The sequence below is a fragment of the Tachypleus tridentatus genome, chromosome 8, assembly GCF_004210375.1.
Source record: "Tachypleus tridentatus isolate NWPU-2018 chromosome 8, ASM421037v1, whole genome shotgun sequence".
In the NCBI taxonomy this organism is placed as follows: Eukaryota; Metazoa; Arthropoda; class Merostomata; order Xiphosura; family Limulidae; genus Tachypleus; species Tachypleus tridentatus.
The window spans coordinates 92,949,153-93,021,241 of NC_134832.1; the positions used below are offsets into that span (position 1 = coordinate 92,949,153).

Below are 72,089 nucleotides of genomic sequence, written 5' to 3' on the forward strand. Positions count from 1 at the left end.
AATGGAGTAAATTAAAAATATTTATACAAGGACAACAGATGGTATTATCCCTTTCACAATGAGATCCCTTTTAAATGCTTTTCTGCATAAGTCACTGTGTTAGTTTAAAATTTAATTAAACACCTTTAATATCAATGTATGTCAATGAATTTAATATTATTGTGTGTGTTATGATTCACAGTTTTATTTTATCCCAGTTTTAAGCACTTTATTACAAAATAAATCTTTAAGCAATTACTTAAAACTTCAGATGTATTGTCACAAGACCAATGAGCTATGAAAAATCTGTACTTTGAAGTTTGATACACAGCTACAGATGAAAGATGTAACCTTGATGTGGACAAAAGAGGCGTGTGATGAAGACAGTGGGAGACGAACATAATAGACATGATCCACATGTTAGTGTGAAGAATTTCCTTCAACAGATGATGAAGATGAGAAGTGAGAAAATAGATTGGATAGGAGCAAACATGGAATAAAATCTGGGATAAAAAAGGTAGAGAAGAGTAGGCCAAATGGACCAGAAAGTGGACCCAATTCTTAAGAGAAAGGAGAAAGATCATGAGAGGAGGACTGCCAGAAGAGAAATAAATGGTTATGCACACTTTGGTGTGTAGCTGTATGTGTAATATCACACCTGAGGTCCCTGACAAGACACACAGTCTATCAGGGTTTGGACAAAAGTAAAGATGGAAGATAGAAGTTAGAAAATAGGAGAAAAGGAGGGCCAACCCACCCAAACTGCCATGGACTTTGGAAGAAAGGTAGGGTGATAACAGGTATGTGAAATGTCAATGGCAAAATATTTCAGACTGGTGACATCTGCAGGCCAAGAGAAGAAGGAAATACATTTTACAGGACAAATGAAACAAGGAACACGAGAAAGGTGATTCAAATGGAGGTAAAGTCAGAGCATAGATGGCCACATTAACAATTCAATCTGGAGGGAAAGGATGCCTAGGAGGCCTCTGAATCCAGAAAGAATGTATGAGCAGAGAGAGAAAAAAGGAAGTAAAACCCATGGTAAATGGAAAAATGGAACGTGTGGGAGAGGGCTGCTGAAAAACCAGAAAGTAAAGAGACTAAAGACCCATAGCCAAAGAACCAGGTGAGGTATTCTGCCACCCAAGTCACAGAAGGCTAGTTGACAGGAAATACCATGCCAGTTGACCAACAGCAGAAGACATGTAAGTTGGACAAATGGGAGGATCTAACAGTGAGGCAATTATGTGTGAAACTGGATCTTCCCACCAAGAACAGGACAAAAACCAGATTTGAAGATGCATTATGAAGAGATTGGGATGTAGAGCAGGGTTCTGAAGTTAATGCAGAAGGGAGGAAAACAGAAGAAGAGGTACAGAAAGTAAGAAAAGTAGACACTGGAGCCTTGAATAAACAACAAAAGAGACCAGTGAGGTATATGCAATGACATCTGAAATCCCTAATATTCTTTGATATTCTAAAAAGTTTCATCTGAATTCCCACACAACCCAACTCCTAAGGGCAGTCACAATGGGAAGGGGGGGAGATATCGATGAAAAGAAGTATCCAGAATTGAAGGAATGGGTAAGAGCAGGGAAGAATAGGTGGTATATGAAGTTTCAATAGAGAAAAAGGGGTTGCAAAAGTTATAAGGGTATACAGCAGTCGGGCTGACATCACTCGCAACTTGATATTATCAGGGACTGGAGCAAATACACAAAGCCTTGGAAAAGGAGAGAGATGGAAGGTCTTGAGATACTTGAAAGATAAAATCACCCAAGTCAAAACTTAATCCCTACCTAGAAGGTCACAACAACAAAAAACCATGAATTTAAAGCCAGTTGAGGACAAAGTATGGCCTAAAGCAGAGGATAAAATGTGAAGGGTAACAGCAAAATCCCTCAGAATATCTTTGAAGATCTTCTGAGAGCCAATGTAAGGAAGAAAGATATCAGAGAAGAGTATTTGTAAGACTAACAGTACATTCAAGACCTGCACCCAAAAGAGGTAAAAACAACAAACAGCTGCTGTTATAAAACCTTAGTTTGCCCAATGGTAAGAAAGAGCAAATTGACCATAAGTCCTTGGTGAACATGACGAGTTAATATCCTCGTGGAAATGCTAAGTTAACTGAATAACAATAACCTGAATATCAAAGGAGGGAGGAAAAAAGAATATAGGTGTGAAAATTTTACATGTAAAATGGAGGACAAGGTGAAAAAAAGAAAGGTGACAGGAATAAACTATGAGCCTGAGACTGAAATTCCAAGAAATTGAATTTGAACAAGAAGAATCCCAGGTTATGATCAAGAATGAAAGACAAACTCTAGAGATTGAAAAAGATGAACAACGTCCTTGTCAGCCAGGAGAAGCTCAGCAATTATAGTACAAATCTTGGTGAAGTTTGGGAGAAAAATGAGCAATGTAGCATATGACCTCCTGATGCTTGACAGTAGAGAAATACATTGTCAGGTCATCTGCACCCATGGTCCACAAAAAGCACTAGTCCTTGTGTTGTAATCACAAAAGTGGTGAGGTGAACTTCAGAATGCATTGTGCAGAAAAGTTTCACCAAACATGAATGCAGAAATAAAGTGACATGAATTAGCTGATAAATACAAAAAGAAAAAATTCTTTTAAAACATTAAATGAAGTTTAAAATGAGCCATTTCAAGAGGAGGACAAAGTCAAACACACTGCAATAAAAAAAAAGAAAGAAAAAGCATGCCTAACCTTGAACATTGCCAAACAAGATATGTATGTTTGGTGGGGGAGTGTAGAAGGAGTCACATGCATCAAGTGAACATGCTATGTCGCTATTGGCTGATGGATGATGCAAAAGAATGATTTGCATGAGACATCTTGAAATATACTAATTCCAATGAATGATAGTTAGAGGCCTGTGGCATGTGTAAAGAAAAAGTTTTTATATAGAGGGCAGCACTAAACAAAAATAGATAATCTGGTTAGAGGAAGTAAGCACATTATTGAAATAAATGAACAATGGACTTTCTTTTCAGCCATTACATATATTCATAATTATACTAATGCATCTTTCATACAAAAGGACCAATGAATACACATCATTAAGAAAATATACAGCCAGAACAAAATTGGGTAGCAACCATTACATTCAATGTAGTCTGTTTCTCTGAACTGAAAACTGAAGCTATGAGAAATCTGAACAAATTCTTGCCTTTTCTGTTAGATAAGTACTTTGATTAAATAAAATCTAAACCATAGGCATACTAACCAGAAACATGCTTTAAAAACCTGACCTGTCAGATCCTAAGCATTTTAAGTGTCTCTTTATTTCATTATTACCATAACAAAAAAGAAACAAATGATCTAAAAAAATCAGCTGATCAACTGAAGAGGACTGAGAAATAAGTATTTTCATAGACTAACCTTTCATATTCACCACAGTTTGATCTCCCACTATCATTGGACTGCATCCCTTTAATTTCTGAACACTGCAACTTTTCATTACTTGTACAGTGCAATCTTTCACCTTTCAAAGACTGAATGTTTTGTTTACTTGTTGACTGCAGTTTTATACTTTTGGCTTGTTGTAATTCCTTTCTGTTCAAGGACTGAAAACTTGTATTATTCATAGGCTGTAGAGTAATATCTTCTGAATGATGTAATATTTTAGTACTCGAGATTTCCACCTCTGTATTTACTGATGCTTGTAACTGTTTAACTTTTATAGGCTGTATACGTTTTAATTCAGTAGCCCCTACTCCATCACCTGCTGCAAGCTGTACTCCTTTACATGCTCTATCCTTTCTCCTTCATCCTTTGAATGTTGTATCATTCCACCTTCTTCAGTCTGTATTTCTTCCATTAAAGTCATCTTTTCTCCATAATTTTCTGCAGGTTGTATTCTTTCTCTTTGACTTTTTGCTGACTGTATCATTCCACCTTCTTCAGTCTGTATTTCTGCCATTTCAGTAACCCTCTCCCTATAACTTTCTGCAGGCTGTATTCTTTCCATTTCAATAGCCCCTTCTCTATCACCTTCTGCAGGCTGTATTCTTTCTCTTTGACCTTTTGCTGATTCTATCATTCCACCTTCTTCAGTCTGTATTTCTGCCACTTCAGTAACCCTTTCTCTATAACTTTCTGCAGGTTGTATTCTTTCCATTTCAATAGCCCCTTCTCTATAACTTTCTGCAGGCTGCATTATTTCCATTTCAATAGCCCCTTCCCTATAACTTTCTGGAGGCTCCATTATTTCCATTTCAATAGCCCCTTCCCAATAACTTTCTGCAGGCTCCATTATTTCCATTTCAATAGCCCCTTCCCTAACACTTTCTGCAGGCTGTATTCTTTCTCTTTGACCTTTTGCTGATTGTATCATTCCACCTTCTTCAGTCTGTATTTCTTCCATTACAGTAACCTTTTCTCCATAATTTTCTGCAGGTTGTATTCTTTCCATTTCAATAGCCCCTTCTCTATAACTTTCTGCAGGCTGCATTATTTCCATTTCAATAGCCCCTTCCCCATCACTTTCTGCAGGCTGTATTCTTTCTCTTTGACCTTTTGCTGATTCTATCATTCCACCTTCTTCAGTCTGTATTTCTGCCACTTCAGTAACCCTTTCTCTATAACTTTCTGCAGGTTGTATTCTTTCCATTTCAATAGCCCCTTCTCTATAACTTTCTGCAGGCTGCATTATTTCCATTTCAATAGTCCCTTCTCTATCACCTTCTGCAGGCTGTATTCTTTCTCTTTGACCTTTTGCTGACTGTATCATTCCACCTTCTTCAGTATGTATTTCTGCCATTTCAGTAACCTTTTCCCTATAACTTTCTGCAGGTTGTATTCCTCCTCTTTCACCATTTGCATGTTGTAGCTTACCTTTTGCAGGTTGAATTTCTTTTATTTTAACAGGATCTAGTCTGTTACCTTCTGCATGGTGTATTATTTCAACTGATGTAGCTTGTGAGCTTGTTATATATGCAAGCTGTAGACTTTTATCTTGTACAGGAAATAATTTAGATTTAACAAGCTGTGAATCTTCATTCGAATTACATATTGAACTTTCATCTAGTAAGTTTTGATCTTTCACAGTCTCTAATGTTCCTTGTAAATGTTGAGATGGTTCAACTGCAATTTTTTTTCGTTTTTCTTCACAATAAAACATGTTTTCAGACTCTGCAGGTTTTGACCTCTTTCTTGTTTGTTCTGACTTTTGGGCTTGCAAAATTTTTAATGAATCAGATTCTGCATCTAAATTTTCACAGTTTCCTGCAAAAAAAACAACAACAAAAAACTACAGTGTTTCTGAATAATCTATTTAGTTTTGTCTGTAAAGAAAATTCATATATTTAAAAACATATAATCATGCTACTTTCATTTTTGGAATAAATCAGACTACATTATTTCATTAACCACAGATTAAAAAAAATCCATATAAAGGAGGATTCAGAAATTTTATCATCAGGATAGAAATCACAGACTTTCTCTTCTCTATGAAAAAACTTATAATAATGGGAAATTTTTTAAAAATTATATCACTTAAACATACTTTACATACTTACATAGAAAATATTGTGTGTTAACTCTCATCAGCATACCTCTGAAAAGTTACATTGTGGAGCACTTAAAGTCCAACTAGATACTAGCAAAAAATTATCATTATAGTAAGCTCTGGGTTGAAATTCCAAAAAAAAATCATTTGCTTTACAAGTTTCATTAGGGTTATCATGCAATGTGAACAACAAATATATAAGTAATCTAGAGGAAATATGTTGATAAATCAATAAATTACAGTAGGCAAATCAGAAGTATTGAACCATTCCTTACACAAATAGTGTATCAAACAAGTACCAGTTTTATTACTATCCTATATTCAAATCATTATCCACCAAAAGATGATGAGACTACCACAATACTGCAAATTTCAACTTAAAACTGAAAGTGTATGTTATTGTAGGTCTGACCAGACAGAAGTGCATCCATAAGGTTGTGGACTGAAAATCCAATAAGCAGGTAATTTCCAATTATCAAAAAAGATTTCTATAAAATAGAGCATTAAAAATATTTATTACAGAGAACACTTGTTGAGAAAGGAGATGCACTACATGCTTACCACAATGATGTTATAAAAAATTTAGTTTGTATGTTACAAGACAAATAGCATGTATAATGATGGTCAATGACAGTATGGAGTCCACATACACCTCATGTAAATATTATAGTTAAACACCGTGTTTGCATGTTTAAAAACAATAGTGTCATATTGATCCAGAATTCCTGCTTGCTAATGACATGAGCTGATAAATATTTATAGTGGATTATGTAAAAAGATATCAACCAAGAAAGTTGTTGGCATCCATGTGGACTCCAGGTGTACCAATGAGGATTAATTTATGTCTTAAGCTAAAATTTAGGTCGAATTTCACTAACAATAAGGGTGCACAACTGCAGAAACAATTCATAACAATTATTAAAAGTAAAAATTTAAGAACAATATATTAAGTTAGCTCTATGCATTAAGAGGGGAATGTTTTTTTAGATCTGATCGATATATGTAGTTTGTTGTTATCAGACTTTAATATTAATCCAAAATAATCCTCATAATGAAAATATGTTAAAATTCTAACCAATCCTAGTAATGAAAGTAGTATTAAAAAAGAGAAATGAAAGCAACAACAAAAAGAGTACAAATTACTTACAAAACACAAACACGATCTAACCAATCCTAGTAATGAAAGTAGTATTAAAAAAGAGAAATGAAAGCAACAACAAAAAGAGTACAAATTACTTACAAAACACAAACACGAGTGGTTTACTTCATGTTCCATCTAAGATTTTATGTTTCTTAAAAAAATTGGCTTCAATAAACAAAGAATATAATATACCACTCCTAAAAATATTGTGTGAGCAATCAAACTCCATTAGAGGACTCAGACAGTGTAACTTTGCAGCAGTGTGACATCTAAGACAAATAATTATGATGCATGTTACTATTTAACTTTTGCTGGGTAGCAAGACAATACAGATAAAAAGCAATAAATTAATTTTTATGAAGACATTAAATAACTAACAGAATTATATGGTGAATAGTAAAAATAACTACCCACTAATTAAAATATCAGCAGGTTAAATATAGAAAAAACAAACTATGCACATACTAACACAACTATTATAACAAATTTCGTCAATTTACATCACAGTGGCCTGAAGAGGGAGTGGGTTAAAGATGAGGTACAATCAAAAATGTACATGTACTTAAAAGGTTCCTGAAGTTCACAATAATAAGACTTAAAAAGTACAAATAATTTCTTTTAAAATGACACAGTTATTAATAGAATTAAAATAACTTAAGTAATGACAATGTTATAATATAAAGGGATTGTTATACAGTTTAAAGCTCCTACACTTAGAGCCTAAAACTAATGGTGGTTGCCATACTACAGTAGTGCATTATTACCTTAAACAATTTGTTAGGAAATTAAAATTTGTATGTACAAGTTTTATAAAGGTCATGATGTTCTGATCAGCTATTATACTCATAACTGGTAACAAAACACTGCCAAATGTTTTGTAAAATTGAATAAATTTGATGCTTAAATTGCTGGAGAATCCTCTTTTGTGAAAACTTAAGTTTTAGTTCTTTCCATGAAATCTTAAAACACTGGATGAAATTTATTGTATCTAATAAGTTGCAAGTAGGAATCAATGTACAATAACTTATTTGAAATATTTATATTTGCAAAGGAAAAAAAACTTGTTACTTCAAGATTACAGGTGTACAATTTATTGAAAAACTTTAGATGTTTTGTTAAAAACAATACTATCTAAATCTTGGTATTATGCTGTGTTTGTAGCAAAAGAGCTTTTTTACCAAGTTAGTTCTGATGAACAAATGTGTTTTGCAGTGCATGAAAAAATAGTAATTGATAATTATGTAAAATAATAGTATTAATATAATCTACAAGCAAGATTAAAGTGCAGTTTTATTATAGCATTTCCTATTAAGATTTGTGATGTATGAAAATTAAAGTTTGAATAAATATAAAACTACAACTTGTTGATTGAAGTTAATGGCCATAAGTATTCCCTGTAATTTCAAACTACATGTTGTTCAAGTAGCACAAATGTATTGTTAACTAAAAAATACAACATTTTTATTAGCTTTTGCTCATTAACTCTTTAAACCCACAAGTTTTTTGGTGTTCTGCTAGAATGATTTTCATGATTTCATAATAATTGTCACCATACCTTATAAAACTTCAAATTTCTTAATATTGTGGATAATAACACGATTTGGATTAGTTTTTGTCCAAAGAGACAAATGTTGTCAGATTCTGTTACCATTTAATGGGTAAATTGAGATTTTTGGCAAGATGCTGAAAGTGTCTGCTCAAGTTTAAAGAGTTAAGAATTGCAAATCATTACAGTCAAGTGGGTTACTGACAAATATAGGGAATGAACCCCTAAGTATAAGTGTTTATAGGGAAATCCTTATCCTTTATACAGGGAAAATATAAGAAATATTTGGTTTTAGTAAAATAAAGTTGACAAACATTATCTTATTGTTACTGTTACAAAGAATACGTTTAATTCCAACAACTCTTCAAAGGAATACTAAAAAAAAGGACCCTATTTTTAAATCTAACATAGACAAGAAATAAAAATGCAATACAATCTTCCTCAGAATAATGAAATATAGTTATAAATGGCCCAATAGAGAATCACACTGCATAAAAGCTATAATCAATTGGGTTAAATTGACACTTTTTATTTATTAATCACTATTTTATGAAAATTACCATCAAGTTCTTTCAATGGTCATCTGCTAGAATATAACATATTCAGCTAGACTTCACTGGGACTACATGTTCCTTTTAAAAAACAAGACTTTTACAACCCCAACAAGTATATTCTGAAGACTTTTATTTGATTACTGATATTGCTACAAAGATAAATTAGCACAAGGTCTTTGAATTTATTATTGGAAACATAATCTTGCAAGGCAAGACAATGCCTGAAAGCAGTACTTGTTCTTTATTTGTTTCAAAGCAAGAATTAGATAACCCTGTGCTCAATTAGAGGGGTAATTTAAGAATACTAGGGTATTTACAGAAGGACACATTAGAGAGGCTATAAAAATATAGAGGTCGCTAGTTATGACATCAATGTAACCCATGATTACATAATCAACAGAAAAATAAATATAAGGAGATTAATTACATTTACAATAAAAAGATAAAATATTGTGTAACTGCTAATTAATTACCTAACAAATTATAAATATTCTGCTGCCATTGGCCCTCTTGCAAGAATAGCTAACAGTTGGGTATTCAATTTTGCAAGTGTATGATAATAACTACTGAATAGAAATGTCTTAAAAGGTTCAATAAATGGAACTGTAACATAAACCTTATTTGTATGTCAATTAGCAGTTATTTCAGGATTTACTAATGGCACAGCAAGTATTAAGCTAGTCTACATTGCTCATTAAACTTAGTTGTACTTGCATTTAAGCTCAACTGAATAAAGGTTTGTTGACAAGTTTTAGGAATAGAAGTCTTGTGTTTATCCTAATAGTTGTAGCTTCAAATTGTGAATGAAAAAAGGAAAATTCTATGCTTTTATGTTAGTTCATCATATTTTAGAGTATTCTGTGATAAGTGACTGATTCTTTATTTTTGGATGCTCTGAAAAAGTTGCTATTTCTACATGCTTACCTTGCATTGGTTTTCCCAGTATTTGGATTTTGGGTAATAGTCCTCTTTCCTTTTGACTGATATTAAAATATGTTAATCCTTGACATTTGGTAATGTTTTCTTTGAATTCATTGACTTGTTTATTTTGGTCAGCATCAAATTTTGCTAGCTTTTGAACATCAGGAGGAAGATTCGATTGTTTATGATCATCAATATTAACATCTTTAATTGTTTCATTACAATATTTCTGGTTACTAAACGATTGTTGACAATCAAGAACTTCAGCAATAACAACACAGTTGGCATTTGTGTTTTCTGAGGTGCATGAGACACCATCATTCACTTGACAAGCATCAGTTATCCCAACATCAGTAGAAGAATGACAGCCTTGAATCCCTTTCTTTTTCTGATCTGTTAATCTGTGGTTCACCTCTGTCTTGGATATCATATCTTGATTTTGTACAGAATCTCTTTGGTTGGTTGAATTTATTTCTGTTTTCTCAATCTTGCTTTCAGAGTTATTTTCATCAAAATAACTTTCTACAGAATTTTGCTGGTGTTGAAATAACAGTGAATGGCACAAAGAAGACCCTTTTATCATAGTACTATCTTTCGAGTCTTTTACCCTAAAAATACTGCTGTTCAGTAATGGACTTATTTCACTTGAGAAAGCAACTCTAGGTTCAGCCTTACCAGTCTGCTGAACATTGCTGTCTAAGTTCAATGTAGAACTTATCTCTTGAGAAATACCAGGTCTTAATTCATTAGTAACTTGTTGAACACTGCTATCCAACTTCAATACAGGACCTATCTCTTGTGTAACACCAGATATTGATTCAGTATTAGTAATTTGTTGAATAGTGCTGTCAGAGTTTGATAGAGGACCTATCTTTTGTGAGACACCACTTACAGATTCAATCTTTGAAGACTTTTGTTTTAGAAGCTTTTTATTATTAAGTATTCTCTGTAGAGAAGAGAGGCCCACCTTAACAGTCTGTTTGCTTTGATCCATAGGTCTTTGTAAATGTGTATTTGTAAGCAATGCTTTCTCTTTCTTTTTTATACTATCTGCAATCAGTAGGATGTTATTCGTATCTTCACGACATGTTTTAATTCCATTCAAATCATTTGTTAGAAGATCTGTTGAAACATGATCTAAAAATGCATCTTTCATTTTTTTCTTATCATTATCATAGACTTTTCTTGTTACAGGCACACCTTGATTAGGTTTTGAGGGAAGACCTGTAGAAATCTTACATGCAGATATGGTTTCTTTAAATCCACTATTGTCATCTTTACATAATTTTTTAGTGACATTAATATCCAGGTCAGATTTTGTGAAGCCATTAGTAGAAATCTGCCCTGAACAAGCAGCACCTTTAGTTCCATTGTTATCACTGTTGTAGAATTGTTTTGCCAAATTTATGTGTTGCTCAAATTTTGGGGGCATACCTAATGAAATCTGACCTAAACAAGTGGTCTCTTCAGTTCCATCACCATAAATTTCATGGAATGTTTTTGTCAAATTTACATCTTGATCATATTTTGTGGGTATGCCTGTTGAAATTTGGCTAAAACATGTTTTTTCAAATCCATTCCTGTCATCTTCATATAATATCTTTTTCATAATCATATTTTTATCACCTTTTGTGGACAAATCTGAAGAGATCTGACCTAAACAAGCAGTTTCTTCAAATTCATTACCATCAATATCATTCAATTTTTTTGTCACATATACATATTGATTGCATTTTGTGGGCATACTTGAAGAAATCTGTCCTAAACAAGTTGTTTCTTCAACCCCATTGTCATCATTTGCACAGAATATTTTTGTCACATTCTTGTCTTGACCACATTCTGTGGGCATACCTAATGAAATCTGACCTAAACAAGTGGTTTCTTCAAAACCATTTCTGCCATCTTCACATAATCTTTTTGTCAAATTTATGTTTTTATCACATTTTTTGGGCATATCTAAAGAAATCTGCCCTAAACAAATTGTTTCTTTAAATCCATTTTTGCCATCTTCACATAATTGTTTTGTCAAATTTATGTCTTGATCACATCTTTTGGGCATACCTAAAGATATCTGCCCTAAACAAGCCATTTCTTTAATCCCATTATTAACATCTGTGCAGAATTTTCTTGTCATATTCATATCTTGATCACACACTGTGGGCATACCTAATGAAATCTGACCTAAACAAGTGGTTTCTTCAAATCCATTTCTGCTATCTTCCCATAATCGTTTTGTCAAATTTATGTCTTGATCACATTTTTTGGGCATACCTAAGAAAATCTGACCTAAACAAGTTGTTTCTTCAATCCCATTATCAACATCTGCACAAAATCTTTTTGTCACATTTACATCTTGATCACAATTTTTGGGCACACTTGAAGAAATCTGTCCTAAACATGTGGTTTCTTCAATCCTATTATTATCATCTGCACTGAAGTTTTTTGTCATATTCATGTCTTGATCATATTCTATGGGCAAACCTGTAAAAATCTTGCCTAAACATTTTGTTTCATCAATTTCATTACCATCAACTTCACAGAATATTTTTGCCAAATTTATGTGTTCACATTCTATGGACTTATCTGAAGAAATCTGCCCTAAACAAGTGGTTTCTTCAATTTCATTATCATCTGCAGAGAATCTTTTTGTCACATTTATCTCTTGATCACATTCCATTGGCATATCCATAGAAATATGGCCTAAAGATGTTGTTTCTTCAAATCCATTTCTGCCACCTTCATATAATCTCGTTTTCATAGCCAAATCTTCATCACATTTTGTGGCCACATCTGCACAGATCTGTCCTAAACAAGTGGTTTCTTCAATTTCATTATCATCATTTGCAGAGAATCTTTTTGTCACATTTATGTCTTGATCACATTCCCTTGGCATACCTATAGAAATTTGGCCTAAAGATGTTGTTTCTTCAAATCCATTTCTGCCATCTTCATATAATCTTGTTTTCATAGCCATATCTTCATCACATTTTGTGGACATACCTGCACAGATCTGTCCTAAACAAGTGGTTTCTTCAATTTCATTCTCATCATTCGCAGAGAATCTTTTAGTCACATTTATGTTTTGATCACATTCTCTCGGCATACCTATAGAAATTTGGCCTAAAGATGTTGTTTCTTCAAATCCATTTCTGCCATCTTCATATAATCTTGTTTTTATAGCCGTATCTTCATCACATTTTGTGGACATACCTGCACATATCTGTCCTAAACAAGTGGTTTCTTCAATTTCATTCTCATCATTTGCAGAGAATCTTTTTGTCACATTTATGTCTTGATCACATTCCCTTGGCATACCTATAGAAATTTGGCCTAAAGATGTTGTTTCTTCAAATCCATTTCTGCCATCTTCATATAATCTTGTTTTCATAGCCATACTTTCATCACATTTTGTGGATATACCTGCACAGATCTCTCCTAAACAAGTGGTTTCTTCAATTTCATTCTCATCATTCGCAGAGAATCTTTTTGTTACATTTATGTTTTGTTCATATTCTATTAGTATACCTGTAAAACTTTGATCTAAAGACGTTTCTTCAAATCCATTTCTGCCATCTTTATATCTCTTTTTAATAGTCATATCTTCATCACATTTTGTGGACATACCTGCACAGATCTGTCCTAAACAAGTGGTTTCTTCAATTTCATTCTCATCATTTGCAGAGAATCTTTTTGTTACATTTATGTCTTGATCACATTCCCTTGGCATACCTATAGAAATTTGGCCTAAAGATGTTGTTTCTTCAAATCCATTTCTGCCATCTTCATATAACCTCTTTTTCATAGCCATACTTTCATCACATTTTGTGGACATACCTGCACAGATCTCTCCTAAACAAGTAGTTTCTTCAATTTCATTGTCATTATCTGCAGAGAATCTTTTTGTCACATTTACGTTTTGTTCATATTCTATTAGTATACCTGTAAAACTTTGATCTAAAGACGTTTCTTCAAATCCATTTCTGCCATCTTTATATCTCTTTTTAATAGTCATATCTTCATCACATTTTGTGGACATACCTGCACAGATCTGTCCTAAACAAGTGGTTTCTTCAATTTCATTATCATCATTTGCAGAGAATCTTTTAGTCACATTTATGTCTTGATCACATTCCCTTGGCATACCTATAGAAATTTGGCCTAAAGATGTTGTTTCTTCAAATCCATTTCTACCATCTTCATATAATCTTGTTTTCATAGCCATATCTTCATCACATTTTGTGGACATACCTACACAGATCTGTCCTAAACAAGTGGTTTCTTCAATTTCATTCTCATCATTCGCAGAGAATCTTTTTGTCACATTTATGTTTTGATCACATTCTCTTGGCATACCTATAGAAATTTGGCCTAAAGATGTTGTTTCTTCAAATCCATTTCTGCCATATTCATATAATCTTGTTTTTATAGCCGTATCTTCATCACATTTTGTGGATATACCTGCACAGATCTCTCCTAAACAAGTGGTTTCTTCAATTTCATTCTCATCATTCGCAGAGAATCTTTTTGTCACATTTATGTTTTGATCACATTCTCTCGGCATACCTATAGAAATTTGGCCTAAAGATGTTTCTTCAAATCCATTTCTGCCATCTTTATATCTCTTTTTAATAGTCATATCTTCATCACATTTTGTGGACATACCTGCACAGATCTGTCCTAAACAAGTGGTTTCTTCAATTTCATTATCATCATTTGCAGAGAATCTTTTTGTCACATTTATGTCTTGATCACATTCCCTTGGCATACCTATAGAAATTTGGCCTAAAGATGTTGTTTCTTCAAATCCATTTCTACCATCTTCATATAATCTTGTTTTCATAGCCATATCTTCATCACATTTTGTGGACATACCTACACAGATCTGTCCTAAACAAGTGGTTTCTTCAATTTCATTCTCATCATTCGCAGAGAATCTTTTTGTCACATTTATGTTTTGATCACATTCTCTTGGCATACCTATAGAAATTTGGCCTAAAGATGTTGTTTCTTCAAATCCATTTCTGCCATCTTCATATAATCTTGTTTTTATAGCCGTATCTTCATCACATTTTGTGGATATACCTGCACAGATCTGTCCTAAACAAGTGGTTTCTTCAATTTCATTGTCATTATCTGCAGAGAATCTTTTTGTCACATTTACGTTTTGTTCATATTCTATTAGTATACCTGTAAAACTTTGATCTAAAGACGTTTCTTCAAATCCATTTCTGCCATCTTTATATCTCTTTTTAATAGTCATATCTTCATCACATTTTGTGGACATACCTGCACAGATCTGTCCTAAACAAGTGGTTTCTTCAATTTCATTTTCATCATTTGCAGAGAATCTTTTTGTTACATTTATGTCTTGATCACATTCCCTTGGCATACCTATAGAAATTTGGCCTAAAGATGTTGTTTCTTCAAATCCATTTCTGCCATCTTCATATAACCTCTTTTTCATAGCCATACTTTCATCACATTTTTTGGACATACCTGCATAGATCTCTCCTAAACAAGTAGTTTCTTCAATTTCATTGTCATCATCTTCGTAGAATCTTTTTGTAACATTTTCATCTTGATTTAATTTTATAAAATGAATGTCTTGTGGTGAATTCTTTAACACAGTTGAGTGGGAGTCATTACAAGTTATATTTTCCACTGAGATGGGACATAGTCCACCATCTTTTGTACTATTAAAATTAGTTTGAGTCACTGGACATGGTAACATTTCAGAGGAAGATTTTTGTCCGATTGAAGTTGTCACCATAGGAACTGAAATTTTCCCCTTACAAGGTTTTATTTCAGCATTCTCTGCAAGTATAATGTTTGGTTGAGCACATTCTCCTACAACTCTTACAGTGTCTAATTTAGAAATGAAATCTGGTGAACTATTTGAATGTGTTAAGTTTGTAGAGACATTTTCTTTCACTGTTGAATCTGTAAAGATGGCAAGCAAACGTTTTCCATCATACAATTTCTTCCCTTTTTCTCCTGCAGAACATTCTATGTGCTCCAAATCTGTTTTAACTGCTTGATATGATGACACACTGGAGTTGGTTTCTGTTGCGGATGAACTAGAAAACAGAGCAAGCAAACGATTTCCATCATACAGTTTTCTTTGTTTCTCTTCTGCAGGAAATTCTATCTCCTCTAAATCTGTTTTAATTACTTGATATGATGATACATTAGAGTTAGTTTCTGTGAATGAGGGACTAGAAAACAGAGAGAGCAATCGCTTTCCATCATACAGTTTTTTTCCTTGAACTCTCTGTATGAATTACTGCAGATTGAGAACTTTGTTTCTGTATATTTCCTTTATCTGCTTCAGAACTGAAATCTATTACATTTGAGCATGAAAAACGTGTATGATAATTTTCTTCAATTTTTGAGCCTTTTAACTCAGAAAGCAAAGATTTTCCATTAAACATATTTCTTTCTTTTTCCTCTGAGGGAAATTCTAATGACTCCAAACTTTTTTGAGGTCCAATAACTTTATTTCCAACACTGTCATACTGGAAAGATGTATACTTATTAACAGATGTGTTCAGAAGAGTATTGAACTCTGAAGAGATATTGGAATTGCAGTGTAATGAATGAAGGAAGAAGTTAGTTGAAGTAGCTTTCACATGATCCTGGTACACAAAAAGTTCCTGATGACATTCTTCTCTTTCATTGCATTCCTTCTCCCTAGAGATAAATCAGACAAAAACACTTTCAATAGATATAAAACCAAATTATGTGTTACACATCAACAACCCTTTCTAATTTTTTTATGTTTGAATGTTTCAAAATATATCTTCTTGACTTTCATATGTACATAATCTGAGAGCTCAAAGACAAAAGAAGATTACAGAGAGATAAAAAACAGCACAATTTATATGACTTGGGTGATATAACTTTTTATTCAGCATGTTTACTGCTTTTGATCTAACTAATTTGTATGATTGGTTAAGCTAATGAAAATTAGCCAATCTCATCATGACTGATCTTTTTTTTTTTTCTCAACTTACATGCTTGTTTAAATTTAATGATCTAATTTAATTAATAAAGAAACACATGTGGAATAACTAACCTAGCTCTTGTTATCTAGATACTTGTGTTTCTCTTTTGTATGACCCAATTTTTAGCTTTATGAAAGTGTGTGACTTCACTGAAATAACTTTAGTAACCAATAGTTTACTCACCTTATTATTATTATTAAGAAACAAGCTTTTTACCTAAGTTAGTTAAATATAACCTCAATTTTGTTTATCACAAAGTTTGTGTATCTGGCTTTATTCATCTATTTTCATTACTTCCATTAACATATATTTAGAGGTGATATAATGTTCTGTATTCTTTTTTTTTTTTTTTCAGAAAAATTGTAAAGAGAAAGAATAGACATAATCTGAACTCAAAATTCTGGTAATTAGGTAAATGCCTTAGCAACTAATATTCTTTCATAAAATGTCCAAATTTCTGAGCAGGCTAATCTGACTGTCATCATCCACGTGTCACTTATCTGTGGTGATTATGACTGATTACTCATAACTAATTTACATATTTGAAGAGTACTTTTTACAATAATTTTCAGTTAAATTGCCTTTGTTATTCACATACAACTCTTACTAGGATATTTCATACCTATATAAAACATGCATGCACACACACACACATGTGTGTGTATGTATATATATATACACACACACACACACACACACACACACACATAATGGGTATTTGATTATTTCTACAGCCACTTTAACCTTTGTTTAAAATATAACATAATGCAACTTGAGTGACCTATCCCACTAACTAGTATTAATAAATGAGCCTTATGTTACAAACATTTACCACACAACCTGGTTTATAGCCTAAGCAAATAAAGAATCACATTCTATTTATACAATGATATAAATGCATTGAATATGACTGAAAACTGACAAATCTTTATTTCTAGTTTTTAAGCATAAACAAATTTACATAATTAGAGTACCTGTAATACACAATCATACATATAAATAACCAATGAGCATAATTTTATAATCTGCACATACCATTCAACAGTTGATGTGATTTTCTGATGTGATGAAGTATAATTGTTGCTGCTAGACACATCACTTGCTGTAGAAAAATAATCACAATTTCACTAATTTTTCAAATAATAAACTTTAGTTTAAACATAATTTAGGCACTACACACACGCAAATTATTCACTTGATATATCTTTCATTGAAGTGCAAGTTAGGGAACAAGATTTTTGCAGCCATCACTAAGTAAAATATTTATGCAAGTTTAAATGTAGAAGACTAGAACAAATAATCCAAAACATTAAGATTTTAAACTGAAATTCTCCTTCAATTAAATGAATAATTGAATTGAATTACATACTGGAGCATCATTTATTCACTGAATATAAATAATGAATTAGTTTCATTTACAGTATATTACAAATCCAACTTGTGAAACAAGGTATCTTTAAATTTAGTTTGACTGAGTCATATTGTCCAAGTCACATTTTGCAAAATGGAGGCAGTCATTCAGTTATGTTAACTCTATTGTGATGGTTCATGAGTCAAAGACCATGTCATCTTGTTTGTTGACTTACATTCAAAATTTTATTGAACTACTATTTTATGAATTTATATCAGCAAATTTGGTATCAAAGAGTAGGTTGCAATTCAAAATTATTATTATATATTAGATAATTCTTTAATTTAAAAGTAAATGTTAAAAAAGACATCTGTAGCATGCTGAATGGATCATTGGTTTAACTTATATGTTTGTGATGTCCAAATACAAAGTCTATAGTTTCATACATATTAGGAACTCAAATTATCAATATTGGCACTTGGAATATAAAATAACCTCATATTTTCTTTTTGCTGAAGTATGAATTATGTACTGAATCAAACACAGTAGCCCTGCTCACCACTTGTATACATTTATTTCAGTATATGGCATTTGAATAACATTCAAAAGCTCAGAACAGAAATAAAATAGACAATTCTCTGTACTTCAGACAGTGTAACATAATGCATCATTTGATAGATTAAAACTTTAACTTTCTACTAGTTATAAATAATTTAGTGTTTAACATCAGAGAGAAGACTACAGATAATTTATGAAAGTAAAGGATATGGCAAAGGGGTCTGATTTTCTAGTTAATGGTTCTGAAACCAAATCAGAGTGGAGACTATAAAAACTATGCTTCACCCGAACAATTATTATGATATAATGAGCAATTTATGTTACATTTCATACTTCTTGGGGGTGTGGTAAATAAATTAGAAAAGAGAGAAAACAGAGAGCAAATGTCACATTCCTCATACTATGGGAGATTCATGATATTTTTAAAGTTATATATACATAATTTTCCTATATTGAAAATATATTTATAATAGTTACTTACCTCTCTCACACACATAGCTATTCTTGTTCAGTGCTGCCCTCTATATGCAAGGAATTTTTTCCTATGCCACAAGCTTTGCTCTCCCCTCATACCCCACAATCATCATGGCTTAACCAAGTCTGCCATGCAAATCATCATGCATCAAACCTCTACCAGTAAGAGTGTGACACACCTTCATAACTCTCTGTATGATTCTGCCCAAATATCACTATGAGTCTACCCAGAAAAAAAACCACCATTTTTCACTGGAGAGAAGAGTGGAAAGTTTGAAAGAAGGCAAATACCTATTCTCAATGTAAAAGATTATAAACTTTCAAATATGGTACATTACCTACACTGAACAGATGGAAGAACCAGTGCAAGGGATGGAAAGTGGTATCCTCTGAAAACAAAAGGGAGAGAGAAACAATTGGATTGTAATCCAAACCACAGCATATCATTTCTGCTGAAGAAACATCTACAAATAGTAATGTGGGGAAACCTAAAATGGATGTGCTTGAAGGTGTAAAGCAGCTATAGTGTGACAGACCATATCAGGCTTGGACATCTGCAGTATAAACCAACTGGTATCAGGAATATAACCTCCAATTCATGATAGAAGAAGGGTCCACACCATCTTCACCTCATGTTCAATACAACAGAATTATATACTGTGCAAATCATTATACAAAACAAGCACCTGTGCACAAATCCATAATTAATCAAATATCCAGGTATATGACATCTGAATGACAGTAATAAGAGATAAGCCCATGTAGTAGGTGATACCAAACTCAATCAGATTAGCACCCCACTGCATAACATTATCCTCATGCTGCAGAAGTGCAAGAGGGAGAACAGTCATCTCATTGAAAATTATTCCCCGGAATTTGGAGTGTAATGTTATTCTCTGGGTCCCACTGCACAAAAGTGGATGGCCTTTGATGAAAAATAAACACTTCATCCTCCAGATAAAACTGCATAGGAGCTGAATGCAACATTAACCCCCTAGAGTTATGGATCATGAAGCAAACTGAGTGAAGAAGAGGAAACATAAGCAACACACGTGTGAGGGTTTATGCTGATTGATCCTACTCTAAGTCCAAATCTAAACACCAGGAACCAACATCGCGGTAATGATAAGACAAAGGATTCCTACTGAAGGAACGAACTGCAATGTGACAGAACAAATCCAAAGCAGCAGTATCCTCCAGATAGAACTGTACAAAGATTGGAGCACCACAGCAACCTCCAAGACCCACTGCATGGAAGTGGAGAATATTTATTAGCAGATATGTGAAACATCATCCCCTTGGATAGAACCAAACAAAAATTGGAGTGCATCAAAAACATGAGGGTTCACTAAACAGAAGGATTCACCTCCACCAATCATGCAACTGCACACTCCAAATAGAATCACATAAAAGCTGTGTGCAACATCAACCCTTGGAGCCCACTGTACAGAGAGGGAGCACACAACTTGAAGATCATATGCCATTTACACCAGCAAAATGTCACCACCCTACTCTCTAATGAATGGATTTTTTTAAAGTTTTTCTTTACTATTCTGTGATCACATTCAGAAGGATACCTTCATGGTCCACCAGCTCAGTAGCTTGAAGCTGGAAAGTTGTAAGGACTCCCATATATCACTAGAAGATGAGGGGAGATAAAACATGGTGGAGGGACTGAAAGAAAACCACTAGAGACAGTGCAATGTCTGACGAAAATGTGAATTTGAAAACCAGACGACACAATTTATTCAATCAAAGGGATGGACAGCTATTGGCTAGTACAGTCTAAAATGGACATATTAATGAAGCAAATATAATGCAAGGGAAAAACCTCTTAGCAATATTGTGGATTACTCCATCTCAATCATATGCATGATGAGCCATGGGTAAATTGTATTTTATGAATTATTTATAGCTGTACAATGGGAATTTAAGGTATATTAAGTATACCTGGACAGGTAATGCTTGCCACATAGCAGGATCCTTAATGAAAAAAGAAAAAAGACACCACTGAAAGAAACTAAAATGTAAATTTAAAAAAAGATAACTTACCCAGTTATAGCCTCACCAAAGATTGAAAGATGGCGACAGGTAGAAGACAGTACTCTGATGAGGAATTAACAGGTATCCAATGAAGATAGTGGGGGATGACCATATACGCGAGATGGAGTTCACACGTCTGACTGATTAACTTCCTCCAATAGGTGAAGGAGATAAGACACCAGAGAAAAGATAAGGTTTCTGATATGATCCAACAAAATCAGGAGTGGCATTTGGGAAGAAGAAGACAAAGATGAACAAGCCAGTCAAATCAAAAGCCAAACCCAACTGGTAGGGATGGAAGAAGAAAGAATACAAACAGAAGTATGTTGCTAAGGGAAGAAAAGGTGGGAACAGAAACAATGGAAGGAAGCCAAACAAGCAATATAACAACAAAGGACATATACAGGACATAGAAGTTTATCTAGATCTGACTGGAAATAAAAGTGAGAGAGGGAAAGAATTGAAATTGGCAAGAGGGAAGAATTTTCCTCATGATCTGCCTAAGTTTTAGGGAAGAAAGATCTATCTGGATAAAAGAGAACATATGTGGAATGGTACAGAGTGCAAGAAACATCAATGGCAAATATATCAGCTAAACAATGTCCACAGGTTAACAGGGGTAGGAAATAATTCATATGAGACAAGTGAAACAAACAGGAAGACAGGGGTTCAAATGGAAGTAAAATAAGACAGTGAAGAACTGCATTGGCATTCCAATCCAGCAGGATCCTTATGAATCCAGAAGGAATGCAGTAAAAGGGAGAGGATAGAGGAAGTAAATACTAAATACTTCTAGAGAAAATGGAAGATGTGCAACAATACTGCTCAATATTCAGCAATGAATGAGATTGAAATCCTATGACTAAACAGCCAGTGAGGAAATTTAAAATAAGAGGAACAGTGACTTGAGAAGGAAAAAACCCAGCTCTAAGGCCAACAGCAGAAGACATTCCATTGATCTTGATAAACCACCACTGAAGAAGGGTGAATGAAATGTGCAAGAACAGGAAGTGACTTATTGAGACAATCAAAATCCAATGTCTTTGCTAAGGACCTGATAAATGCCAGAGCAAAGATGGAGGGTAGAAAGGACAAGACGTATTGCAGGTGACTAAAGTTGGCATAAAATGGATGGAGTGAGAGAAAGTTTGGAGCTGAAGTAGACTTCAATCACCCACAAGTTAAATCAGCTAAATATCATGGACCCAAGATTATATAATGCTTCAAGTGCCTATGTTTTGGGCATACAATGACAGCCTGTATGGCTGTATGTTACATCCATTGCAAAGATCCCCATTATATTGCAGTCTGCACCAACCAAAAGACCAGACAAGATTTACTAAGTGCTATGAACCTCATGCTGCTTTATATCATGGCTGTACCAAGTTTAAGACTAACTGTTTCACAATGACTCATGACAGCCACCACCAACTCAAAAAATACTCGAGGGTTTCATGTAATAAGGAAAGAACAAAATTATTGTAACTAGGGAAATGGATAATATGAAATGCTTTAGAAATCATGTCTACAAAGACTGAGTTAGGCTTAGCAGATTCTGCAAAAAAAGCTTGGGAAAGTATGGCATAGTCAACTGGAGGAAGAAGGCCGTCAATTATCGTGAATGTGAACAGATTTGGCAAATTCAGGAAAAGGTCTCACAAAATTGGGAGAAGAAGGTCAATTTATGTAACAATTAATCTCCCAACAAATGAAAGCTGAAAGTTCCTCAGTCAAGTTTCCCCAAACAGAAGCCTTAGCAATTGTGCTAGATATAGGTGTTAAAGCTTCCAAAGTAGTAACTTCAAAATTAAACAGGTAATGAGGAAGAATTGGAAAAAAAGAAAGAAAGAAAAATAAAGGCAAGTTATCATGTAAAACTACAGATATAAGCTGTAGTAAAAAATATTTCTACTTGAAGAAAGCACAATAAAAAACGTCTGCACTGGTGTACTGCTTAATGTGAAGTTACAGTTCAGTGGAATTGAACAGAGGGAGTTGCATGCATCAGTAAGGTGTGCCGTATTTCTACTAGTGTAGGGTTATTCCATGATAATTTACACTTGAGATGTAGTTGAACCATCATGATTGTGAGGTATAAGAGAGTGTAAGACTTTTAGCATATATAAAATGTTTGTATATAGAGGGTAGCAATTAAATGAAAATAGCTATATGTATGAGAGGGATTAACGTACCATATCAGAAACTATTTTCTTTTATAAAATTAAAAAACTTAATACAAAAAATGGCTTTATTAATTACATTTTTATGCCACATTTATTCACAAATATTAATAATAAATTAATTTAATTCAAAACATTTGACATGAATACCCTGACCTACTCAATGCAAAAGGGTTAGGTGACATTCTTATAATGAATTCATAGCAAAAAGGTGAAGGAAATATTTTGTGACTTGACAGATCAAAAAATCCTGTTTTATTACAAGGCCAGTATTTAGAGATGAATGATGTTTATCTTCATGAACTAATGCAATATCTTTTGATACAACAACATTACTAATCTTACTGATGACTCAGTCTAAAATTCAATTACATTCAACAGGTCATGATATGATGAAAATGAAAATAATAAAACAAGAAAGACAATTAGTATTTTAAGCTGCTTGAAAAATTAAATTCTTTACCAATTATTTGAGGTAAATTAAAATAAGCAAAAATTAATAATTTATTTACATGTAATTTGTAAGTATTATGTAGTTTTCCATAATATATTTGAAAATTAAATATTCAATACCTGACAAAAGTGGAAAATAAGCATTTACTAGAAAACTATTCTTAACCATAACAATTAAAATGAAGATCATGTTCAAGGTTAAACAACTATCATCACTCTACCAGATCTCATTGTCTGTCTACCCCACATGCAATATAATGTTTGTCAAATAACTCAGAGTCCAAAATGTAAGCATCCAACCATATCTCACTTATTACAATTATGTCATAATTTATAATGTAGAGTGTTACTAAAATTTGTAATTTTGGTTTTTAACCTTCTTGTATTTTGATACAATCGCTTGAAAACAGTTCACACAAACTGATTTTTAAATATTTTGAAGAACCAAATCATTCTTAGACTTAATATGAATAATTTCATATTTGTCTTTATAAATAAAATATTGTCATTAAGTATAAACATGTAATTATAATTAATTTAAATTCTAATGGCACAAGCATACAAAATACAGCAAGTTCAAGAATGTCCCTTATTAATAAGCATTGGTTGATCAATATTTAATCCAATGCCCTTTGAAAAAATATTTTTTATAAATCATTTTTTCCTAATAAGATCATTTGTTACAATCCATCTTACAAGTTTTACATAATAAGCCATTCACAACTGGCTTGACAAAGACCTTTAAATAAATGTATAAAATTTATCTTTTTCATGAACTATGATAATATAGTTGTTCATAATAGGGATTTCAAAAAAAAGAATTGAAAAAACCCCAATAGAATGTATGGCTAAAAAGCACCTTAAACAGTAAATATTCAGTTCAAACAACACTTTAAAACCTTTACTACTGACTGCTAAAGCTGTACAGATAAAAATGCACAAAAAGAAAGTATGCATGTTAAAGTTACAAGGAAAAGAAAATCTGCTCAAAATAGCCCATTTGAATTTCTTCCTATTATTATTCTCTTGTCAGCCTACAACAAAACAGACTTGTATTTTGCACTCGCACTATTAAATAAGGTGTTGCAAGTCTGAGGAGTATTCTACGTTTTACATAATTCCATTGCAAACAATATTATCATTATACCTTGAAAAAAAGCAATATACATGATATTGTATTACATAATAGTAAATAATGTCTACAGTATCTACAACCTTGTTTTCTTATTATTTTACAATCCATAATTGCATGTTTTAAATTCCCATATATTATTTATCTTGATTTTATACCAAATCCTAAGACTCTTCCAATATTTACAAGAATTTAAATTCAGTTTTCAATATAGAATTTATAAATACTTTGAATTTCAACAATATTTTTAAAGCTTTATTTCTTATCTTCATCAAATTGTTCATTATTGTTTTTTTTTAATTAATATTTTCTATTTATCAATAATATATTGATATATATGAAGCTCAGCAAATTAATCATTTAATTTGTTTAGTATTCTTGTTGATGTTTTTATGAAAAACATTACACATTTCCTCTTCATTTCATCACCTTTTATTTCACACAATAATTTCATCTTATCAGCATTACCTGATTTACTCAATACATCTTTGTCTGTGTCATTCCTATTGTCTCAAACACTTTTTAAACTAGAAGTACAGGAGATATAATACAAATCAGATATTTTCAACTAGGAATACCAATCTAATTAAATTCATTAGCAAAGATATTTTGCTTGAAACCATACTAAACACACCTCAGCTTTAGTACGCCAGAAACTGGATTACATGCTAGATAACATCTTGAGTAAAAAAACCTGAGAGGATATATAATTTCACTACAGAACATATTCACAAAATTAAAGACTTTTGAAGAAGCTAAATTTAGATACAATTTTTCTGATATCTGCTTCTTTAGTTTTTTGGTGTAGTGCATACATGAATACAAAGTAATATTATACACAATCATAGCTTAGATAAAAGCACACGTTATAATTGGTTTGTATCAACTACAAACTTTTAATGTCACATACATATTTTGTGATCTAATTTAATACATTATCACAGAGGTACTTATCAATGAAGAATCAATTATTTTTTATTTTGTACCACTTTTATGTTACTTAAGTTTCAGGTTGTTAGTTTACGATACTGAAAGTTTGGCTGCAAGATCTTACAGATCAACAGACATTTTAAGTATTTACCTGAAGGTAATTGGAAAACAAAAGGTGTTGAATCTCCAGGATTCCTAAAGAAATGTTTACAATAATTCATTTTTGTGTTATAAACTAAGACTTCAATAACATCATATAGTAATGAGACATATATTTTATACCATTACACAAACTGTGAAAAAACATTACAAATAACATTGTATTAAACAATTCAATTTTAGAAAGCCATAATAATGTGTACTTTTCTTAAAACTACAATGATATTTCCCAATAAACTAATGATATACAGTAATTTTTACATTTATAAATTGCTTAAATATTCAGCACATTATTTTAAGTAAAATAGAATAAACTCTAAGAGAGGTAATTCCATATTTAATATAGAACATTTTTATACAGCAATCTAGTACATATAACAAATCTCTACTAAATATCTCATTACACAACAGTCAAATTCAAAATTTCTAACCGACATTTTTTATATTACTGTAAAATTACAAATTACCTAACTGAACATCTTCCTGAAGAGTAACCAGTTTGCTTATCTTTATTGTCCTATCTTTTATTTAGCAGTTATTTATAAGTATCAAATATCTACTGAAAATCTTTCTAATAATCAATTCATGCAACTGATATTCGTTAAGCATTCCAAATGTTTTCTCATCATCAGCATTCTTTAAGCATTCAAGTTACAAATTTGTGTTACCTATTTTTTCTGTACAATAATCAAATCATTAATCTCTATACAAGATCCTTTTATGTAAGTTTAACTGCTATCAATATTGTTGTGAATCATGTATAATTAACATACATAACTTCTGAGTATAAATTAGATATCTACAAGTGTAGAGCAAGACAAGTTAGCTTCTCAGAATTGTTTGTATTGTAATTGTAATTTGATATCTAAGGTATTAAAAATAAGGTTAAATGATTTCAAACTATAAACTACTTACCCAGCCAAATTACTTTCAGGATCATTTTCATCAAGACTCCCATTTTTTACTGTAAACCATATAGTTAAAAATTACCAAAGCAAATTATATGTATGTACTACTCAAGTTCAACAAATGACCTCAAAGGAATGGTAAGAGGTAGCAGTGATTTTTCCATTATAGAAAAACAAAGTTTATTAAACAATCTTAATATATTAATGTACACTGAAACTGTACTAATACAGAGAAGCTGGTGGTTGTCTTCTATGCAATAATAGGGTAAAAAACAAAAACTATCTTGTTAAAATTAAATCTATTTAAAAACATGATGAGTGTCATAAATATATGAGCTTCACTTCATAAATTCAAAATATTACTCTAAATTACAAGCTGCACTTTTTTAGATACACTAATTCTCTGAATTCATTTGCCATTTAAATAATAATAAAAAAGAATCCCTTCCTCCTCCTCTCATGGTTAATGTTTACTGTAAAAGACATCTCTGCTATTTGTTTTTAAGTTGCAAAAACTTTAACTTGATAATTTTATTTAGGTTTAAATCAGTAAAGTGCAGATTAAACTTAACAAAAAAAGGAAGTGTTAACCTGTCAAATGATTCATACATTGATAGAAAAAACTTTAAACAATAAAAATGAAATCAGAATATAGCCTTAAAAACAACAACATGGAAATGACTATCAAATAACCCAATGATATCAAAGTTAGTTGATTAAATTTTCTAAAATTAGTTTATATACTTACATATCTCTTCTTGAGTGTTGTTGCTGGTTGTTAAAGTTGCTACATCAACATGGAATTCCCTAGATTTTAATAAAACGTATGGATGTGTGCTTGAGGTTTGAAAGAAGTGTTATTTTAATAACATCTCTACATATGCATAAAGTCAATTTTTTTTCTCAAGCATAATTTTACACTATAATACATATGCTGATGTGATCTATAGACTTTAACCAGGAAAAAGAAGAACACACTATAATAATTTATTTTACCAATGAATAATACAAACAGCAATTTGACTAAAGCTTGGTATGTTTAATGCACACCTGACCTGATGAGCTCTAATGTTGAGTGAAAGGCCCCACCAGCACCAGCATGAAGCACACAAGTAAAGATTGGCACAGGTATTCCTTAGGTTTTAATTATCTAATCTTATTCTCTGTTTTGTTTACTACCAGTGTACAAATTATCAAGATGTTAAAGAAAATTTAGAAAATATGATAACAATGCAGGCTGAGGTCTTTGGTCAGCATAATACAGATGAGGTTTAAGCTATGTATGGTGCACTTAAGATCCATATTTATGATCAAATTAGTTCAAGTTTTACAATATTAATTACCAGTGTTACCGACATTCCCAGGTATTTTTCAAAGTGCCAGTAGTTTACTATACACAACGTGTACAGTTGAGATATTATTCTTACTAGAAACCAACATAGAATCAATACAGATTTGTAAGTAACTATTATCAATTTTATTGTGATGTAATATCACACAAACCAAAAAGTTAAAGAAGTTTTACTTCATACACATTTTCTCTCACCAAATTTAGAATTGATATTTATAGATCAAGAATCTTGTCATCATCTTTTTTACAAAAAACATTTTTTACACTTAGTTAATACCACTTTTATATAAAAAAAACAAAAGGACAGTGAAAGGAAATAATTATTTACTTTCTTCTTTTTCCTTGTGTTTTAGTTTCATTAGCAAATTAGATGTGAAAACATGTACAGATATAAGTATCTAATCAGAAATATTTTTATTTGGAACACTTTTGGGTATTTTGGAATAATATAACAAAATACTATTAAAGATATTGAAAAACAATAACAGTTCCTACAGATGAAAGATATGTTTTTCATAAATTCAAATCTTACTTGATTTGGCAAGTGTCAGCAAAACTAACTCTTCTAGAAGATCGACGAGAATGCCTTCTATCACATGTTTTGTCATCCTGTGAGATAATGGAAATTACTAAAGAGAGCACATAAATATATATAAATATAATCATGCTTTTTTCATCCTAGAAATGACTGCAACTTATAACACGAAAACACTAATGCTTAGACTAAATAACTTAAATCTCATGACATTATACAGTTATATAAATTTATTAACTTTTATTATATTGACCTTTCAGCCATGCCTGGCTAACAACACAGAAGTTACACTCATGTTACCATATCCAATAATATAAAACTTATCTTTAACCTTTAGCCTTTAGACCTCTCTTAATTGTTTTAGTAGACTAGTATTTTGAAAAATACAGTAATATTATGTATGTATACACATTATTACTATTTAAAAATAAGACCTTAAACTTATTTTTCTTCAAACACAGAACAGTAAATAAAAAATAAAACAAACAATTATTTCTTCTAGTTACAACCTTTGAACTCATTTGCTGCTTGTCATATGTTGCTAAGCCTTTTTATATTTTGCACATGAAAAAGTGAAACAAAGTAATTTTTTTAGGCTTTATATCTACATTTGAGATAACCAAAAAATAAGTTATTATAATGACAACATGTACTTCAACTATAATTTATATATCTTGGTAATTAAGTTGTATTTGGATCTAAAACAAATATGAAACTTTGAGCAGACTAAAGACTCAATTTACCAGCATGAAGATTTGTATTGAAAGAATGAGATGATATTGTAATACTAGAAAATGTCTAAGAAATCCACTACAGAAACATTCTGAGCTTTCAATTGGTTATTTATATGTCATGGACAGAAGTAAGTGTATAAGAGAGCATTTCCAAAAATGGAAATGGTGAGAAGGGCCACTGTGTTGATTCATAGCATGAATGATATTTCAGCAAATAGAAAAGAGGTTCACATTTTATATTTTAGTTTGTTAATATTGATAATGAGTTCCTAATGCATACAAAACTATATATTTTGTATTTTGACATCACAAACATCTAATCTGAATCAGTGCTGTATTCAACATACTACGTGACACCCCAAAATTGATATTTATGTGCATTTTTAATATTTTCCTTTAAAATGATAAAACTTAAAACAATGTATATTACTAAAATTTGAATTATAATCTACAGTCTGATACCACACTTACTGACATAAATTCATAAAATAGTAGTTCAATAAAATTTTGAGTGTGAATCAACAAACAGGATAACATGACCCTTTGAGCTGTGACCCATATGGATTGAGTTAATAGACTAAGAATAAGATTGTACTTAGCAATATAATGTACTATTAATATACTATGTAAGCATAAGGGGATAAAGGACAAAACATTAAGCATACATATATACATAGAGATATCAGATTTTACATTATTGTTTCTGAAACAAAGTGAAGCTTATGGGCTTAAGTCAAACCATTAGTCTTTCACTAGATACCATCAGTTTTTTGAGTTTAAAATTATGTTTTATTTCTTTGAAAATGTAGTTTCTTGTAATTTATTTCATCCTGTTATAGTAAAATTGTTTTACATTCTTGTATCTGCAATTGAAATAATTTTGTGTAAATAAAAAATCAAACAAAAGAGAACACAAAAACTTAAGTGAACAAGGCAATAAAACTTGTAGTATTCATCTCTAATTTTGTTGGTAACAAATTATTTTTTGTTAGCTGAAACTTTCCAGTTTTGTTGCATAATCACTAACAACCTGTGTACTTCTCCTAGGAGCATGGCTGTTCAGTAAAGTGTGTATAAATATTCTACGAGTGCTTGAAATGCTTAACCAAATTCAGCAACAATAAGCAGCAAACGATTAAATTGTTTGTTTCATTTTGAATTTCACGCAAAGCCACATGAAGAAGGATTATCTATTGAAAGTCTGAACTCCAACGATATGGGCTAAAAGCTTTGATGCAGCATTTGCTATCAAAATACAATTTTGTGAAGTTCAAAAAAGATCTGGCTAAAATAATTTTGTGTATCTCAAAATCAGACAAATGTAATGAAGCCAATGCACTTAAATAACTTCTCAAAAATATCAACTGTTTGTCTTTTAGCTTTCTATTGCAAAATATTACAGTCTATAAATTTAGTGTTGAAAGTGTTTCAGTTGAAAACAGCTGAGCTGACTAATGTTGCAGAGCTCTTAATAGTGTATAGGGATGAATTTCACAACTACAGAAACCAGTTTGAAGATCTACAAGAAGAAACATTAGTCACAGTGAAAGGCTGGTCAGTTCTCCCCAAATTTGAGAAAAAATGTCCGAGATCCGTGAAGCGACATTCAGATGATCTTTGCAAAGATCAAAGATTGACATATCTAGAAAATGTGTTCCAAGTAAGCATTTGTTATTACACCTTAGACATTATCATGAATCTATTTAAACCTTGTTTCACTTTCCTTCATGAAGTTTTTTCCACCTTCTACATATACTGCAGAACCTCTCAGACTTACAGCTGCTTAAGGAAGAAACAGTATTTGCTAGCAAATATCAGAAAGATGTATCAGAATCATTCACTCCAGAAATCCTCAGCTTGAAATCTGCTCTGAAAAGTGAAATCAATAAATTTCCTACTATCAAGGAACTTGTTAATTTATTGCTCACAGAGAACCATTCTCTTTTAGCAAATTTTACTGAGGTCTGCATAGCCTACTTGTTCTTTCTGATGATGCCAGTGACAACTACAAGTGTTGAAAAGTATTTCTCAAAGTTAAAAATTATTGGAGAAGCATCAAGAGACAGCAATGATTACATGGACTGGCATTGCTATCAGTTGAACAATTTTGTTTATCAGTTAGACTTTAATGAAATTATTTGCAGAGATGAAAGCATGAAATAAAGATTTTTAAAGATATTTCATATAGAATATAAGTTTCATGTAAATGTATTATGAATTTCAATTTTTATATTTACTAATACTAATTTCTGTATGTTCAGAAAAATAAATCTAGCTGAAATTTTCTCTTCACAGTAATTTTTTCAAAACATGAGCCATACTTGCTCATTCATTATACTTGGTTAATAATACAACAAACCTGAATAGGCTTTAAATATCTCAAGTACCATTTGTACTCACCTTCAGCCAGTACGACAACTTATCAAAAGATGGTGGCACATTTGAATGGCTTTCATTTTCTGAGTTATGGTCCTTCAACTCGATATAAAATAAGAAAATGTTCTTTTTGTGACACAGATATTTGATAAGTTTCTACCAGGACATGATGGGATTGGAAAAGTACTTGAAAGAACAACTCATGAGCCATTAGCTGAAAAGAGGGAAAATTATGATCATGAATTCCCAGCTGAAAAATTAAAGGGAAGAAAAAATTAAAGTGTGACAATGAAAGAAATTATCAAGATGGATAAGCTGCTACCACTAACTATTCCTGGCTTCAAGGGGGCAATGAAGTTACAAGAATATTAACACGAAACTTTAGCTGTAGACTTGGAGCCAGATGTACCAATTACCAGACTGGGAAACTTTGTATACTACATCACTCAAATGAAAATTGCATCCTGTTTATAAAGAAATCCTTCACTATTATTTCAGCTTCATCAAGCACCAGCCTGCTACCTTTTCTATCCAGGAAAATGAAATACCAGGATTTTATAGTGAAGATGAAAGACAGTGAAAGTTTTTTGACTGATTGATTGATTTAGTGTTTTATGGCACAAAGCAGCGAGGCTATCTGTGCCAAACATCCGTTAAAAATGTAAAAATAAAGTAAATGTAGTAAAAGACATAAAAGGAAATGAAGGTAAAACAAAAAAGTATAAAACCAATGTTGACACCTAGTCTACAACGTTAAGAGAGAGAGCAGAGTATAAGAAGTTATAAGGTATTTACTCTAGCAAAATGGTAATGATCATAACCCACCAGGAAGACTAACAGGTAAGTTCAAGAACCACCATCAGTCACTTGAAGTTGGACTTTCCAGTCCTGGTTCCAGGTTATGTGTCATAGCAGCTATTATCAAAAATGTAAAAGAATAGAAGTTTTAAAAGACACAAAGCAAAATCGTAATAATGAGTAGCCAAATGTCCAGTAAAAAGATAAAAGTCAAGTAAATGGAGTAAAATTTGTAAAAGTAAATGAAGGTAAAAACAAAACAGCAATTAAAACAGAAAATGGTGTAAAAACCAATGTTGACATCCAGTCAACAAAGTTGTAAAGGACTACCGGTAGCAGAATGGTAATGATCATAACCTGCCAGGAAGACAAACAGGTAAGTATAAAAACCACAGTCAGTCACCTGAAGTTGGTCTTTCCAGTTCTGATTCTGGGTTATGAGTCAATATGGCCAGAACTAAAAGGTAAAGTAGTAAAAGTGTGAAATGATATGTAGCAAAAGTGTAATAACAACTTGCCAGGACGACTAACGAGTAGTTCAAACAGTAGTGTTAGTCACCTGAAGTTGGCCTTTCCAGTCCTGGTGTCGAGTTATGTAATGTTCTGGCCATTGTCCAATGTCAAATTGAATGAGAGAGATTAAAACTGTAAAAAAGGAACCACAATTAAAAAGGTGTAATGAATAAATATGCAACACTTAAATGAGATTAAAAAGATTAATGGCCATTAAAAAATTAAAAACGTTATCAAGGTGGACAGAGTCACCATCACCAATAACACTGTCCAATGTTACAGATTGACCCTGAGAAAAAATATGTTTAAAATATTGCCGTCGTTGAGAATTGTAACGATGGCAAGAAAGTAAAAAATGGCTGATAGTGATTTGAGTGTTACACAAACTACACATTGGTGCATCAGTTCCAGATAAAAGAAAACAATGAGTTAAAAAAACTGTGACTAATGCGTAACCTAGTGAGAACAACTTCTTCCTTCCGAACTTTACGGAAGCTAGATGGCCAAAGTCCAATATAGGGTTTGATTTGAAAAAGCTTGTTGTCGCGTTGCTCACTCCAAGTGGACTGCCAGCTGGCACGGAGCCAAGCCTTGAAGACAAGACCATAGTCCATGTACGGAAAAGGCACAGGGGTGATGGTGCTGGAGCAGATAGATTTAGCTGCCATGTCTGCAAGCTCGTTCCCGCGAATACCAACATGGCCTGGTATCCAGAAAAACTGGATTGAAGTAGCTGTTAATGAGAAATGGGCCAGTCGGTTTTGAATATCAGCGTGAACAGGGTGTGAGGAGTACTGCTCAGCTGCAATATGATCCAGGGCAAGAGATATGGCATACAGTTCAGTAGTGAACACAGAAGCTGTAGAGGGGATTCTGCGTGCAACTACTGAACCACAGCAAATCATAGTAGAGCCCACTGAATTACCTGATTTGGAACCATCTGTATAAATGGGAACTGAATGATTGTTCAAAAGATATTCATTGAATAAAAGACGGTACTTCCAATCTGGAGTATCTGCCTTTTTTAGGTGACTGAAAGAAAGGTCACATTTGGGGGCTGTAATAAGCCATGGTGGGATGGGCTGACCTGTGGAATCTGCAATGTTATCCAAGGACAGACCCAATTCATCCAATTGCACCCGGATGCGAAGGCCAAACGGAGCAATGACAAATCGTCTGTTCTAAAAAAGTACTGCCCACCAAGGAAGGAAAACACATCCCCAGGTGGGATGCTTTGGTAAGGAACGAAGTTTTGAATAATATAGTAAATATAGTTGCAAACGGTGAAGGTGCAAAGAAAGTTCATGAGATTCAACGTATAAGCTTTGAACTGGAGAGGTACGGAAAGACCCAGTGCAGAGTCGAAGTCCTTGGTGATGAATGGGGTCCAGCATCTTTAAGGCCGAGGGTCTGGCAGAGCCATAGACCATTGATCCATAGTCGAGTTTTGATCGAATAAGAGCACGATATACCTTTAACACTGAACATCGATCTGCCCCCCAACTGGTAGAGGAGAGGACACGGAGGATGTTCAGTGCTCTTGTGCATTTGACCCAAAGCTGCTTTAAGTGTGGTATAAAGGTCAGTTTACGATCAAAGATAAGCCCCAAGAACTTGGTCTCCGGGACCACTGGCAGCAAAACTTCACCAATATGAAGTTCAGGATCAGGGTAAATACCCCGTTGATGGCAAAAGTGCATGCAAGCGGTTTTAGAGAGAGAGAAATTAAAGCCGTTCGCCAGAGTCCACTTCAGTACACGATTAAGGGCAGTTTGTAGTTGCTGCTCAATATATCTCATGTTTGACGACTGACATGAGATGTGAAAGTCGTCGACATACAGCCCATTCGCAACAGTGAGAGGGAGTTATTCAGTGATGGCATTTATCTTTATAATGAAAAGTGTGACACTCAATACACAGCCCTGAGGGTCTCCAAGTTCCTGTACAAAAGAACGGAAAGTGTCGAACCCACATGAACTTGGAATCTCCTGTCCATTAAAAAAATTTTAATAAACATGGGTAGATGGCCACGTAACCCATACATATGGAGGTCTCACAAAACGCCATAACTCCATGTTGTGTCGTAAGCCTTCTCTATGTCAAAGAATATTGATACAAGATGTTGGCGTTTGAGAAAGGCTTCTCTGATTGATGTTTCAAGACAAATTAGGTGGTCTGTGGTGGAGTGCTGTCGTCGGAACCCACACTGGGTGGGCGAGAGGAGATTGTTTGATTTGAGGAACCAAACAAGACGAGCATTAACCATCCTTTCTGAGGTCTTACAGAGACAGCTCGTCAAAGCAATTGGACGGTAGTTTGAAGGAATCTTGGGATCTTTCCCTGGCTTAGAGAAAGGTAAAATAATAGCCTAGCGCCAGGCATCAGGAAAAACATTCTCCTGCCAGATCCGGTTAAAGACAATCAGAAGGACATCAAGAGAAGCAGGAGAAAGATTGTGATCAGAGAGCATACGCTCTACAGAACGACCCCTCCCATCAATAACAGCACTTCCCCAGAGGGGATGATGTCCATTAAAGTCCCCCAGGAGTAGAAAGGGAGACGGCAACTGTTCAAGGAGAGCATCAAGGTCTGATTGATCATAGGTCTTTCCAGGGGACAGGTACAGAGAACAAACAGTGATGGTATGACCCAAGGAAACACAGATGGCTACGGCCTCCAAGGGTGTGTTGAGTGACAAAGACAGGGTGGGCACATGCTGATCAACAAACAGTGCTATCCCTCCATGTAATCGACCGTCACACAACCTGTCATTTCTGTACAGAGAAAACTGCCGAATGGAGACTGTATCAGCAGGTTTGAGAAATGTTTCCTGTAAAGAAAGACAAACAGGATGGTAGGAAGCAATCAGTATTTTGATATCATCCAGATTAGAACGTAAACCTTGACAGTTCCATTGTATCAAGGTGGGCATTTTTAAGAACGGGTAGATGAAGTGGCTGGAGAACCCTTCTGTTTATGACCACGTCTTTTTTCTTTACTGTCTTTAGTCGGAGGAGGTCTATCAACCTCCATGGATCCTGCCCTGGGTCGAGTGGGCAGGTTTTTGTTATTGGAAGGGGAGTCCAGTGACTGGGGATGCGAACGAATAATTGTTTTGCCTCTTGGGGTGGGAGAAAAAGATGTATCAGAAGAAATGCCTGTATCTGAAACTGAAAACGAGGGTATTTGTTGGCAGTGTAACTCCATCTTTGCGAGTGGAGATGCGCCTCACTGCAGAAACTCCTTGAGTGGAGAGACCAGCGAGAATCTCCGACTTGGGAACATTCTTCAAATCCCTCTCAACTATAACTCCTCATGAAGAATTCAAAGTAGCATGAGGTGTAACCTCAATAGGTATATCCCCAATTGCCTTTGAATTCAAGAGGTGTTCACTGTGTTGGGATGTGGATGTTTCAACCAATGTCACCAGATTGAAGCTTCTTTACTGACTTTGGAGAGCCAGCAAGTCCCTCTAGTTCCTTCTGGATAAAAAAGGGGAACATTTGCCCTAAAGGTTTTTCTGAAAGAGAATGTAATATAAGAAAATGAGGTACGTGTGTTACTGATGTTGAAGATTGCCATTCAGAATCTATATAAGACATTTGCCCTAAAGGTTTTCCGAAAGAGAATGTAATATAAGAAAATGAGGTACGTGTGTTACTGATGTTGAAGATTACGGTTCAGAGTCTTCAAGACGTGGTCGCTTACCCACTGACTGTTTTTTTCACAATTTTATTTAAATTTTTTGTAGGATCCATAGGAAAAAGGAAAAATTTCGGTACCCACTGACCCCACCCACCATGGAGCCCTACAAAGTCATGCAAGGACAATGCAGCAACGCCAGGGTTTCGTGAGCACTATACCCAAACACCAACATCAGGCACAACGTCCACAACACCCGTTGAGAACTTCCAACACTGGTACTTGGTTGACTCTAGCCCAAGTGGACCAGCCGATTGACCCAAGGGAGGCCACCCAAAGGCTGCCCGTCTACAAGAATTCGAGGCCAAAGTGGTGTGTTAGGGTTGGACCCCTCATCCACCAGGATCCTCTCCTCCCCTTCACGGGTCGCCACGCACAGCAAACACGTGGGTGGATGTTTAGATCCCAGAGAAGGTAACCAGACAGAACAGAACCTTCCCTGGGAGGTCCCCTCACCACATACAGGAATCCACACCGAGGGGACAGTGAAAGAAAAACACAAAATTGGTTCTTTCATTGCTATGGAATGTCCTACAGTGTTCAAAATGTTTTTAAAGTATTTATAGAATATGGCTATGAGGTGAACTTTAAGAATAAAAACATGTCTTACCACAATGAATAGCTCTCTTCATCAGGCCTGAGAGTAAAGACATTGAATTCACACCTCAACAATATACTACTAAAAACCTTAAAAATTCATTATCTGTGAGAAGAGACAGATTCTCTGTTTAGTGCCTGATATATCATTGTTTAAAAGTATGAAAAGACATGTTCCTTAGCAAAGTTAATTACAATGCTCAAGTAACATATCACTGTGGTGAGTGAGCTAAGTTTCTGATTTCTTATTGTTAATGCATTCTGTAATAAAATTTTATTGATTTCCTTGAGAATATTAATGACAATACTTTATATGATTAGATTCCAATTTACTTATTTAATTTTAAAATTGGTATTACAAAGAATTACTGCTTTGTATCCATTTTCTTTTAATCAAATAGTGTTCTTGCTTAGCATAATTTATTTTTGTAATTTTTAGTTCAGGGATCACACAGGACATGTTATGAAGCAGAAAAGTAGGTAAATATGATTTAACAATAGCAATATTAGATTTGCCTTTATTTTACTTGTTAATTTGTATCAAGAGAACACAATGTTACTTCAATGACATAACATTATTCACATACCAAAACTAATTTATGTTACTATATGGTGAAGTATAATGGACTCAAAACCCCACAGATATTTTATAAATTTTGCCATTACAAAAAGCTTAATAGTATTTATTTGGTTTGCTGATTCAAGCTGTGCTGATGGGTCTCGAATAGGCAAAACTGCAGTCCACAGCAAATGTACACCCAATAAAATAATGCCTTTGGCCTATACATCACAGATTTTTTTTTTTCAATTTCACTTTTGGTAAAAAAGAAAAGAAATCTTAAACATATGTACATAACTCTGTTATAAAATGTGAAGAAGTTAATTCTACCAAAACCACTGGTTCTTTAAAACAGTTCTATCTATTCTTTGGATTGTCCCATGTTGTAGTGAAACAAAAACATTTCTAGACAAAAACAGCATGCTGAATAGCATTCTGAAACATAACATTTCTTATTCTAAATGAAAAGAAATTGCTTATTTCAAATTATATTACTAATCATCCACTTCTCACAAGTTCCAAAATGTAGGCTGCAGCCATCAAGTACTGTGTGATTGAATACAAAAATTATTAAAATTAAACACATTATTGTTAAAAATAACAATCTGATTAGATTAAGTCACAAAATCTTATTATTTCCAGTAATTCATCTTAATAAAAATGGTGAGTGAAGAAACAAATCTCTCACCAGACCTTACTTTAGAATGCCCTCAAATTAGAACAAAGAATTTCAGGTACAGTTTGTCAAATTGCCAAAATAACCAGATATCTGACTAGCTTTTCCAATATTTTTTTTAGTGAAACACAAAACAATCCATTCCCTTCTTTAAAATAAATGAACCATAAATATATAAAATTAACCTCACATATCACACATTGAGTTTTTTTTCTGGTTCTGCATTATTTTACACATTTTTCAAATTGTTTTCCATGATCAGGCAAAATAACATTTTTTCATGACATTTCCCACAGCTTGCAAACCCTTTTCAAATGAAGCCCCACCAGTCCTATATAAGAAGATAACTTTTAGCTTGTAAATTCAAAGTTCTTAAATTCTACAATTTTAACTGCTCTTTTAACTGAAGCTAGACACCAAACTAAAGGCTTCAGATTTTTATTGACCATCAGACCTATATCCTTTGATTTTTTTAGATTTCCATACCAAAAGTAGATAATAGAAACTTAAGTATTAAAGATCTTATATTTTGGCATTCTGAACCTTGGTAGCATCATGAAAGTTGGAAAAATTACATCTATATAAATTAATAACATGAGTAATTGAAAGCAAGATCCAAAAACAAACCTTTAAGATACATTAATAACATTCTTTACATTAGAAAACTATTTCTGTTACCTGTCTTAATCTTGTATCACAAAGACAATTATTTATCCACACTAACTTTTCATATTCATAAGCTCAATCATTCTATTATACATAGAAGGTTTTCTGGAAGTTGAGGTTCACAAGATTAACCACAATGCCTTATATATATAAATTAAATCCTATATAAAATTACCAAAAAGACAATAAGGAAAGAAGCCCTTCATGAAAACTATTCTGAAAATCATCTTTTGAATCCAAAATTTCTGTTCTTCTAATGACTTAAAAATTTTTAACACTAACACCTTGCTAACTAAATATCTCATGTTAATAAATCTACATTTTCTGTATTCTTCTTCAACCCTATCACTAAAAAATAAGGATCACAATATTCCAAGTAAAATTATGACAGAAATGACAGTTAACAATTATGATGGTACATCATGTATTAAGTTTTCATACAAAGTAAAGCTTGAAAGCCTTTTAAAAATATACAAAATGAAAATGTCACAAACACATATAATATTCCAAAATAATAGACTTACCTCACAATTTGTATCAATTTCTTGAAGAGCCTGTCTAGAAGGTTTAGGTGCTTTTAGAATCTTCAAGAAAAAATTTTGTTAGAAATGTGCTTAACCATAATGAAAAATCAGTTAAACATTTATATACTAGTTTTTAAATAATTAATTTATGAATGTTTTAAGTGGCATAATAACAGAAACCTACAAACACTGAACATCATTATATGAAATATTTGTTACTGTGAGTATTATAATCTGTACAAAAACATTGTACATTTAAGGGGAGATAAGTAGAAGCTTTACTTGTGAACTTGAAATTTGTATATACACATACCAATGTTTAACATATAAATATTAACAGAACTTGATATAGATGTAAATCTTCAAAAGCATATTGGAAATCTATACTTGTATATAAAAGGTTTTACTAAAAATTTAAGCAACCTTCAATTTAGGAAGTTGTACAGACATGAATACACTGCTGGCCAAATTATTAAGGCCAATAAAAATAAAGAAAAAATATGCATTTTGCATTGTTAGACTCAACCACTTACTTGAGTAGAGCTTCAAAAGATGAAAATAAGAAAAGGGAAAACAAAAATAAAAAACTTGTTTTAGCATTTAATAGGGAAAATGTGAACAGTATGAAATTAGCCTAAATACTAGCTGGTCAAAAGTTTAAGACCATACCAAAAAGAAGTCCTAAACAGGATAGGAAAGGCCCAACAAGAGGTCTCAGTAATGAGTAGCACAGCTGTCATTGCGAATAACTTCAAAAATTCACTTTGACATGGTCGATATAAGCATTTGCAGAAGGCTGGCTGGAATGTCATTCCAAGTGGTGAAGATGGCTTCACAAAGATCATGCACTGTTTGGAATTGATGTCCATTTCTATAGACTTCCCTTGCCATCCACCCCCAAACATTTTCAATGTGGTTCAGTTCAGCCGAACATGCTGGATGATCCAAAAGAATCACATTATTCTCCATGAAAAAGTCTTTTGTCCTGTGGGCATTGTGGATTGCAGCATTGTCCTGCTGAAAGATCCAGTCATTTCCACACTAGCGAGGGCCTTCAGTCAATAAGGATGCTCTCTCCAACATGCCAATGTAGCCAGCTGTTGTTTGATGCCCCTGTATAACCTGAAGCTCCATTTTTTCATGGAAGGAGAAAGCACCCCAGATCATGATGGAACCTTCTTCACTGTGCCATATAGAAAATGTCTCAGGTGGGGTATCCTTATCGTGCCAGTAAAGTTGGAAACCATCTAGATCATCGAAGTTAAACTGTTTCTCATCAAAGAACAAAACCTTCTTCCATTTTTTTACATTCCATGTTTGGTGCTTCTCAGCAAAGTTTAACACTCCTACGAAAAGTGGGGCCTAATAGGCCCCAGAGCAACTTGAAAGGTTATTAATATTAGGCTAATAATTTTGTATTTAAATGAAATTGCCATTTAAATCCATTAATGAATGGATTAACGAGATTCCCACTGTCCCTATCTACTATCTAGCAAAACCACAGCCAGGGGAACGGGCTTGGAGAAATCAGGACTAGAAACGTCTTTTCGTAGGAGTGTTAACAGAGCTGTTTTGTAGTGTGGCCTTTGAAAAAGTTTATGATTTTTAAAGCCTTTCTCTTGTGGATGCCATCTTACTGTTCTTGATCTGCATTCTACATCCGTAAGGGCCTTAAACTGGTTCGATGATTGGCTGGTATCTTGCCGGACCACCTATCAAATCCTCCTGCTCAACGCCAACCACTTGAAATGCTTATTCCGTATCCCTTAGGGTCTTTTAAGGAATATGCAACAGCAGTTTTACTATGCCCAATCTCACCAGCTATGGCACGTTGAGAGAGACCTTGCTTTTGCAGCTCAACAATTCTGCCACGTTCAAACTCTGTCAACTTTTAAGCCTTTGCCATGTTTTTACCCAATGTAACACAAGAGATGTTGACAACGCTATTGCTTGAACACAAATGTGTAAATTTCGTTATGTGTTTACTGATTAATGCTTTGTTTCATTATGGTCTTAAACATTTTACCAGCTAGTATTTAGGCTAATTTCATAGTGTTTACATTTGTTCTATAAAATGCTAAAAAAGCTTTTACTTTCATTTTCCCTTTTCTTATTTTCATCTTTCAAAGCTCTACTCAAATAAGTGGTTGAGCCTAACAATGCAAAATGCATATTTTTTCTTTATGTTCATTGGCCTTAAGATTTTGGCCAGCAGTGTATATATTATGATGAAATTTCTGGATTTGTAAATGTCTTTTTCTCTCTCTTACGATATCATTGAAGTAAAATGAAGATTACTCCACTATTTTTGTGGGGAGAAAGGGAAGATATTTTTCAAGTTGGTTGGTTTGGCATTTTATGGTGCAAAGCAACTAGGCTGTAAGTGCCAAACATCCTGTAAAAAGTTAAAAGTTATCAAGATTCACAAAAAGAAAACAAGGTAATTTTTGAATTAAAAAGTTAAACAGGATTAAATCCATTTTTATATTTAGTTTACAGCAGTAAGAGAGAAAGTACAGTTATACACTTTTTAAAGACTTTCTGTAGCATAGTTTTAATTATTGTAACTCACCAGGATGACTAATGGGTAAGTTCAAACATTAGCATTAGTTAACTGAAGGTGGTCTTACCAGTCCTTGTTTCGGGTTATTTGACATTATGGCTATTTTCCAATTTCATATCGAACTAACTGTACTTTAATTCGTGAAAAGGAATCATATTAAAAGTCAAATTTACGAATTAGAAACTTAAATAGCATTAAAAAGGCCAATGGCCTTTAAAAAACTAAAAACATTTAGTCACAATCACCAATGACACTGTCCAATGTTACGGATAAACCTTGGGACAAAACATATCTAAAACGATGCCATCGTTGAGAGTTGTAATGATGGCAAGAGAGTAAAGTGTGGCTTATTGTGACCTGAATGTTACACAGAGTACACATTGGTACATCAATCCCAGATAAAGGAAAACAATGAATTAAAAAATTGTGACCAATGCATAGTCTAGTTATTACATCTTCCTCTTTCTGATTCTTACAAAAACAAGATGGCCAAAGTCCAATAGAGGGTATTATTTAGAAAAGCTTGTTTTCATGTTGCTCACCCCAAGTCGACTGCCAACTGGCACAGACCCAAGCCTTGAATACAAGACCATAGTCCATGTATGAAACAAGGACAGTAGTGACAGACTTGGCTGCTGCATTGATGAGTTTGTTCCCATGAATGCCAATGTGGCTTGGTATCCAGAAGAACTGGATAGAAGTAGATGTTAAAGAGAAATGGGCCAGTCAGCTTTGAATATTGGCAAGAACAGGGTGAGAACTAACGTAAAGTGGTTCCAGGGCCAGTGGAGAACTAAGCAAGTCAGTATAAATAGTTCAATTTGATTACTGCTTAGCTTCTGTGTGATCTGGGACAAAAGAAATAGTGTACAGTTCAGCAGTGAACAAAGAAAATGTAGAAGGGATTTTGTACACCACCACCAAACCATGGCAGAGCCCACACAGTCATCTGATTTCAAACCATCCATATAAATGGGAATGGAAGGATGGTTCGAAAGATGTTCAGCAAACAAAAGACGGTAATTCCAATTAAAAGTATCTGCTTTTCTCAGAAGACTTAAAGAAAGGTCACATCTGGGAATTGTAATAAGCCACAGTGGGATAGGCTGATCCGTGGATACAGCAATGTTATCCATGGACAGACCCAATTCATCCAATTGTGCCTGGATAATAAGGCCAAAAGGAACAATGGCAGATCATCTGTTCTGAAACAGTATGGCCCACTGAGAAAGGAAAACACATCCCCAGATGAGGTGCTATGGTGAGGATCAAAGTTTCAAAGCATACAGTAAAGACAGTTGCAAATAGCAGAGGTGTAGAGGAAGTTCACGAGACTCTGTGTACAAGCTCCATACTGGGGAAGTGCAGAAAGCCATGGTACAGAGCTAAAGTCCCTGATGAGGACTGGGGTCCTGACAGAGCCATAGACCAGAGACCCATTGTCTAGTTTCAATTGAATAAGAGCATAATATATCCTTAGCATAGAACATCAATCCACTCCTCACGTAGTGGAAGGGCAGCTACTTCCTGGCCATCAGAGAGCAAGATTGAAAGGGGGATAGAATTATACTGCCCACTGACCTTTCGAATCTTGTCCCAAAAGACTTTGGAACTGGTGGTAGAAGAGATGCTGGTTGTGAACTTAATCCAAGATTCCTTCTGGCTTTGACGTCTTACCTGCCAAGCATGTGTATGGGCCTGCTGGAAAAAGATGCAGTTCAAGAGTGTGAGATACCTTCTATTTCAGGATTGTTTTTGAGCCTTCCATGCCATGTGGCAGGCAAGATTCCACCATGGACGATAATATCGTGGAAAATGTGTCAAAGTTTTAGGAATACAGTCAGTCACTGTTTCCACGTAGTCATCTATTTATGGTGTACAGACAATGGCAGGATCAAGTTCTGCAAGAGCACTGAAAGAGGGGCAGATGGCTTGATCTAGATTCCACCAGGGCACCTTGGTCGGGTGGCATCGACCACAGCCAGTCTCTGTAACTAATGTACACATACAAATGCATTTCAGAAATGAAAACTAAATATTCACTTAAAAGTAAGTAACTGTACTCACCGAAGACCTTCTTCTAGATCTTTCATTTTCTTCTTTTTCTGAGCTATAATTAAGAACAGTTTTTCATAATCAGAATTCAAGTGAACTTTTTTTCTAAAGAAAAAAACACTTAAACATGTCATTCACAAACATCCTTAATAATTTTTTTACAAACTTACATTTCTATATCACAGTAACTAAACAGATTATCACTGATTGATTACATGACTGAACAATGATTAACCAGTATCACTGTGATACATTTTTATTTACAGTTATAAAGAAGTTACAAAATGAATGTAGTGATTAATGTTAATTTTATATGCAGATGGCAAAATGACCAAATGGTCTTATGGTCATGCTTTCTCTTTTTCTTTAATTAAACCATACATAATCCAAGACAACATGCAGTCCCTCTCAAGAAAATCAGTCTGACCAGATTCATTACACCAAGTTAGCCATTATCCAATTTTTAATTAATTATCATAGTATACATATATGGATACAAACAATATTTCAATTATAACAATTTAAATTATTTCTTCCTTTCCATACTTAATGTAAATAAGTCTATTAATATATAACACTCTACATGAGCTTGAATATCAAATGTGTACAAAACAAAAATAACTGATAAACATAAACATATTATTCATACGTAATATTTAAAAACGTGAAATACTTTCTAACAAACAAACAAAAAACATTTTTACAATGCTTCAAATATGCTTTTGAAATAGAATATTTTACTTCTCAAAACAAGGATCAAATCTAAAAACTTGTGTATTTTCAGATTTCATTAGCTTTTTGTCATGAAACATAATATTTTAGCACTATTATGCTACATTTAAGAGGTGTTTATTCTTATTTCTGTTATAAACATCCTCCAAAGGACCACCTGCAGCAACTACAACATAAATTCAATATGGAAATCATTTTGTCGGTGTCAAGAGATAAAATTAGAGCAGTATAACTTTCAGTTCTACAGCATCCCTAAACTACAAATAGTTACTATACAACTAACCTAACTAGCAAGTACACAGATGTATTGGTATGCACAATTTTTACTTAAAATGCATTTTCTCTTGTAAGAAGAAGAAGAAGAAAAAAGATATTTATATGGATACAGATTTCATCTGGCACACTGGCTAAGTATTATATCAGACCACGGTTTAACTCCTATAAATTTAATTGATCTTTGATATAATGTTTAGGTAAATAAGTCATAGTAAGTAGCCTAACCTCATAACATGGTTATGATCAGTTATTTTGGTACAATATGTTGGAAATTACAAACAAGTTTTATTGTTAAATTTATACATAGATTTAGCCAATTCTAACTTAAAAACATCACTGATTTTCAGACTATTTGAAGTATAAGAATATGGTGTTATGGGGTCTACCCTTAATCCAAAGTTTATTATATATTTGTTAATTTTATTATGAAAAATTCTGATTACATGTAGATTTTTAACACAAGGTTTACAAGTGCATAATAAACAGCTTGTAAAATTTCAGATTTAATGCATCTCAACAACAGTTTTAGTAGTAATCATTTTTAACCTGCAGTAAATAGATATAGCCTCTGGGTTAAAGGGATTAGCACTGTAACATCCTGATAATACCATGAGAATAAAGTCACTAAGTGATGCTGTTGACTGAACATATAAACTGGTTTTACCTGTTGAATTTAGGTTTATTTTCATAGTACAGTTTCACCTGAAGTTTTATTAGCAAAATAATACTGTAAGAACACCTTGTTTAGTTTAATGAAAAACAAAAAGAGAACGAAATCTGTGGAGCTAAACTTGAACCAGTACAAATAGCTGTGATTCTGTCTAAGTATGTAACAAACAAAATCAAATTTGTGGAAGAAAATTAAGCTTAAAATCTTTCAAGCCTCAAAGAAAATTTTGAAAATTAAAAGACAATCAAGACAGTCAGAAACTTTTGCTTCTCTTTTCCCTGTGCAATGGAAAAAGTTGAAGCCACACAAACTTATTTAGCTACTGGGCTTAAAATTATCAAAAAAACATGAGGAGAGAAGTTGCAGAACAAGAAGAGATGCAGAATATTCCAATCCAAGCATGCCAATAAAGCCACAAAAAGATCGTAATTTGGTAGTTGGACTTGAAGCATGTGCTCTTACTGATACATGTGACAATGACATCAGGCAAAGTGAGAAGTCACCAGATGGAGAAGAGAGCAACAGACCAAGTAAATGTACAAAAAAATGCATTTCTTTTATTTGTTTCATAATAAAGACGTAACTAATTTTTAACATATTTGTCCAGTCTCATTATTTCACATATGTTAGGAAAATTAAGTTATCAGATTCAGAGTTACTCTTCATATTTCCTCAGTGAATATACTGTTATTAGCATATATTGCAATCTGATACTTCTCAGGTTTTCACCTGTTCAGATTTTTACCTGAAAATACCTCAAATATATGGAAAAGAGGAATGTTTCTGCTGTGACATAAGGGTTTATTGCAGAGTTTCTGAAGTGTTAATATGCATATTAATATTAACCTTTGTTTAATCTCTTAAACTTACCATTTAAAGGAATGCTTTTCACAAAAATAATGATATCTTTTGGATTTAGAAATACTCCTACAAAAAGAAATAGTACTGTGGGAGAAATGTATTGTCTAGTAGTTTTCTCTTAGACATAGAGCTTTCACTATTGTTGCAAAGGTCTACAAGATCAATCAACCTTAAACTGCTGATTGAAGAAGATTTGGTAACATCTGGACCACCAAGACCACTCGAGCAAAAGGTGCTTCTGAGAATTATTTCAAAAGAACAGACACACAAACAACTCAGGTTCAATGGAATGGAATAGCATCTGGCAAATTTGACATTGTATGAGGAGGTGTCTACCAAATCTACAAAGTTGTCACCAGTCAGAACACAGCAGTCTCAGCTATGGTCAAGACCAATAGTACTTAGTGGACAGAAGATAAATGTGCCACTGGTAGATGATCTCCAATAGGCAGGTGAAACAATGGGCACCCATGGGTGAATATCTAAGTGGTGAAAATACCTTTCAGGAAAGAAAGGTTTCCCCCATGACTTCACAACTCATACTTGAAGAGATGCAGAACTCTATATGTGCTACCTTGAGTAGCTCATCACCCTATAGCCCTGGACAAGAGATTAAACACCTGTTGGGATGCCAAATTCCCTTCAACAGCTTCTACCCAGAACTGTAGACGTTATCAGCATTTCTTTCTAGTATCTATGAAAGTTAAGAACAAGAGAGAAGCTTGAAACAGCATGCAAGTCCTTTTGAGTAAAACCAAGTATATTACACTCCTGATGTTCATGGGGAAGGCAACAGAGGACCAGGTACAGGTCTTAAAATGTATGAGAAAGGCCACAGCCTGGAATGGGTGAACTCAGAAACAGGCTTTGCAATGTCTGCTTTTGCAAATGCTATTAAACAGTTAGATGAAGAAGAGAAGGAAAACTGGAAAACAATCATGTATGAGCTGTGTATCCAACTTGACCCAGTGAAGAATTAGGCAGTCTGTCTGGCCAAGTCTAAGGTTCAAAAGAGGATCAGCAATGAAGTACAGATCAATTATGAGGATGATCTGCACCGATTGCACAGGAAGACATATCAGGCAATGGTTCCTACAGCTCAGGAGGATACTTTGGTAGGTAAGTTCATTAAGGGAGTCTCCTATGAAATTATAGGACAGCACATATAAGTGAGGAATATTATAACTCACAGATGAAGTGTTTGTTGGATCATGGCCATTGAAAAGGAAGTCAATATCAGCTATTAGATCAACAGATCTAGGATGATCCAGTGAACATTAAGGCAAATGCTCCAGAAAAATGTTGGAGCCCAAGTTGGGCTTGGCCATTAGATTGAGAGAACAAAGTGGACAGCTTTCACCAAAGAGTTTAGTGGTTAGTCCAGACCTTTCAGGGCTGGGTGGAGATTGATATATACCAATAAAGGTACAACAGTGACAAGCTGAGTTCCTGATGAACACAAACATCTATCAATTGAGACTAACACGACTTCCACTGTATACTGGCTTTTTTTCCAACAAATGGTGATAGACCACGTTATTTATTCTTAAGTACATCAGCATTTCAAATATCACTATTTTAGAAGAAATTTTCATTAAATCATTTTAAAATTAATATCATAAAATGAATATTTCAATGTTAAAAACTTAAAAGTAAATTTTATATTATATTGTGAAGAAATAGAAATGACAGATTATCTTTTTCCATTAACATTTCTAAAACAAGAGGAAATGTTCATAAACCTAACATTGTGGTGCTTTGGCTTTGACATCTATTGTCAGTATACAAAACTGATATAAATACAACTATGGGAATGAACTTTATACTAACACAAATGCTTAACAACCAAGCCCATTCTTTTCCAACAATCAGGCCATGCTAACTTTTGCAACAGAGGCAAAAAAAAACATGCAAAGTGGTATTATAACTTAAAATTTAAATTATGTAAAACACTTGTGGGCCACTTCTATAAAATAAATAAATGTTATGTACTTAAAATTATATTAATATATTGTAATGTAACTTGTAACACTAACAGAAAGTTGGAAATATATCAGCACTACTGGAAAAAAAGTGTATAATTCTTCATTGTAATAAACCATGTAATATTAACTAAGAACAAGTTTTTTTAGTAACGTAGTTATTACTGGTAAGCATATACAGCTTTAAACAAATTATTGTACATACAACAACACTACTATTACTATAATTTCAGAAATGCCTCTTTGTTTTATTTCTTCTTTTAAAACTAAATATCTGTTAAGTTGAAGACCTTGGTGGACAAGTCATATGAGCCATTAAAGCAGTTTTATTGCTGCTAGTAATGCTAACAGAAGTAAAAGATGTACATAGATATAACTATTACAAGTTCAGTCAGCTCTATACAAATCACTGGTTAGGTTTCACTTGGAATACTGTGTACAGCCTTAATCTCCTTATCTAATATTGGATAAAGTGTTCAGAAGAACACTACTAGGATGACTTCAAGATATACAGACAAAGTCTCATCAGTTTTTGGAAAAAAGAACAATGTCTTGCTCAAATATTTTTTATATACCCTACCTTTTTATTTATTTATTATTTTTTTTAAAGACATCTTGAAAGTTTGTTTGTTTCAAAGTGAGAATCTAATTTGGTAAATAATTACACACTGTTGAATAAATTGGCATTTTATTAGTGAGAAATGACAACTGTTTTATTGAAATAGAACCAAACACATTTTCCAGTCAAATACAAAATTAAAATTTTCAAAATATTATTGGGAAATACAAAAGACATACAAAAAAAACAATTTTGTCTGAACATAAAACAAAAAATTTGATGACTTAATTCATGTAAAGAAAAATTTGAAGCAATTGCCCACAATTGAAACATTGTTCAAAAGAAAATTTATAAAAATTGAGAAATTTTGTTGATTGACTTCATCCGATTACCACGTTCAAGTTTTATAGTTATAATTTTTCACAAAGTATGCTTCTTATGTTTTATTAAAGTAATGCCAAATTTCTGCAAAACTCTGTATTTATGAATATACAGCTTTAAACAAATTTAAAAAGTTTGTTTTAAAGCAACAGTCAGTAATCATGGAGGTGAGATATTATCCTAAATCCTGAGTTCAGAGAGGAATAAGTTAACTTACAATAGACAAACACCCCTAAGCATATTTACCCTTGATAATATACAAGAGATGATCTAACTGAAATTTACATTTTTCAACTTTCAATGGATTGATGGGATAATTCATTTATTTGGAATTTTTGTGCAAAACTACACAATATTCCAAAATGCATCTATCCACAACTATCACTGATTTTGAACTAATCAACAGCACCCATTCACAATTTCTGTCTAACTGAACAGTGAAATTCAAATGTTACTCTTATACTTATCAGCAAACCCATAACCCCAAAGTGCAAAATATGGTGTAAATTAAAAACCTTAAAATTCACAGTTCAAGCTCACGTACCACAAGGTGAAGCCTAATATGATAAAAGCTTTATTTTTTTGTTATGTTCTAAAGAAAACAGGTTGAGAAAGCAAAAGTTCAAGGTTTGGAAAAGGCAATCACATTCTAGTTGAAAGTTTTATTTATCTAACACTGTAACAGGGTAGTTGGCACACAGATTGAGTTGCTGTTATAATGTGTATTGTTATAATGCTAACCAGCACATTACTATTTAATATTTTACAAATCATTAGTTATTACTGCAGACATTCAAAACAATGATCCAATCTTGCCAAGCCATAGTATCATTGTCAAACCTATGTTGGGAAGTTAAGCCTATTAATACTAGTCTACTGTCCAGAAGTTGTAACACTAATATTAATAGTAACACTGTACTTTATCCTGTATTAACTTAGTAACTATTAGTAACATTATTAACGTCAGTGTGATTGTTACGTTAATTTACTATAAGATTGTGTTGTAAATTAGATAGGCCTATGGTAGTGTGTTCTTATTTTCATTTTAAACGATTACTTACATATTTTCTTTAACGTCCATCGTAGTTTTCAGTAGAAGTTCGGACTACACATTTTCCTTGGCAGCCTTTAAGTGTTGTAATAAGTTAACGGTAAAATAAACTTACAGTATACCGTTAATCCCTAAAAGTAAAATTGGATTTGTAGCAGTATACAAAGAACATTAAAATTAACCGTTAACGGTTAATCTTCTGAAATTAAAAGTAAAACGTATCCAAATACTTAAATTTACATTAGTGATTTATTCACGTACAATCATCATAAAATATAACGGAAACGTTTTCACACTTCTAAAATGAGTATAATTTTATATCTATGATTTTAATGTGGTATATTTTATTCAATGTATATATAAACCGAAATATATTAAAACTACGACTATTTAAAATTTACCGCATAAACATCACGTGACCAGAATTGTGGCTTAGAGCGTCACTCTTGTACTTTTTATGTGTGTGATTTAAATAAATACATGTAATTGTATCAAAACTTCTTTCGAGATATAAGCTTAAACTTATATGTTTAAAATACTACATAAACTATAGATAAGACAATGTATCAATTATATTTGTATGACTCACGCATGCCTGTTGGTTATACAAACTTAAGTATTAAGTGTTTAGAAATTATGAATAAATTAAATGCCCGAAATGTAGTTTACACATTCATATGTAATTCGAAGGCTGGAAATTTATTATGATTTACTGTTTGTTTGTTCTAATCCACACAAAGCTACAGGATGACTATCTGCGTTAGCTGTCCCTAATGTAGCAGTGTAAGAATAGAAAGAAGGCAACTGGTCATCACCACCCAACGTCAACTCTGGAGCTTCTCTTTTACCAACGAATAATGAGATTGAACGTAACATTATAACATCCCCACGCAGGGGCGTAGATTTTTTTATACCCGATGGGGGATGATTTTTGCAACCACTTATGTGGACTGTTTAACTTGCAAATTGGTAATCTCTGTTATGTGAACCTGAAAGCTGTAAACATGCAGTCACAGAGTAATCTTGTTGCCACGATACTTCAAGGTTTCCATGTAGGTTTGTATAAGTGATGTGTTGTGAACATTTTTCAAAATGTTAATAGAATAAAGACAAATGTGTCACAAATTAATTACCACATGAATTTATTCCTGCACACTGCACAGTATAAAAGATGGCCATTATACTTGACAAGGTTACTAATAACTTTCTTTGCATGAATTACGTTTTCAAATATTAATAAAATTAGTAATTACCCTTGATAAGTTCATATCTACTGAAAAGCTGTTCATGTTGTTTGATAAAAATAAATAAATGTCTTTGCAAACTCTTGAAAATTACACATCAACACAATGTAGCACATAATTATTCATACTTTTCATTGAAGTAAGATTCATTTAGTCCTCTAGTCTACATATTCCCAAACGTAGACCTCCTTTGTGATGATCTGTTTATGAATTCTTTCATAAACTCTTCTATATTTATCTTTTCGACCTCATCTTTGTGAGTGTGACAAACTGCCACGTGGTTAACCTTAACCACGTCTTCAACCGTCTTAATGCAGAAAAGCTACGTTCACATTCGCAGTTGAATACTGGACATACAATCAAAATTTTCATGAGAAGAAACACTTCACTAAACATCTGCTGGCTTGTTTCATGCATTTTACAGTAAGCATCCTTCGCACCTTTCAGAGATACTGCTTTTGTTGTTCCTTTGAACATGGGCAACTGAAACTCGAGCAATTGTCCAGAGATTTCTGGATAGAAGTTTACAACCGAGTTGTCAATCTTGCCACATATGATCATGTTCTTAAGTGCCAGATATTGCCTCAAGTCATTGTTGTCTGCATTGAATCTAGTGGTCAGATGTTCTATGACTGTGACCACAAATTCAAAATATTGGCTTCTGTAGTAATCTCTAGCTGTTGCAGAATGGTGTGCTGAGCCATCACCTGTGATCCTTCTGAGGGGGGTCTGCGAATGTATGGTAGTTCAATAGGCACCAGATCGAGGAAAGTTACTTTTTTTCTCAGCTTCATCAAATGTCATGTTGTAATTTTCCTCTGTTCGCAATACCCAAAGTTGTTCAACTGTCATTGCAAATGCTTCAATCCTGCCAGATACTGTCGCTGATTTTGCTTGGAATGCACTGTTTAGTTCCTCTAATGCAGCAATGGATGCTGAGCCATCAACAATCCTAAAACTGTCTTTCCTTTGTCAAATCTGTCCAGCATACCTCGTGCTTTCACTGCTACATCTGATTTTTCAGTTGCTAATTCAGACAAAGAATCAACAATGTCACTGCAGTGATCATTAGCACATGTAATTGCAGATGGGCGGCACAACCAACGTGTTGGACACAGTAGGCGGATGTATTTAACTGGACCATTGCGGCTGTCTGACGATACAATATTTTCAAAGATTGTCTTGTATTTGCCTGACCTCCGAAACAAGACACCAAGTTTATGTACCCACTGGATAGAATCTCAAACACATTCACAAGCTTCAACTGCATGTTGCATTATTAAATTAGCCTTGTGTGCTTCGCAGTGAAAAAACAAAGCTGACAGTTGCTTCTCTTTTATTTTTGCCTGGTATCCACTGTACGCACCACTCATGTTAGCGGCTCCATCATAAGTTTGTGCTCTTAATCCTGATAGTGGTAAATTGAGTCTAGTCAGTACATCAAGTATAGTCGAGGATATTGTTTCACTAGTTGTATTGGAAACACTCTACAAACCAAGAAATGTCTCATGGACGGCAAGGTTCTCATCTACGTATCGTATACATATTGCTTCCTGTTCGGTACCTGTAACATCTTGAGTGCCATCAACCATTACTGCAAAGATTTTACTAAGCACAAAGATACACAATGCAATGAGCTGTCTGTGCTCCTCTCATCACGGCTATCGAAATGCGGTTCTTAGCATTATATGTCTGTAGAAATGCCGCTATGTCACAGGAGAGCATTTTTGAATGAAAGTAGCTTGCATAGAAATGCCATGAATTTTTTTTTTCATATTAGAAGTATAACTCATATCACAAAATATCATGGCCCGGCATGGACAAGTGTGTTAAGGCGTTCTATTCATAATCTAAGAGTTGCGGGTTCGAATCCCGGTCGCACCAAACATGCTCGCCCTTTCAGCCGTGGGGGGCGTTATACTGTTACGATCAATCCCACTATTCTTTGGCAAAAGAGTAGCCCAAGAGTTGGCGGTGGGTGGTAATGACTAGCTGCCTTCCCTCTAGTCTTACACTGATAAATTAGGGACGGCTAGCGCAGATAGTCCTCGAGTAGCTTTGCGCGAAATTAAAAAAACAAATACAAAATATCACTTACAGTTAGGCCAGCAATTATAATAATAATAAATCATCATCTGAATCATTTCCGTTTTAATTTTGGTATGTATGTGTTTTTGTTGTTTTTTCCTTATAGCAAAGTCACATCAGGCTATCTGCTGAGTTTAGTTTTGGTCGGAATAAATATTTCCAATAAAACGATTCAATTGATATTCGAATAATGAAATTTTACATTTTACAGTAAAATATCCTGAAACCCACATGATTTATCTCGCTTCTAACTAATATAGAAATGTCTTGAACTTACTCCTGTATATGATATAAAAAGATCTCCAACATTTAAAGAAAACGAGGTCAAGAGACCAAAAATATTTGTCCCAAGTCTTTGGACCCGATGGCTGTCAGTTAAGTGAAATCTTCGCCTTTGTTGGTTGCACGTAGTACAAAAAGCAAATATCAGAAACAAAGTTATGAGAAGTTTGAAAAACGTTTTGTTGTATGAAAGACGTGACATGTGGTCTGTACATTATTGCTTATAGCTCCATGTAGTAAAAACTTTCTTACTACAAATTAGCAATTTAACTCAGGTAGACGTATAATGTGAGAAATTCCATGTGAAATTATGATGCCTTAGAGTGCAGCAGTAAATGTTGAAATAAATAGTTTGAACTTAAGAAGTGTCATGCGATATAGAAAGTGAAGTTTAACACACATATATGGTTAGCTACAAAAAAGTATAAATTCATTACATCGAAGAAAGACGGATAACGTGAATTTTTTTACAGTGTGTCCAAACCTTAGGGGGATGTCATTAAATCTAATTAAAATAATAATATAATATATAAAATAAAGAAAATAATAGCTACGTATATAAATAAACGAAACTATACTTGAAAAGAGTTATAAAAATGCATCCACATAACAAATATCCATCAACGGGGCATAAACCTTTAGGTAGGCCATTATGCAATATGCCCTGGTTTTTGAGGTACTGGCAAAAATGATACACAAATTGCGTAGGGACTGCATCGTCTATCCACTTTAACTTCAACTTTGTCGTCTCACATGCTTAGGAGAATATGGGCAGATGTGGTCGCTCTAGCCCAGATTGTCCCACATCTTTACCCCTTTAACTGTCAGTAGGCAGGAGTGAAGAAGTGGACTTTAGTATAGCATAGTGGTACTTTAATTTCTTGGTTTTTATATTCAAATGTTATATTTGGAGCTGGACTGTTAACTTGAAGGACAGTTTTGTTATCTCCTCCATTGGTGTATAGTATTCTAATTATCTTTCTTATCCTTCTGATTGATAACAACTGCTGACACTTTCTATAATGTCAAAGATGTTTGGAATGGATTTTACTAAAACGGAGAATATTAAGAGTGCAGAATGTGCTCTAGTTTATAAAAAGAAGGTTCTAGCTTCTGGGAAAAACATTTACATATGGTTTATAAAATGTAATATTTCATTAAAGCACTGGTTTTGTAATTTCGGAGATAAGCACAAACACTGCAAGGTTTACCATTAGATATATTTGGGTAAACCGAGATGATTTTTCATAACTAATCATTAATCTCAATAGTGTCTGTTTTAGCCAGTCATGTTTTATCGTTTTACGATGAAAACTACGTAAAAACGTTACAAGGGCCACTTATTATTATTTTCAGCGGTACTTATAATATTTAAGTATCCTTGAATTTCGTTTTTTTTTGTTTTTTTGCTGTTGTTTTTTTTTTTTTTAGGATATATTAGAAACCCTACCTCTTCCCACCTTGAAACTAAACACTGATTGTGTTTAGTTGAAGTAATATCAAACTAATCACATACTTTCACTTGTTCTTGCGTTTCTTTTTTGGCTCTGTACGATGTATTTCTTAGGCAGTGTCATTCAGTTACGTTGAAGTGCAATTATAACATAACCACTTTTATACGTTTTTTGTAGTAATTTTTCAATTTTCACTAAGTGTTTGAAATTATGGAATTATTTTCAATACACTAAACTGTACATGTTCACTTACAACACCCTCTCTCGAAGAAGGGTGGTCTTGTTTCGAAAGCTGTTGAGATTTATTCTGATTTGACAGCAACGTGTGGATGACATATTTGACAAAAATAAGTTTTTATTCGAACATGCACAGAAAAATAATTAATTTTTACACCAACTTCGGTTCACTGTAGTCACCTGCCAACCGCTTACATTTTATCCTGAAAGTATGCTGTTGTGAATAAAAATACTCTTGTATACGGAAATAAAATGACTTTCTGAAGTCACTTTATCTTGTTTGACTGTTCCAATTATGAAATAATCTTATTCATTTTGAAAATTTTGTAATTTTTATAATTTTGTATTTCACAAAAAAAAACAAACAACTTACTGAAAAAAAACTACTGAAAAAATTAGAACAAAAAGCATGGAACTCATCCATCTCATATAATAACAGTGGTGGAAAGAAATGGTCTGTCTTTAAAATAAATTTGTGAAGAAAGGATTTCAGATCATAAGTGTAACCTTTATACCATATAATAAGTCCTATTTCACAACTGCATGTTAAATACGAAATGTCAGGGTAAATTAAATAGTTGGAACTAACAGTTCTACTTATCGTTGCGGGTCGCTGCTTTGAGAGGCTTGTTTAACAGCATTAGCCCTCCAGTGGCTCAGCAGTGAGGGAGGGATTTTGATGCTTGAAATCGAGTTTCGATACTCATGGTAGGCACAGTACAGGTAGACCATTAGTTGAGAGTGATGAAGATTTGTGATAAATGCATCAAAATACGTTTAAAGCATTTTATTTAATTAGGGAGCTTTAGATCCTCACAGTACGAAAGGCGGGAATATCATGCATTTTTTGGCGATTTGCGGTTTTTATGGGTGTTTTCGTGTGTTTTTTGTTACTTCGTCCCCTGTTGATAGATCTACACTAATTTTGACACGAATGTTTGTTTTGTACATAGGTAGAAACACACACATTTTCAGTTTTGTATTTTGCGTTTTGTTTATGTGCGTGCTTCGTTTTTTTTTAATCATTACTTCGATTCTGTTAATGGATTTTTGCCAAATTTAGCGTGAAGGTTTGTTGGATCCATGCAGAGATATAAACAATAGTGCAGTTTTACATTTTGTGTTTTGTAGTTTTTATGGAGGTTTTGGCATTTTTTTACAATTACATATAAGAAAACCGACTTTTCATGTTCTAAAATAACCTTTTATTAATCTACCTTCCAGGGGCAGGTACTCCAGCTAGTTATTAAATAGACTAGATATCTAATAAAGTCTGTTTAGTACTTTCATTATCGGAGGTGTGCTATTCTGGTGCTATCTTGCAGTGGTCGTTGATGTTAATTACTACGTAGTTGCTACATGTAAATATAATAGAATAAATACACAAGACAATATTCAGACAGGAATAAACTTCTATAACTTTGGTCAAACTTGTACTGTGGAAATGACACAATACACTAAGTACGGTATGCGTATTTTCTAATCGTAAGATCATCTAAAATAATAATAACAACATTCTACTTTTATGGTACAGTAGCGTGTGAAGTATAGATCTGTACAATGTATCAAAGCTTTACTTTAAAGAAAATGTTTGTTAAGAAATATGCTGTATTTTTAGAACTTTGCACGTTTTTACTTTGCAAATAAATTAAATATATATTTAAAATAATATGTTTTTCTACTTTTTAATAGTTAATTGGTTTAAGATGTCATCGTATCTTTGCATCCCTTTTTCGTTTATATTTTGACGACTTCATTTGATCTACATGATAAAAACATGTTATATACAGAGGTCATGCAATCCATATGGAAATAAAGCTGGAATATATTATTTGGAGATTTACGGAAAGGCATCAATTTCTTGTTGTTTTTTTTTTTTTAGGACACATGACTTGTCAGTGTGTTTCGGCCCGGCATGGCCAGGTGGTTAAGGCACTCGATTCGTAATCCGAGGGCCGCGGATTCGAATCACCGTTACACCAAACATGCTCGCCCTTTCAGTCGTGGTGGCGTTATAATGTGACGGTCAATCCTACTTTTCGTTGATAAAAGAGTGGCCCAGGAGTTGGCGGTTGGTGGTGATGACTAGCTGCCTTCCCTCTAGTCTTACACTGCTAAATTAGGAACAGCTAACGCAGATAGCCCTCGTGTAGCTTTGAGCGAAATTTTAAAATAAACAAACAACAGTGTGTTTACTTGAAATTAAAAGAGTCTTTGATAAATGAGCTGGCTGATGTTACATATTTGGAGAATGCCCATGCTATGTATTTACCAAGGTTGTAATTAAACGATTCATATGTGGACATTATTGGTCGTAATGGACAATCTGGTTTATGAGGTTTGGGGATGCCGTATATTTGTGGTGTGCGTGAATCGGTTTTACGTAGGTAGGAATAAAGTGTTTGTGAAATTGTGTTGGCGTTTTTCATTTGTAGTAGTAATTTGTTCAGTTGCGTCTCGTGTGTCTTTGTTGGATTTGTGTGTATTGGTTTAAATTTGTTCGTGTCTGATAGGATGTTATTCATTTTTTGGATGTATTCATTCGTGTTCATTATGACTATAGCGTTACCTTTATCTGCTTTTAGAATTTTTATGTTTTTGTCTTGTTTTAGGTTTTTTATGCAATTAATGTCTATTTTTGTAAGGTTGTTTTTCAGTTTTCTGTTTTGTGAAATTATGTTGATGGTTTTGTGAGAAAATTCTTTGAAAAAATCGTTTAAGATGTTGTTTTTAGGTGTTTCTGGAAAATATAAATTTGTAATAACATCCTATCAGACACGAACAAATTTAAACCAATACACACAAATCCAACAAAGACACACGAGACGCAACTGAACAAATTACTACTACAAATGAAAAAAGCCAACACAATTTCACAAACACTTTATTCCTACCTACGTAAAACCGATTCACGCACACCACAAATATACGGCATCCCCAAACCTCATAAACCAGATTGTCCATTACGACCAATAATGTCCACATATGAATCGTTTAATTACAACCTTGGTAAATACATAGCATGGGCATTCTCCAAACAAGTGTGTTTACTGATTAGTTGCACCACTGTTACCAATTTGATATTTAAAATTAAGCATCCATCACATATGATAATGTGTAGTATAATATAATACAGTGTAGCAAGGTAGTTACATATCTCCATTGCATTAACTAACTGTACTTTGTCTTAATTTCATTTGCTATAGTACGTGAATTTGTATTCTAAAGACAACTAGTATGAGTGTTAAAACTTTATTTTATAAAAGAACAGAACAACGTTTCAACCTTCTTCAGGTTAACCGTCCTTAGAATAAATTTTCACTTCAAGTGGGTTTCTCATCATCATGAAGTACGTGAATTTGATTGTGGTATACAGATTACAATATAGTGTAGTGTTGTTAAATATTGTATTTTTGTTCTGTTTGAAATCTTATATGAAATCCTTTACACTATTATGTATAATCTTACCAGGAATTTTGTACAAGGTGTTTTTCAGGATTCAGTAAATAATACAGGCTACACAGAATTAAACACATCCTAATTGTTATACATTCTCATAATTATATACAGCGTTCAATTAATCCTATAGACTTTTGTGAGGGTTGTGTGTTTTTCTTGTAGCAAAGCCATATTGGGCTATCTGCTATGTCTACTGAAGGAAGTCGAACCCCTGATCTTAGCACTGTAAATCCGAACAATTATCGCAGGCCCAGGGGCTAGTCTTATGTGAAAAGTACATCGTGAATATGATAAAATAATGCTGGACTATTATTAAAAATAGGACAAAAATGTTGTATAAAAGAAATATTCAGTTTAACACGCACTGGAGCACAAAAATGTTTAATTAATGTGTTTGTATTTTAAAATATATGGTTGTTTATTGAATTAATTCTGAAAAGAAATGTACATAAAACAAATATTATTAGGGTGCCAAGTCAGGAGTTGAAATACCATTGGCACTGTTCTGATTGTTTACATTATTATAAATTGGTTTGGCTGACAACTTTTCTAGATGGCTTCCAACTTTTACAGCAAATAATAATAGAACAAAATAAAATTGATTAAGGGGTAATGGAAGGGTAGAAATAGTTCAATTGAGATAATAGTTAAATCAGCTTTACATTTGGAAAGGTTTTTCTCTATATTTTGTTGTTGTAACAATGTAAATAATAATAATATATACACCCTAGTTTAAGACTTAAGGGTAAAATTTGCGCCATATATATTTTAGATCTGTGGTTTGAAAGGGTTAAATTAATAGTTATCCAAGCGACGACATTTCCTTTCTTCCTTCAGACCTGAATTTTAAAGTTAAATATCACTGACTAAATTAGCAATGTAACTAATAATAAGGTGTAATAAATTCCGTCGGAATAGTTCAAATATAAAATAAAAAAACACAGAATAAAACACAAGGTTAAATACAATGCATTAAAATCGGAATAATACCAAGAAGTTATATAGGTGCACATTAAAAAAAATAAATGATATAAGTGAGACAAACTCCATAACAAAATGGAAAACTCCTTGAAAATAAAGTAAAACACGTAGCTTAAAACATGAATTAATTAAAATAGACAAAGTGCAAAGACACCCACACATAAAGAGCTCACTAGAACAAAAGGAAAAATGAAATACCAACTCTTACAAAGGTTTACACAAAAGAATAAAACTAACCACGAAATGAAATCAAAAGATAAAATTAAATAGAACGAGAAATAGAAGTTGTTTCTAAAAGTGTATGCATGTGTATTTTGTTATAGCAAAGCCACATCAAGCTATATGCTGTGTCTACCGAGGAGAATCGAACCTTTGATTTTAGCATTATAAATCCGAAAACATACCGCTATCTCACCGTGGGACTTCCAAGAGCTTATGAGTAAAAGTAAAGGAGAGTATGTTAAAATTTTTAACCACACAAAATTTACTAAACTAAGGGCTCATTAGGCCTGATAGGATACAGCAAGTATAGTACTGGTCTGAGAACTATATAAACGTTGTTGATTTACATAATCAAAATACAGTTTCGTACTCGCCTTTATTAAAGTTAGAATTATTTTCAAAACTCACATTTTCTCTTTTTATATTTTGTTATGTGATCATTCAGAATGATATGAAATTCGTTTATATTGCAAAATATTAGTTTCTTTGTTGTTGGTTTTTTTTGACATGTTGAATGCACTTTTAACAGACCGTATGTGGTAATATACACCTATGGCAGTTATGCCTGCTTTTGCCTCTGAAAATATAGAGCTTTCGTCGTTCACAAGCACTGAGCACGATTTCAACTCCATACTGATGTATTACTCTAAAGCAATTTTTCAAACTTTGTTTAAAACTGTTAATCAAAACATTTTCCAAATTTCACAAATATAAAGGTGAGTGTTCTAAATTCTAACATGCTATTATGATCTCTTTGGCTAACTTGAAGGTTAACCCTAGCTTACCTAGCTCAAAAACTGTAAGGTAATGTCATCTAACGGTGTAAAATTCAAGTACATTTGGTAACGAATATTTCAAAGAGGAGTCCCTAAGTGTCTCAGATGTTAGTGAGCGTGATTACAATGCTAAGAAATGTTTACTGTATATGTTTCCTTTTATTATAAGTTATTATTGCAACTTAATAATTTTCAAAATGGTGTTACTGATTTACGGTCATTTGTTTTACCTCATTATTCTTTGAAGATTGAGAAGTTGTAAATATTCTTTGATGCCTTCTCGAGATCTTTACTTTCATACATCTGACAGTTTTCTAACATTAGCAGGTATCTGTATCTTGATCTTTTACATTTTTATAAGTATCATGACTGAGGTTTTGACAAAGCTTATTTGCTGTTCAAATACATAAAGTTAATATTAAACTGTATATTGAGATCTAATTTATGTTATTCTTATAACATGAAGTACTCGTTTCGGGTTTTACTCATACGCACGACTTGGTCCTATTTCTTAGTGTCTGAATCTACTAGGTCTGTGTAATACTCTGGTTTTGTTCATCTTGAATTGGTATAAATATGAAACACATCTGATCAACGTAGGTAACAAATGATCTTCTGAGACCCGCAGCTTCAGGCCTTACGAGTTTTCATTAGCTCAGCTAAACTGACGAGACGGAATATCACGGCTAGACTTCAAACATCCTATCAAATGAATGAATACAAACGTATGCTTATAAATAAAATACACAACGACCTGGCCTTCTCTTTAAATACACAAAATATGTATAAACGTAATTTGAATAGTTCTCCGCGTAATCGATCTAACTGATTAGATGAAACCTCTAATTATAACCCGATGATACGACACTCAAATGAACATGGTAAAAGAATCTAATATTAGCAAATATATTTAACACCTGCGAAATAGTTGAAAACACCAACAACTCTTTCATAAATAATTGATACACTACTAATACACAACTTACTGACATAGTTAAATCTTAGTTATGTGTCGCTATTGTCAAGACTTTATAATTGTTAAGTGTAAAAATATAGTTGTTGTTTTTAATAAATCAAATAATGAAAATTACAGTAGACTCGAAATATCTGAACAAGACTCTACAGTAAAGTATATTGTCTGTTAGACTAAATTATTTTAACACAGGATGATTTTTGTAGACTATAGTATTTTCATAACTATTGAAAACTGTAAAAAATTCTAACAACATGTGTTAAAAACATCGTCGCTTTGAAAATAAACGGTATTGTTCCTTTTGTAGAGATGCTTGTACTGATGTACAAAGTCAAGCAACATCGCACAATGTCATGTTATAAGTATTTCGCATCATTCTTGAGTGCTTTGTTCTTTCTTCATAAGCTACCAATTTATAAACAACTGATCTATTTTACAGACCACAAAACCGAATTAATTACACACAAAACGTCCTATGCACACACATATAGAAATACAGATGGATAATTTCTATGTTATAAATGGACTCTTAATATTTAACCTGTGTTCGTTAATATCATATTACAACAATAATGAAAACTGGTTCACATAAACCTCGACCTTATTTATAAAACAGCATGACTAACCCGGATTAACTCGCTTCACGTTTCAAAGATAAAACATACTTCAGTTTTGTGCCACATAGGCCTATGGAAAGTGAACCACGAGCAACAAGAGCATTGGAGATTTTAGTCAATATTAACTCTCAGTGCCAGAGGTACTTGACTGTCAGTGTCTCCATCTGTCGGTGTTATCGAATTTGATTACTTTTGTTGTTACTAAGTGTGTTTCCTTCCTTGTTGTACAGTCAGTTATTGACATAAAGGTTAAGTTACAGCAAGCTAATAACAAGCTTAGTCTTTCATTGCTGGAAATTATATATGCAAATTTCTGTATGTAAATAAAAAGTCCCTGAATATTATTTTATGTCCATGTACATGTGCAACTAATGTTAATTAATTTCTAAACAGTTCCAACAAAGAAAAAATCAAATTGTTTAACTCTGCTATTTAAACAGTTCCTCATAAGTTGAATACACTATAAAATATGAGTGTATTAGAGAACAGTGTATAAAAATATTAAATAACATAAACTACTCAACGTTTATAATCGTGCAACAGAAATTGATTTATTAATATAAAATGCTTGCATTCTTTTCGTTTCCATAATAACTCAAGTGGAATAATTTATTGATTTATTAACTAATAAGATAAATGGTGAGTTTAAAAAGGATATTGCTAAATTCACGTGGTGTTTATTCGAAATTAATGAAATTTAATATTTGAATGTGTCGGCTGTTAAACCAAGTCTGAAATGTAGTTTGTTTGTTTTTTCCTCCTACGCGTGACTTCAAGAAATTGATCACACACACGTACGAAAGAGAATTGGGTTGTTTGGAGCTTTGAAGAGCATTATTATTTATTATAATTTTGTTGTGGACACTATTTGTCACTTTTCGTGAATCTTACAAAAATTAACCTAGGATTTTGAACGTGATTTGCAAGAATATCTCTAGTCTCGCGGCTGTAATGTGACGTACGAATTTATTTTCCACCGTTCACTTGAGATATCTTAATCACTTCTAGAGTGTTGTGGGCTTAGCATCGGGTGATGGTTCGAGCGAATTCAAATCTGTATCACCAAATATGCTCGCCTTTTCATGCATGGGTGTGTTATAACGTTACGTTCCTTTACACTATTCGTTGATTAAAGAAAGTAACCTAAGAGGTAAAGGCGGGTGGTGTTGACTAACTGCCTTTCCTCATGTTCATAACTGCAAATTAGGGATGGATAGTACAGATAACCTTCGAGTAGCCTTGCGTGAAATTCAAACCAAAACTAGGTTGTTGTAAGGGAAATGCGCTAACTTCGTAATATAACTGGCAACGTTAGTAGAAGCGAGGTAACGGACCTCGGTGTAGCAAACCAGATTTTTGTAATTGTTAACATAATCTTCAGTTTGGGGCAGACCACCATCATGTGTAAACAGTTCAGAGTCTGTACTTAACCATACTAGAAATAATTCAAGTACATTGTTTGTCCAGCTTCAGTAACTGTTGCACCTGTGGTAATAATACGACGTCAAGAGGAACGTAACATTAAGGTTTCAGTCATACACTGGTATTATAAAAAAATTTAACAGTGTAAGACTAGAGGGAAGGCAGCTAGTCATCACCACCCACCGCCAACTCTTGGGCTACTCTTTTATCAACGAATAGTGGGATTGACCGTTACATTATACGCCCACACGGCTGGGAGGGCGAGCATGTTTAGCGCGACGCGGGCGCGAACCCGCGGATTACGAGTCGCACGCCTTACGCGCTTGGCCATGCCAGGCCCTTTAGTTGTTGAAGAAATTTTACCAGCAAAACATTATATATGTTAACTATATCTGCCTTTGGTCTTAATCATTAACTGCGCGACTCCAAATACTGCTATACTCTGTAGTCATTAAATAATATAATAACATGTAAGAAGTCGTTTTCCAAACATCTGTGTAATATATTTTTTAAGATACAAAATTATGAAGTTCTTTGTTTGTGATTTCTTATATACTTTATAATAGCAACATTAAATATGTGAATCTTGACAATCAACAATGCTACAGAAAGCCTGAATATTTTAGGCAAATCAATGCAGTTTCAGGAGAAATGAAACTGATACAATTTATATATAGTACATAGTATAACAATTCAGGGGTTCGATTCCCCTCGGTGAACTCAGCAAAGCCACATCGGGTATTTAAGAAAACACACACAGTATAATAATTTAACGCCTCCTATCATATCTTGTTTTTATATCACGTTTTGTTAAGTTCCCATTCACAGCGTAATACAATAACACACGCTGCTCAGAAAAATATTGTGGATATCAAATTATATGTTTTGGTTTTATTGAAGTAAGAAATTTAATAGTATTTTTATTGTCCGGAGTTAAATGAAAAGTACTGGTGTTTTAACTGAAGTACTTATTTATTTCTTTAAAAAGTCTTTATTTTTCAAAACTTAAATATTTGCTAAAACATGGTTACTTTATCTAATTTTCAAATTTGTTCCTGGGACAGGAGGTCAGTTTGAGACGTATAAACACATATTAATAATAAATAAACTGTTTTGATAAAAATCCCAAACCTAGCTCTGGTGTGTAATAACATAAATAAAATTGGAAATCATAGCTCACCAATTTAGTTCACAACCGATACAGCTGTTCAAACAATTCATGATATGAATAGCGTCTCAAACACGACCATTTCTATTCGAAATATCAAACAGAAGACCTAAATTCATGCAGTTCATAGGATAACGTTTCGAACTATGAAAAGTTTACCAACTTTATGAAAGTAGTAGTATTGTTTGTCAGATGAAATCTACAACTTAACAAAAACACCCAAAACTACTGACTCGTCCAACTCGAACACCGACAAGAAACAATAACACGGGAAGAGAAAGCTATATCAATTACACGATGAGTTGCATATCTGTTTATCTAACAACGTTAAAGTTAGGTGAACGTCTTACAGTTTATGTTAAAACAGTATTTGAGGTTAGGCCTACATTTAGTTGTGGAATTAATGTTGAAAAGTTGTTTGTGGCTTTAGACCTAAAACTTAATGTCACTTGAATCTAACGTCCCATGAAAATGTTACATAAGAAATATCCTATTTTATTATTACGCGGACTAGATTTCGCATTATTTTCTCCAAATAATTTAAAATAATTTAAAAGACTCTTCCCCGAATAAAGTATGTTTGTTTGTTTTCTTATAGCAAAGCCACATTGCTGTATCCACCGAGGGAATCGAACCCCTGATTTTAGCATTGTAAATCCGAAAACTTATCGCTCGCTATCCGAGCGGAGAGACATTCAAAGAAAGAACGCATTGCAACAGTAAACACAAAGCTGCCTTTTTCACGGTGTATTTATAATTACTCATTATATGAACTATATTTTTACCTGTACGATATGATTCAGTTAAATTCTGTGTTAATTTATATTGTAGCAATTATTGTATACGCCGACACAAAATGCTGTTTAAGAATGTTTTATCTTACAACTTAGTCATTCTGTAAAGTTTGTTCCAAAACATGTTCTCAATAGAATTATTCTTCAAGTCATGCATGTATCAGCAGACTTGTGGACGCTGTAGTTATAGATCATGTTCATAACTGTGAAGTAAGATAATATAATTTTCTGTGGAAGTAAAGTTCTTCAGTATGGCTTCCTAAACTGAATTAAGTGAAAAACGGATTAGATTTTTGTTTGACTTTACTGCCATTATAATTCTAGCAACAACAAAACAAAAACACTTTTAGACAGATGAAATGTAGCATAGCTCTCTGGGTTATGTACATGCCACAAGGATACAGCGTGTAGTCTGTATGGTTATTGTACTGCTCGGTCTAAATTTTTTGTTTATTTATACATTCAATGTTTCTTCACTCTGCCAGATGTCTTGGTTAACCCAGTAACTATTACAATTTTTCAAAGAGCTGAATGCATATATTGTCTCTTGTGATTGTTGATTAACTACGGACACAAATGCAGATTTGCCCTTCAATAGTTACGACAAATTAATTCATTACATCGTAGGAGTTGTCATTTTTAATAGTCACGCCTTTAAATATAACGGATAACCTAAGACGTTGACGAAAATTTTAAAATCACGTGTCTATTAATGGTACCACATTATAATTATTTGTTACTTTCTATGAATTACTACTGTCTTGAGTGACTTCTGTGATTTTAGGACAAACATATCAACTTTTATTTAAAACACTAGATGGCGATACATCTACGATTGTCATTGTAAGTTTACCAAGAGCTGAGACGTATAAACTTTGTAAAGGTTTCTTTGAGTTTACTTCTTACTAAATGTAGGGTTTTTTGTTGATAAAGTCTAACTCGTAAATGTTCTTGACTTGAAGGAGAGTTTGTTATAATCACGTGGCTACACAGTGTTTCGCTGTTCTGTAATTACGTGGTTGTAAAACGTACTGTTTATATAAGAAGATACTAAAGCTACTTAATACATCCGCTATAACCTTATTGAAGAATGGTCGATAAACATTGAGTAATGTAACATCTGTTGTTAATTTTCGAGGAAAATGAATGTAGGTTGTTTAAGCTTGGTCAAGAATGTTTTGATTAAGCTTTCATATCTGGATAGCACGTGTCATATTTCTACCAAATAAAAGGGTTGTAGCAGACATGTTTTCACGCCGAACATCTTGTTACTGTCAGTTCGCACAAGCTCTAAGAAACCTACAAGTTTCGCTTGGTGTGAAGCCACACAAGTTTGTCGAAGTCATATGGCATATAGATTATGAAGTACACGTGATATTAAACGATCAATTCAATCAACATCTTTAATGTTTCTGTTATTTCACTTCCTTTATCAGTCATTACGCATTATAGTAGGCTGATGTGTTAATAAACAATCAAAGCGACGCGGTGGCGCTGTTTAAGTTTATTTTTCTTTCAACTAAACCACAATAAAGTTGTAAGTTATCTTCACATCTCTCCAGAACTGAGATAGTAAATGATACCGTAATGCAACGTCATGGATACACTAACGTTTACTTTATATATTTCAAGAAGTCTGCGCGTTCTCCTTGCGTACAGACCAATACTGGACCCCTAGTAAATAATGGTTACCTTACGCTAATGAAACCGTCCCTATAGTTACATTTTCTAAATTTTAATCCTGCAAAGTCGGTGGCAAAGGCAACTGGTGGCGCCAAAACCAGTGTCATTGAATCGGTAAGAAAACGGTTATTAAATAAAATTTTAGTAAAAACTTTACAATCTTTTGTGTGGGTTGGGCACTTACTCTGAATTAAACTTATGCCTTGATCTACTGGCTATTTCGTTATCGGCATGCAGAGACTTAAATATTTCTTTCAGGCAACTGTTTAAAAAACAATAATGATGCGGTGAGGTGAGAAACTGAGGAATTTGTGAGAAAGATATGAATAAAATTGTTGTCGTTGCTACCAGTTTATACAATTAATTGAATCTAGTTATCAGTTACCAGATCTTATCACCACGATCACAGGATTTCCTTGAAAGCGTCAGCAGATTAGAAACCTAGACGTAATATATACCAGTTGAGTTAGATTCTAGAGATACAAAGAAGTAAATATTAATAATTAGACTTAGGTAATTATATAGCTAGGTTATAAACCACGAGAACAAATGATATTCAATCATTACAACCTTTTCTGAGCAGTTAATTAACAAAATCAATTATTTTAAATTGTTAAACATTGTCGTATAAATTACCATCAACATTTACAGTTGTATTAGTAAAATTGAACAAGCTGACTGCTGAATTTGGCTAGAATTTCGCGTAAAGCTACACGAGAGCTATCTACGCTAGCCTTCTCTAATTTAGCAGCGTAAGACTACAAGGAATGCAGCTAATCATCACCACCTACTGCCAACCCTTGGGCTACTCTTTTACCTACGAATATTGGGGTTGGTCGTAACATGATAATGATCCCACAGCTGAAAGGGAGAACATGTTTGGTGTGATGGGGATTCGAAGTCGCGACTCTCGGACTACGAGTCGAGTGTCTTAGCCACTTGGCCATGCCGAGCCTTTTAGTAACCCTTATTCGAGTTTTTGTTATAACAGTCACACTGACAGATATTCTTCCTGCGAGGTAATGATGTTTGTTCGACACGAACTTCTGGTACTAATTATCACAATGATCCAAGATTCTCATATTTCGCCTAGATTAAAGGCAAGTTGTTTTACTCACCGTTTGCTCACATAACTATCGTTAATGTCAATAGGTGGCGTTCAATAAGCTGTCCCTAAGAAAAAAATAATGGTTTGATTCACATAGACAATTGGGACTAATGTCAGCGAATTGACTATGTTTGGGATTATGTTACACGCAGCCCAGTTAAACAAATTTAACATTGAAAGAAAACGAGATACTAATTTCTACGACTGCAGGATTAATAAGATAGATTTATGAATAGTCGGTAATAATATATATATATAAACCGAACATATACTACTTATTTAATATGCTATTAACAAATAATGTAGGTAATTTACTATGCAGGTCTAACTAACTTGCACAATATAAACGTATAATAATGACAACTGATTCATCAGGTGGATATTTTATTTTCGGTATTTTTCCGTTTTAATGCTATTGGGCTGGCGTAGCCTAATGATTAACGTGCGTGGGATGTGAAATGTTTGTTTGTTTGGAATTTTCGCACAAAGCTACTCGAGGGCTATCTGTGCTAGCCGTCCCTAATTTAGCAGTGTAAGACTAGAGGGAAGGCAGCTAGTCATCACCACCCACCGCCAACTCTTGGGCTACTCTTTACCAACGAATAGTGAGATTGACCGTCACATTATACACCCCCACGGCTGGGAGGGCGAGCATGTTTAGCGCGACGCGGGCGCGAACCCGCGACCCTCGGATTACGAGTCGCACGCCTTACGCGCTCGGCCATGCCGGGCCAGGATGTGAAATGATGATCAAGCTTGTATTCGCCTTCGCGTTACTGTGTCTACATGAGAATCAAGGGTAACACGTGAGTCCAACGAGAGCGTTACGAGAAAGAAAATCAAAGGCCCGAGCGTTTTTGAAATAATGCCTTCTCTTCTCGAGACTTGTGTGTATGCATGCACGTATACTTAGGCTTGTATGTTAGCTTATGTGTGTAACATTTACATTTACATGGTTATTAGTACAAGATAATACCTTTTACGACAAATAATGGCTGCTTAAATTACCAATATAAAAAAGAATTATTCAATATTTTAATACATCCGTGTGACATGTTTAATGTGGATTAACATACTGACATTCATGCAAAGTTTTCATTGAGTGCATAGCTTTTATTTATTTATTAGTACAGTGTAGTTAATTTCACAGATAGATTCAAACGAAGATGTTGAACTTGAATATTAAAGGTATGCGCAAACCCTACTATTACCATAATTCTATCGTAACCAGGCAACACGTGCGCGTGCAACTCCCCAGTAAAAACACGCCAGACGCGAGGGTAGCTGATTATTTTTCACAAAGTTAAGTATCTCGTTACGCAGTCATTGATAAATCTTAGCCCCGAGGTGTTTCTCACGAAGTACATCCAGCGTACGTGAACTGAAACGTAATGTGGAGGGAACTTATTCTAGTTCTAGTTTTGAACCCCAATACTTTTTTTGGTTCAGTGAGCCGTGTTAAAGTGTGTATAAACAATTATTAAGGTTTTACTACAAAAATACTTATTATTCAAAAAATCGTAATTTTTTTTACCTTTCTGTTTTGTGGTGTGCTTCAAGCAAGAAGACCATTTATAAAACAGTGTTACTGAGTTATTTTACCCGTTTTTGATGTGCTTTTTATGCAGTGTGAAAGGTACTTTTATAACTGTTCGGTTTGCACTTTAATGTGTTAAGAGTTACATTTAATCTATGCTGTTTTTTGTTACATATTATAGTTTATTTCGGATGATTCTCCCATTTATTATGTTACGTATGTTAACGTGTTACTATTTCAAGTAACCGGAAATTTAAATTTAGAAGTTAATTAAATGTTAATATTTATTAAATTTACGGTGTTTGCTAACAAGATTGATACACACAATTTTCTTTTTTAACAGAAATATATTTTAATATATAAACAAAAAAGAAACAATACAGTTTATAATAACGATTATTACTAATAGTATACAAATGTTATACATGTTTTACAATACTGAGTCTTATATTTGGTCTAGAACTGAATCTTTTATCGATGTTCACGGAGAGCAAATTAATTCTTTATTGCTAGACCTGTATGCTTCTTTCGACTGCTGGTTATGCTTGAAGCATCGGTAAGTTTCTCCGGCTAAGATATTTAATGTCCTTGTAGAAATACTAACGTCCGAAGTTAATTCACTGAAGTTAAACGGATTGTAATGTTCGAAATCTATAAACGTTCCTGGTCCAATTCTATAGTTTCCTAATTAACGGGCATTAATCACAATTATAGCTCCCAACTGACCTTCGGCTATTCGCTTTTTATACGAATCGCGTGAGTTCGTAAAAATTTCAACAATGTGCTAGCGCTTTTATAAAACAAGCATTGTCGAATCTTACTCTCAAGAATCTTCTAAAAAATTTTAGAACAAACGGGACTGCGCAATACACAATCAAGAATATACGTCACATGCAAAAAGGAAAAGTATACAGAAACAAACGTAGGCACTAAAATAAATGTACAATACTAAATTTGTTACATATTCTAATTGCTATACTAAATGTACGAGTGTGCGCCTATCTATATATG

The 72,089-nt window shown here is 33.4% G+C and overlaps 2 protein-coding genes across 2 annotated transcripts; both read right to left on the reverse strand.

The window, feature by feature from the left end:
• Window positions 1-3,573: 3,573 nt before the first annotated feature.
• Window positions 3,574-15,925, reverse strand: LOC143222952 (uncharacterized). Its single transcript, XM_076450187.1, has 2 exons — window positions 9,684-15,925; window positions 3,574-5,235 (listed from the first exon to the last, which is right to left on the reverse strand). Exons 1-2 carry the CDS (start codon window positions 15,448-15,450, stop codon window positions 3,722-3,724), a joined length of 7,281 nt encoding a protein of 2,426 aa, XP_076306302.1. The 5' UTR covers window positions 15,451-15,925; the 3' UTR covers window positions 3,574-3,721.
• On the reverse strand, window positions 15,925-51,431 carry LOC143222953 (uncharacterized). The gene is made up of 9 exons (XM_076450189.1): window positions 51,044-51,431; window positions 44,534-44,576; window positions 39,904-39,963; window positions 28,756-28,832; window positions 27,621-27,679; window positions 26,880-26,928; window positions 25,957-26,000; window positions 17,720-17,786; window positions 15,925-16,370 (listed from the first exon to the last, which is right to left on the reverse strand). Exons 1-9 carry the CDS (start codon window positions 51,061-51,063, stop codon window positions 15,926-15,928), a joined length of 864 nt encoding a protein of 287 aa, XP_076306304.1. The 5' UTR covers window positions 51,064-51,431; the 3' UTR covers window position 15,925.
• Window positions 51,432-72,089: the final 20,658 nt, after the last annotated feature.

Coding starts and splice junctions, on each gene's coding strand:
- LOC143222953 (XM_076450189.1), bottom strand. CDS start 51,063: ATGGACGTTAAAGAAAATAT. Junction 17,787..25,956: donor TGTTTTCCAATTACCTTCAG/GTAAATACTTAA, acceptor ATTTTTCTACAG/CAAGTGATGTGTCTAGCAGC. Junction 16,371..17,719: donor ATCACATCAACTGTTGAATG/GTATGTGCAGAT, acceptor ATTTATCTCTAG/GGAGAAGGAATGCAATGAAA.
- LOC143222952 (XM_076450187.1), bottom strand. CDS start 15,450: ATGGTGACAACTTCAATCGGACAAAAATCTTCCTCTGAAATGTTACCA. Junction 5,236..9,683: donor ACTGGGAAAACCAATGCAAG/GTAAGCATGTAG, acceptor TTTTTTTTGCAG/GAAACTGTGAAAATTTAGAT.